Source organism: Malania oleifera, chromosome 1 (assembly GCF_029873635.1).
Source record: "Malania oleifera isolate guangnan ecotype guangnan chromosome 1, ASM2987363v1, whole genome shotgun sequence".
Classification (NCBI taxonomy): domain Eukaryota; kingdom Viridiplantae; phylum Streptophyta; class Magnoliopsida; order Santalales; family Ximeniaceae; genus Malania; species Malania oleifera.
This window is the reverse complement of record NC_080417.1, coordinates 152,641,916-152,714,004: the sequence shown is the minus strand read 5'-3', so window position 1 is coordinate 152,714,004 and position 72,089 is coordinate 152,641,916. Positions and strand designations below refer to the sequence as shown.

Below are 72,089 nucleotides of genomic sequence, written 5' to 3'. Positions count from 1 at the left end.
GAAATTTTGCCCAGAAAATTCTTCAGGCGCCTGTACTTATTCCTTAGGCCCCTAAAGTCGCGGAGTCCTTATATTTTAAACGCGTGAAACCCTATTTCTTCAAAACTCTAAGCTCCTTAACCAAGACCTATCACTCACCCGAAGCTCCAAACACCAAACCCCCTTCAATTCCCAATGCTAAAACCTTAGATTTCAAGCTCCTAAGTTCGATCATACATACTCTAGGGTTTGAAAGAAACCATCTGCTACTCAAAGAAACCTCACAATGCCTCGAACTAAGCAAACGACAAATCGTGGCTCATCTTCTGGTAGAGATGATCCTCATATCGATCAATGGCTAGTTTCCTCCCATGCAAAGCATGTTTATCGAACCCGTCTTCAGTCCACTGATCCCATATTCAGTAAGGTCCTTGATGTTCAATTCTTCAACTTGGAATATTTGAATATTCTGCTGTTGTTTCAAAACATAGGATGGAAGAACTTCATAGTTTACCAAGATAAAGGATTTTTTCCAAACATTGTCAAAATATTTTATGCTAATTTAGTTAAAGAAGAGGATAGCTTATCAACTGAAGTCAAGGGTAGGAAAATAATCCTCACTCCTCAATCATTGGCTCCCATTCTTCAAATTACTCTAGGAGAGTTTGAATGTCCTACATTTGCACAATCTAGGATTCTTCAACAAGAGTTTACACCAGAAGAGTTTTTGCCACTAATTATGGAAAATGAACCTATCTACTTTGGACATCCGCCACTTTATAAGCAGCTAAATTTAAAAGCCCAAATCCTTCAGAAGATCATCCCAAATAATATTTTGCCACAAGTTGGATCTTCTGATCATCTCTCGTATATCAATTGTTTTGTGTTGTGGTGTCTATTAAAGGGGAAGAAGTTTGATTTGGCTAGTTTCATTATGAAATGGATGTGGGCAAAGATGGATGCAAAACGAGTAACTATTCCATACGGGGGAGCGCTTAATATGATCTTTGCAAATAAGAATATCACATCTTCATCAAATTTTTTCATAAAAAGGACCAGATTTGATCTCTTCACCTCAATCACTCTCAAAAAAATGGGATATGAGAAACGAAATAATGAGTGGTTCTTAAAAGAAGGGAGACAATGGAGGGTGACTGTTGCACCTCCTCCTTCATCTCAAGATCAGCCAGAAGGTTCAGCCTCTGAAGCTCCCTCATGGTTTACAACGTTCTATAATGAATGCACCTCCTTTAGGCGAGATAAAGCACGAGGATCTTTAAACTCTACTGATTACGCGTCAAAACTGCATAATTGGGCACTTTGATCCGGTCTTCACGACTTATACTTTTAATTAAATGTCCAATTATGTCTAATATTTTAACAAAGTGTCGAATTTAGTATTCTTGAGTTTCATTGCACAATTTATGAATTTTTGGTAATTTTTTGTCGCAGGAAAAGTCCAGGGAACCAAAACTGATACCTGTTCGTATTTTATGCATAACTTTTCCATCCAAACTCCAATTGAGATGATTCAAATTTTTGGAGAAATAGGAAAGGATTATCTACAACTTTTGTGTTTTAGGTTTTGTAATAAATGGCTCTAGAAGAGTCAAATTTGCAATGAACAGAGAATGAAAAAAATGAAAAAAAAAAATCAAGTTGTCGAGTCAACCCTTTCCAAACGGGTTAGGTCGTGGCTACACAGATCCTAGGGCAGCAGTATACCTCTCCTATTTAATCCCTCTTTTTCCACTATTCTGAGTGTGCCCCGCACCACCTCCTTTCCCTGCTTCTTGCTTCTTGGTTCTCTCCTTCTCTGAGTTTCTCTTCTATTCTTCTTCTTTAATCTTCTTTATCTCTCCGGTTTCCCTCTCTGTTTCAGTATTTCTTCTTTAGTTTTTTCCTCCTCCTCTCTTTACTCCCTCAAATTGTCACAACACAGCCCGAGGATTTGCTTCGGACCAACTTTAATTTCCTTGGCATCCTTTGCTCCAGCCGACGCACACCACAGCAGATCACCCAACAGCAGATCTCCACCATAGCCGCATCCGCTTCCTTGAAGAACCCGAGAGGATCAGCTGAACTTCCAGCCACCTTCAGCCCCTCTGCCCAGCCAGTAGTTGTTCTCCTCTCCAGGTGCTCCACACTAGTCCAAAGAGAACATTGCCAGATGCCAGCACCACAGCAGATAATAGGAGAAACTCCCACACCAACAGCTGCAGGCAGTCCCATCCACGAGCACCGCAAGCATCCATGCAACTCCCAAGCCCCCCTTCACAGTACCAGCAATCACAGCAGATAATACGGCTCCCCTTTTCTCTCTCTCTCTCTCTCTCTCTCTCTCTCTCTCTCTCTCTCTCTCATTACTTATTATTAATTAACTAGTGAAATTTTGGATTTTGAACATTAGTTAGGGTGTTTTATTATTGTTGAACTTTGATTGTTTATTTAATTGCGTCTAGTTGCATTTTGCCATAGATTTAATTAATATTTGCATTATTTAACTAGTTTGGTAAAGTATTAATTATTTAATTTTTATCGTGTTTTGTCTTCATCGTTGATAGTTTAATTTTGGTTCGAAGTTTTATCTAGTTAAAGGTTTGATTTTTAGTGTGTTTGTGTGTTTGATTGAGTTTCCATTGCATGTTTTAATTCCTTAATTGTAGTTGCCATTTTTAATAATGTGTGTTTAGGTATTTCCTTAAGTAGACTAGGATTTCCATACTTGTTTTTTTATTGCAAGCATGAGTGGCTAAGTTCGATAACTCGGGTGGTGGGTCGATGTCGTTTGTGTTCCATGGTTTATTAGTTATCTTATGATATCATTGTTAAACTTTTATTTGGTTAAAACCGAAAGTTGAAGGAATCGTTGATAAACCGCTAGCTCTTGCCTCTTGTTTTGTTGTTGACGTTAGGCACATCAAAACCTTGATTTAATCTAGGATTTTAATCAACTTATTTTTACATAAAATTCAGTTGATGCGTAATAAGAGTTTTTATTTTCTTCCGTTTGGATGTGGCCAATTTACTCGATCGTTAGTAATAAAATTTCATCTTATTAATGCCTTGATTGGATTAACAAGAAAAGGAGTAAGGCCTAGGAAATTAGTAAACGGTGGAAGCAAATAGACGTTGGAACCGTAACCCGAGCGTTTGGTAAAATTGTTTCAATTAATCTGTTTAGTTTTGGTTGCGTTATTAGATTTACATTTTTGGAAAATTGATAAAATTTCAGTTTCATTTTGATAGTTTACTCAAGCTTCTCTCACTTTGTTTACTGTTTTCAAAATCGTAAAAGACAAAAAAAGATTTTCAAAACCCATTTTTCAGCAACAGGATTTCACTAAACTTTTATAAATACTTTGATACTCAGTGGTCCCTATGGAATACGATCCTGGACTCATCCTTGATACAACTTAACACTTCTGCACTTGGAAGCACAACTCAAAACAAGTCATCTACAGGATAATTATTCCTCATTAGATCAGCGTCTTATGCGCATTGAGCATACTCGGGGTAGTTCCTTACATGGTGATCCTATGGACACTAGCTCCATACCCTGTAGTGATGATTCATCAGCTGAAGAATCTGAGGAAGAGAAAGAAGGAGATGATGAAGAAGAAGAGGAAACTGGTAATGAAGAAGAAGAAGAAGAAGAAGAAGAAGGCTCACAGCAATCTAAAGGAAAAGGAATTGCTAAAGATAGTGATACTAACTCTGAGACATAGACTTTTGATGGTGTTTTTGCTACTTTGTATGCTACACATGCTTAAATTCTTTGTTTTTTGTTGATGTAAAAGGGAAGTATGTGTAAGCCAAGTCTATGAGTCTTTCTATGTATTTGTTTCTAGCTTTGCAACTCTGAATCTTTGAAATGCTTTGTTATCAGTTCGATGTATTATAATTTCTACTATAAATGATAGATCTGCAAACTTTGAAACTTCTAAACTTATAACTTAAAAGAAATTCTTGAGTATGCTAATTGACAGGGGGAGTGTTATGATTTATCACTTGGTTCTCTAGATGCATATAGTTCTTTGCTCTTTGAATTAAAATTATGTACCTTTTTGTATGATGTCAAAGGGGGAGAGATAGTTTAGAGAGAGCAAAAATATTTGAGATGAATTGAATATTTGAGCTAAATTGAATGCTTGAGCTGAATGAAATATTGAATATGAATTGAATATTTAAGTTGAATGAAATATTGAGCTGAATGTTGAAAAATGTAATATGAAAATTGACTATATAAATAAATTATATGCAAATACAAGTTGGGATATACTACTTGAATCTAAGCTTATTGTAAGGGGGAGCGTTTTACAAGTTTTTATAAATTTTTGCTCCTTATTTTTCATCATTAAAAAGGGGGAGATTGTTAGCCTAATAAGGCTTTCACCTCTTGTTTTGATGATAACAAATGACGAAAAGGTTAATGACATTATGTGTTCAAGTAATGATGTTTTCAGGAATCTGAAAAAGCCAAACTCAACAAAGACATCTGAAAATGAAATGAATTAAGCTTAAATATGTATGGTCTAACGACCCCAACTCGCCACGTGGGCCTGGAGTGCTACTTTAGTGACATTAGTGTACTTGATACCTTATTCATCAAATATAAAACACACATACGCAGTGGAAATAAAATATAAAATCCTCAAATTACATTACCAAAGTTTTAACTATTTTTATACACAAATATACTCATTTTCACATAATTACATCCCACAAAACTAAACAAAATAAAATCTCTGTCTACACACTACCTACATAAATTTACACCTCTAGCCTGGCTCCTCTAGCCCGCTAGACCCGATCTCTAGCATTTCCTGAAAAGATAGTTTGTAAAGTAGGGGTGAGGCACAGCTTAGTAAGGGAAAGACTAAGTTAATGTCAGTGTGTGGCCAGCATGCATTTAGTGTATAGAAAATAACCAGTTCACTAAATAGATAATCACATTTATGAAAACATTCTTAATTTACACTCACACACACACAATTAGTCGATGATAGGGAAGATTACCCGCCCATACAAGTAGCTTCCCTCTCCTCTAGTACCATTACTGCTACCAGGACACTCACCTTTCTTAGTAAGCCCTCGAAGTTATCTTATTAATTAACCGTATTCACATAAATTAACAGATATGCATATAAGACACTCCCTGTGATAAACACGCTATTTACATCCCCATGGCACAGGTTGTGCGGCCCGAAGGCTGGACTAAGCCTAAGTGATCAGCCCAAACAAAGTCAAAAACAATATCCTCTACAAACACATCTGCAGGCATCCACAGCAAAGTTGTAGGTCCAATGCCCTTACTTCAACCTCACGCAGGCAGTCGGCTGGACCCCCTACACTTCTATCCAGGCAGTGTGGGTGCACATGGTCTAACTAGTAACGGTATAGTGCTCACAATACACTAGTCCCTAGGGTTCCTAAAGCATATCATGCAATTTAGATAATAGAAATCACCATTTAAAATATTAATTCATATATATTTCCTATTATTCAGAACACCTGGCCCTCGGCCACAAAATATAACCCGGCATATAGCCATCAATTAAAACTCGGCCCTCGACCATCAAATAATAATCCTGGCCATTGGCCAATCAAATAACACCCGGCCATTGGCCGTTAGTTCAAACTCCTGCATTTCATAAACAGTTCCAGTATTTTCACAAGCATTTTCAGTATTTCTCAACCAATTCAGTATTTCACAGACAATTCAGTATTTCAAAATCCCAAATCCAGATATATAATATTCTATACAAATTAAATCATCTGTCACATGATTTTCCACATTTTAAAAAATCCATATAAACAAACAAGCTTTCCACTGTTCATTTTATTCAAAATTACCATACCATATATTCTATGCTTGTAAAATACATTTTGAACGGTTGGTTTTCAAAATATCCTTTTAATTCTCAAATGAATAAATAAATAAATAAATTTATATAAACATAACAATTTAATTGATTCAATTTTCATAAAATTACTGACTTAACTTAATCCGCTTACCTGATTCTTGAAAAAGACCCGATAACACCCCGGCCTACGCCCCAAGTGTTCAAAAACCCCTGAATCTTGAAATTCAAATTTCACCATATTATTCATCATAATTCCTAGAGCAACTTTTTCTAAAATTTCCCTAAGTTTTGAGTACCCTAAATAGCCTAATAAAAGCCTAAATTATCAAATTTACCCCCGATTTTGGATTGGTACCCCGGAGCTCCGATTCGAAAACTCGCACAGGCTAGATTGTAGAGAATCTCCCCATGAGTCTCCTGACAATTTTCGTTCATTAATGAGGCTTATAGTTTAAGAGAAATTGAGGTAGGTTTGAGATTTGGTCTTATTCCAGGAGATATGCCTACGCCGCTCCCACGACAAATCCGCTCCAGTAGAAATATCGGTGGCGACGAGTAGAGTCCAATGGTATTTTCGAATTTTTGATCGGCCAAATAATGGAGATGAGATGAAAGAGAGTGGGAGAAAGAGGACGAGTAGATGAACAGAGAAATGAAATTGTGCAGGGGGGGATGACGGCTCTCTGTGTCAATCGTCTAAGATTGAGGATTGATTTGATTCACCTTTATCTATATAACATATAATATTATAATATTATATTATAATTATATTATATTATTTAATTAATAATAATTAATTAATTAATTTTTAAAATTTTTATTTTTATTTTTTTAATAATAATAATTTTTTTAATTAATTATTTTTAAAAAAAAATTCAAAATTTTTTTTACATTTTTTTATGTATTATTATTTTTATTTTTTTTTATTTTTTTTACGATTACTACATTCTCCTCTCCTTAAAAAAATTTCGTTCTCAAAATTTGTTAACTATTACCAATTATCTTCTTAATCCACGATCTCTGTCTACAGAAAAGTCGGTAGCCACCCACATAACGGTCTCGTCCCAAATTTATTAGCTACCCTCACTTATAGCGGAGGAATACCGTGGTTACAATACTGCCTTTGGGAAATTACAACAATCATAATAAATTTTCCCAAAGACTATCCATAATTAAAACTATACACAACTAACTACACAACCTACTCCAATCCCTCTACATACAACCATACCCTTAACCGTTTGGCACTAGCCCTCGCTGAACAGCTGCGGGTACCTCTGGTGTATTTCCATTTCTAACTCCCAAGAAGCCTCCTCAACTGCATGATTTCGCCACAACACCTTCACTAATGGTATATCCTTAGTACGCAGTTCCTGTATTTTTCGATCCAAAATCTGAACTGGTAGCTCTCGTATGCTAGAGTATCCCCGATCTCCAACGAATCATAATTTATCACATATGAGGGGTCCAAAACATACCTCCTCAACATGGATACATGGAACACGTCATGTATCCTAGACAGCGCTGGGGGTAGTGCTATCTTGTACACCGCTGAACCTATTCTCTCTAGAATCTCAAATGGCCCAATGTATCTAGGGCTCAGCTTACCCTTCTTTCCATACCTCATCACCCCCTTCATCGGAGCAATCCTTAGGAATATCACATCACCTACTTTGAATTCTAGCTCTTGTCAGCGAGTATCCACATAACTCTTCTGCCGACTCTAGGCAGCCTTGATCCTTTCCCTGATAAGTTCGACCTTTGCAGAGGCCTGCTGAACAAATTCTGGTCCCAAAATCTGCCGTTCGCCTATTTCATCCTAGTACAATGGAGATCTGCACCGACGACCATATAAAGCCTCATATGGTGTCATTCCAATGTTGGCCTGGTGACTATTATTGTATGCAAACTCAACCAACGGCCGATATCGGATCCAACTACCCCCAAAATCTATCACACATGCCCGTAGCATATGCTTAAGAATCTGAATGGTTCGTTCAGACTGTCCATCCATATGAGGATGAAATGTAGTACTGAAAGTGAGCTGAGAACCCAACGCTCCTTACAAACTCTTCCATAATCGGGAAGTGAACCGCAGATCCCGATCTGAAACGATGGAAACTGGCACACCATGTATTATGACTATCTCTTGAACATAGAGTTCTACTAGCTTATTTATGGAGTAACTAGTTCTAACCGGAATGAAATGGGCAGTCTTCGTCAATCTGTCAACCACTACCCATATGGCATTCTGCCCATGCAACGCTGAATGCAATCCTGATACAAAGTCCATCGAGATATGCTCCCACTTCCACATAGGGATGTACAGTGGTTGAAGTGGTCCCCCTGGCCTCTAGTGTTCTGCCTTTACCTGCTGACATGTCATGCACTGACCCAAAAATTTAACAATTTTTCTCTTCATGTTACTCCACCAGAACGATTCTCATAAGTCTTTATACATTTTCGTGCTACTTGGGTGAACAGTATAAAGAGAGCGGTGAGCTTCCCCCAGAATCGTCCTTTTTATCTCTACGTCATCTGGCACAATCGAGTGTGAAATCTGAGAACCGCATCCTTAGTAACATTAAAGTCTGTGTGTTGCTCATCCTGTATCTTCTCTACAATCTCCATCAACTTTGCATCTCTCAATTGAGTTGTTCTAATCCTCTCTCGTAAAGTCAGTTGAATCACCAAACTAGAAATGAAAGCCTGATGATTATCTTCTACCAATTCTACACCCAACCTCTCCAGGTCCATCACAATATGGTGCGAAGCCATAACTACTGAGGCTGACGTACCCAATTCGCCTTTCCTGGGTGATAGTTAATGGTGCAGTCGTAATCCTTTATCAACTCGAGCCATCTGCGTTGCCTCATATTTAACTCCTTCTGGGTGAAGAAATACTTGAGACTCTTATGGTTTGTAAAGATCTCGCACCTTACACCATAAAGGTAGTGTCGCCAGATCTTCAACGCAAACACAACTGCTGCCAGCTCCAAGTCGTGCATAGGATATTTCTTTTCATACTATTTCACCTAACGAGACGCATACGCAATGATTTTCTCCTACTGCATTAGAACGCAACCAAGTCCCTTTTGTTATGCGTCGCTGTAAATTACAAATCTACCCTCACCTGATGGAAGGGTCAACATTGGGGCAGTGACTAGACGCTGCTTCAACACTTGGAAGCTTTGCTCGCACTCGTCGGTCCAGTCAAACTTCATATTCTTCCTCGTGAGTCGTATCAAATACCTTGATAATCTGGAGAACCCCTTGACAAATCTATGGTAGTATCCGGCAAGACCTAGAAAATTTCTGACTTCCAGCACGTTCTTCGACCTTGCCCAGTCAACTACAGCCTCCACTTTACTCGGATCCACTGAAATCCCTTCCTTGGATACCACATGACCTAGAAATACAACCTGCTCTAGCCAGAATTCACATTTCTTAAGTTAACCAAATAACTTCTTTTCCTGAGTACTAGTCTCAGATGAGCTTCATGCTCCTCAGAGCTCCTCGAATAGATCAAAATATCATTTATGAACACAATAACAAACTGGTCTAAGCACTTGTGGAATACCCTGTTCATCATATCCATAAATACTGCTGGAGCATTCATCAACCCGAATGACATAACTAAGAACTCGTAATAGTCTTACTGAGTCCGAAAAGTAGTCTTTGATACATCATCTAATCTAACATTCACCTGATGATATCCAGATCACAGATCAATTTTAGAGAAAATCTGTGTACCCTGAAGCTGATCAAATAGGTCATCAATTCGGAGTAATGGATACTTGTTCTTCACCATTACCTTATTAATCTCTCGGTGGTTGATGCACATTCTCATCGACCCATTATTCTTCTTCACAAACAACACCGGTGCACCCTAGGGCGATACACTCGGTCTGATAACCTCCTGTCTAAAAGCTCCTGTAGTTGCTCCCTTAACTCCTTTAATTCAGGTAAAGCCATTCTGTATAGAGCTTTGGAGATTGGTGATGTAACAACCCAAATAATAATGGTATTTAAAAAATAAAAAGAAAAGGGAATGGAAACCGGAAACAGAAGGAGGCAGTCGACTTCATTGACGACGTTGCATTTTGGGAAGGAAAATCCCAAGGAATTTTTCAACTCCTCGTTGACGAATACATGGGACTCGTTGACGAGGGTATAACAGGAGCTCATCGACTAGGCTAGGATTCATCGACGAGAAGATACCGAGAGTGGTTTTTCAGAAGCCTGAAATTCATCGATGAGGGTTAAAATTCGTCGACGAACTTTTTACAAGACTTGTCGACTAGGTGACGTGGTTTGTCAATGAATCCCGCAATATAAATAGGCTTAAACGAAAATTTTTAGTTATTTTCCTGTGCCGAATCCTTCTCTCTCTCCCCATACGGTTTCTCCTCCTTCTCTTTTCGATTTTGGGCCAAATTTTCACCGGTTCGATGATCTGAAGCCACCACAACGCTCCTGGAAAAGTTCTTTGCAAGTCTGCTGGAGCGGATCGTCAGTGGGGCTGAGTTGGAAACCATCCCAAATCCAGGGTAATGCTTTCTACTCAGTATTTGGTTAATTGAGAGTTGCAGGAAATGATATACATGTAGAAATACTAAACTTTAATTTTGGGGAATGCTGTTTCCAGGGTGTTGAGTGGGGAACCCTGCGGGTGCAGGACAAATTTTCTTAGGGGCTTTTCAAGAATCAGGTAAGGGGATAAACTAAACTAGTATTTTATGAAAATATGTGTATTGTTATAGCATTCAATTTTAGAATATATATATATATATATATATAAAATTTATATTTAGGAAAATACTGTTGAAAACGACTGTATGTTGAATATGCGAAAAACCTGTTAGTGTGACATGAGTAGAAATTGTTATGAAATACTGTTTTCTGGGAATGTGTTAATGATACAGATTTTTATAATGGAAAAACTGGCGTATGGGCCGAGATTTTGCTATATTTGCCGGCGTACGGGTCGAGCTATGTGTATGATTTGTTGGCGTTACGGGCCGAGTTATGTGTATGATTTGCCAGCATACGAGCTAAGCTATGGATACGTTTGCCGGCGTATGGGCCAAGCTATGGAAATGATTTGCCAACGTATAGATTGTGCTATGATTTGCCGGCTTATGGGCTGAGCTATGGTAAAATGTGAGATACCGGTGTACGGGCCGATGATTTTCATAATATACTTATATATGCAAAATGATATGATTGATTTGAAAATTAATAATATGAAATATCCATGTATCACAGTTTTAGTATATGTTATATGATATCAGAACCTGGTTGGCTTGATCTAGGCCAGCACTTGCACGGTACCGTTGCTATGTGTCCATGGTCTTCATAATCATGATATTTGTGTTAACGCCACTGTACAGAGTGGTGTGAGATTGGATGGTCGATGTGGTTTTTAAGAAGTGTGTGAGCGCCCCTGGTGTACGGACCAAGTCAACAGACCCATCAGACTTACAGACTATACTTTTGACTTGGCAGTGGTTAGCCAACCATTGTCAGGTCCCACCTTCGAGCCACACAACCCAGTCATGTGGGGGTAATACATGACAACATCCAACTAACCTACCAGGAATGTTTTTGTATTATTATTATATGAGATGAAATATATTTATGAAAATGCAGTATGTTCTGCCATGTTTTGATGATATATATGTTTTCCTAGATTTGATATAACAGTTACTGAATATGTTTTGTATGGTATATGTATAACATGGAATACTCATATTGCCACACACTGGTATTAGTTTATTTCCCTTACTGAGAGGTGCCTCACCCCAAAATTTTATAAACTTTTCAGGAGCCCCTAATAGGAGAGCGGGAAAAGCCCCGCTGATTTAGAGTTGTTTACCTGCCCTCTTTGAAGGATAAGTTTTAGTAGGGACAGTTGGATTTTTGTGGGAAATGTCCCTAGATTTTGTTTTTGGGATGTATATACTGAAATACAGTGGAAATAGTGACTCTAGTATTTATGGTAATGTGATGGATGTTTTCGTATTTATAATATTGTGATTTTATGTTTCCGGCTGTTTAGGCTTCCGTTATATGTTCTGATGTATCCCTGGTACCCACGGGTTCAGGTGGATTACGATCTGCTGAGTTGAGGGTTGTGATTTTATTATATAAAAAAAATATATGAAAATTAAGCAGGTCGTCATAGGTGATGTCCTTGGAATCAGATCAAATGCAAATTCCACCTCACGATCAGGAGGCAACCCCAGTAAATCCTCTGGAAAAACATCAGAGAACTCCCTTATCACTAGGATATCTTCCAACTTGAGTTCCTCCTTTGACGTTTCCTTCACCATTGCAAGGAAACCCTGGCATCCACCCAAAAGTAACCTCTTTTCCTGGATAGCCGAAAGGATCCGTGGTGCCGAACGCACACACGACCCAATAAATACAAACTCCTGCTCCCCAGGAGGTCTGAATACCACCTCCTTCCTACGACAGTTAATGCTCGCGTAGCTGGATGCTAGCCAGTCCATGCCTAGAATAATATCAAACCCATGCATATCAAGGACTATCAAACTAGCTGGCAGCACTCTCCCCTAAATCCCTACTGGATAATCCCTGATCACCTTACTACATACTAACACTGACCCTGTCGGTGTGCCCACTACTAACTCTGTCTCTAATAGTTGAGCTTCTAACCCACATAATTTAACAAATCCTTGAGACATAAACAAATGAGTTGTACCTAAATCAAATAATACGATGGCACTATCTAACAGTATGTAAATAGGATATAACCCGACTTAGAAATTTCACCCTTAACATAATTATTGCAAATATAGAATAATGGAATTGATTTAATATACAGGTTCTAATTTAATAATTCATATTTCAATTCCATCACAAACCATTAAGGTAAAAATAAATCTTCATCCCAACATTAACTTCACCCACATACCCACTCATCCTAACATTCCAACCTAAATTTCCTGAGTTCAAGTCCCTCAACCTAGAAACGAAACCATCGATGGATTTACCATTGTTTTCTGAAACTCGCAGCTGATTTAGAAAATCACAGAAGTCTGTCAATAGATTTCTGCCTCCAAGCTTCTAGACCAAAACCCATCTTAACCTACTCAATCCTATCCTTATCTTATCTCAACCTATACTTTGGTAATTATTAATCCTCAAAGTCTGCAGAACCTAACAAACCCTAGGCTCTGATACCACCTCTAACAACCCCGACCCGCCATGTGGGCCCGGAGTGCTACTTTAGTGACGTCAGCGTACTTGATACCTTATATATCAAATATAAAACACACATACGCAACGGAAATAAAATATAAAATCCTCAAATTACATTACTAGAGTTCTAACTATTTTTATACACAAATATACTCATTTCACATAATTACATCCCATAAAACTAAACAAAATAAAATCTCTATCTACACACTACCTACATAAATTTACACCTCTAGCTCGGCTCCTCTAGCCCGCTAGACCCGATCTCTAGGATTTCCTGAAAAGATAGTTTGTAAAGTAGGGGTGAGGCACAGTGTGTGGCCAGCATGCATTTAGTGTATAGAAAATAACCAGTTCACTAAACAGATAATCACATTTATGAAAACATTCTTAATTTACACTCACACACACAATTAGTCGAGGATAGGGAAGATTACCCGCCCATACAAGTAGCTTCCCTCTCCTCTAGTACCATCACCGCTACCAGGGCACACGCCTTTCTTAGTAAGCCCTCGAAGTTATCTTATTAATTAACCGTATTCACATAAATTAACAGATATGTATATAAGACACTCCCTGTGACAAACACGCCATTTACATCCCCATGGCACGGGTTGTGCGGCCCGAAGGCTGGACTAAGTTTGGGTGATCAGCCCAAACAAAGTCAAAAAAACATTCTCTGCAAACACATCTGCAGGCATCCACAACAAAGTTGCAGGTCCGATGCCCTTACTTCAACCTCACGTAGGCAGTCGGCTGGACAACCTACACTTCTATCTAGAAAGTGTGGGTGCACATGGTCTAACTAGCAATGGTACCGTGCTCACAATACACTAGTCCCCGGGGTTCCTAAAGCATATCATGTAATTTAGATAATAGAAAAATCACCATTTAAAATGTTAATTCACATATATTTCCTGTTATTCCAAAAACCTGGCCCCTGGCCACAAAACACAATCCGGCATATAGTTATCAATTAAAACACGGCCCGCGGCCATCAAATAATAATCCTAGCCCTTGGCCAATCAAAAAATACCCGGCCACCGGCCGTTAATTCAAACACCAACATTTTCATAAACAGCTCTAATATTTTCACAAGCATTTCCAGTATTTCTCAACCAATTCAGTATTTCACAGACAATTTAGTATTTTAAAATCCCAAATCCAGATATAAAATAATCCATACAAATTAAATCATATACCACACGATTTTCCACATTTTAACAAATCCATATAAACAAACAAGCTTTCCACCGTTCATTTTATTCAAAAATACCATACCATATATTCCAGACTTGTAAAATCCATTTTGAACAGTTGGTTTCCAGACTATCCTCTAAATTCCCAAATGAATAAATAAATAAATTTATATAAACATAACAATTTAATTGATTCAATTTTCATAAAATTACTGATTTAACTTCATCCGCTTACGTGATTCTTAAAAAAGACCCGATAACACCCCGGCCTACGCCCTAGGTGTTCAAAAACCCCTAAATCCTGAAATTCAAATTTCACCATATTATTTGTCATAATTCCTAAACTAACTTTTCCTAAAGTTTCCCAAAGTTTTGAGTACCCTAAATAGCCTAATAAAAGCCTAAATTATCAAATTTACCCCCGATTTAGGATTGGTACCCCGAAGTTCCGATTCAAAAACTTGTTCCAGCTAGATTGTAGAGAATCTCCCCACGAGTCTCCTAGCAATTTTCGTTCATTAATGGGGCTTATAGTTTAAGAGAAATTGAGGTAAGTTTGAAATTTGATCTTATTCCAGGAGATATGCCTACACCGCTCCCACGACAGATTTGCTCTAGTAGAAATGTCGGTGGCGGCGAGCAGAGTCCAACGGTATTTTTGGATTTTTGATCAGCCGAATAATGGAGACGAGATGAAAGAGAGTGGGAGAAAGAGGTTGAGGAGATGAACAGAGAAATGAAATTGTGCAGGGGGGGCGGCTCTCTGTGTCAATCCTCTAAGATTGAGGATTGATTTGATTCACCTTTATCTATATAACATATATTATTATAATATTATATTATAATTATATTATATTATTTAATTAATAATAATAATAGTAAATGATTTTTCAAGATTTACTTGGGTAATATTCTTAGCAAACAAAGATGAAGCTTACAATAAACTAATAACCTTATGCAAGAAACTACAAAATGAGAAAGGTTATAATGTAACAAGCTTTAGAAGTGACCAAGGAAGAGAGTTTAAAAATAAAGAAGTAGAAAAATTTTGTAATGAACATGGAATAACTCACAATTTTTTAGCATCTAGAACTCCACAGCAAAATGGAGTTATTGAAAGGAAAAATAGAGCTTTGCAAGAAATGGCAAGAACAATGCTCAATGAAAATAGTTTACCTAAATATTTTTGGGTAGAAGCTGTAAATACAGCATGTTATATTGTAAATAAGGTATCTATAAGATTGAAAATAGATAAAACACCATATGAAATTTGGAAAGATAGAAAACCAAATATATCCTACTTTCATGTATTCGGTTGCAAATGTTTTATTTTAAATACTAAAGATGACCTAGGAAAATTTGATGCAAAGTCAGATGAAGGTGTTTTCTTAGGCTATTCTACAAATAGTAAAACCTATAGGATTTATAATAAAAGAACTTCTACAATTATGGAATCAATTCATATAACCTTTGATGAATCAAATTGTTATAATATAAAAAATATTGAATGATGAAAAAGAAGTTACTTCACAAAAAGAAGAAGTTCTTGAAATAAAGAAAGAAAAGGATAATGATACATTAAATGAAAACCTTTCAGAAAAACTTAAACTTCCTAAAGAGTGGAAATATGACAAAAATCACCCAAAAGAACAAATTTTAGGTGAAACATCAAAAGGAATAACTACTAGAGCCTCACTAAAAAATATTTGCAATCATTGTGCCTTCTTATCCCAATATGAACCAAAAAATATTGAAGATGCCTTAAATAATGACTTTTGGATTATTGCTATGCAAGAGGAATTAAATCAATTCGAAAGAAGTCAAGTATGGGAACTAATACCAAAACCCAAAGATAAATCGATTATAGGAACAAAATGGGTCTTTAGAAATAAGAAAGATAAAAACGGAATTGTTGTAAGAAATAAAGCCAGGTTAGTGGCACAAGGATATAATCAAGAAGAGGGAATAGATTATGATGAAACTTTTGCACCTGTAGCAAGAATGAGAAATAAACTAATACTAGTGTGTGGCAACATGAGTATTCAATGTTCTACATATACCATATACAACATATTCAGTACAGTTTATCAAATCTAGGAAAACATATATATATATCAAAACATGGCAGAACATACTGCATTTCATAAGCATATCTCATCTCATGTCATAATAATAATATCAGAAAACAATCCTGGTAGGTTAGTTGGTTGTTGTCATGTATTATCCCCACATGACTGGGTTGTGTGGCCCGAGGGCGGGACCTGACAATGGTTTGCCGACCACTGCCAAGTCAATAGTCTAGTTTGTAGGTCTGATGGGTCTACCCAAACTGGTCCGTACACTAGGGGCGATAACAGCACACTTCTTGAAAATAACCACATCAACCATCCAATCTCACACCACTCCGTACAGTGGCGTTAACACATATATCATGATCACGAAGACCATGGACACAAAGCAACGGTATTGTGCAAGTGCTAGCCTAAACCAAGCCAACCAGGTTCTGATATCATATACATATACTAAAATCGTGATACATAGATATCTCATATTATTCATTTTCACATCAATCATATCATTTGCATATATACGTGTATCATGAAAATCATCGGCCCATACGCCGGTATTACACATTTTATCATAGCACAGCCCATATGCCGGCAAACCACATAGCACAGCCGTACGCTGGCAATTCACATAGCTCGGCCCGTATGCCGGCAAATCTCATAGCACAGCCCATACGCTGGCAAATCTCATCCACATAGCACGGCCCGTACGCCAGCATATCACAGTCGCATAGCATGGCCCATAGGCCAGCAAATCACATATATATATAAAAATATCTCGGCCCGTACGCCGGTTTTCCCATCATAAAAATCCATGTTATCCACATTCCCAGAAAACAGTATTTCACAACATTTTTACTCATGCCACACAATCGGATTTTCACATATTCAATATATCATCATTTAAACAGTATTTTCCAAATATAAATCATATATATATATATATATATATACATTTTCCGCAAATGAGATTCTATATAAATATATACATACATTTTCTCAAAACAAACTAACTTAGTTTATCCCCTTACCTTATTCCTGAATAGCCCCTAAGAAACTCTTCCCTGCACCTGCAGGGTTCTCAACTCAACACCCTGAAAATGAAAAATCTCAAAATTAAACTTCAGTATTTCTAAACGTCTAACACTTCTTTTAACTACCACTAAGTCAAATTCGGCTTAAAAGTCTTACCTCAACTTAGGGATGATTCCCAATGTTCCCAATCAACACCCCTGGAAACGAAAACTTTCAGTATTAAACTTCAGTATTTTCATGCGCGCAACATTTCTTATAACTAGCGCAAGACCAAATATGGCTTAAAAAGCCTTACCTCAACTCTGGGATGATTTCCAACTAGCTTTCACAAGCGATCCGCTCTGGCAGATTTGGAGAGAACTTCCCCAGGAGTGTCATGGTGACTTCGGATTGTCGATCCGGTGAAGATCTGGCCCGAAATCGATGAAAGAAAGAGAGGGAACCGAAAAGGAGAGAGAGAGAAGAAGAATAGCTTAATTAGGAAGTTAAATTTGGATTTTTCATATTTATAGAACAGCAGAATTCGTTGACGAGCCCGACCTTCGTCGATGAATTCTTATTAATTTCGTCAACGAAATTCAATCCTTCGTTGATGAAATTCAGTCGGCTCATACCCCCCTCTTGGCATTTCCTTGTCGACGAAGCCCTGTGTTCGTCAACGAAATTCTTAAAGCCTTCGTCAACGAAATCCTGTGTTCGTTGACGAAGCTTGGCAGCTTCCCTTTAGATCCTCTTTCCAATTTCCTTTCTTTTATCATTTAAATTCTTTTTTTTAAATTCAGGTCGTTACAGAGGACGTAAGCTGGGTATAAGCCGAATCTCGTAAAAATCTCTGTCTCACTCTCTTTTTTCCTATTCTTTATTTTTAGTACCTATTTAAATTGCGTTGATGGTTTAAATTTAAAATCATATAAACTATGTTTATTTGGAAATCAAGCAAACCTTAAAGTTTGATTTTGATTTGGATTGTAAAAACTGAAAGGGAGTATGTTGGTTGAACCATTCTTTGCGGAAACCATATGGGAGTACGTTACTTGGCTAAACATCCCAAAGATAAATTAACTTTTGGAAAAGGTAATTGGTTTTTATATTGAAGAAGAAATTTCATGTGTACAGGGCTTTGTTCAAACTCATATTTACTACAGGGCTGAACACAACATAAAAGCTAAAAGTTACATATACTAATCTTGAATGCTTCCATCAATCTTATAGTACAAAAGTGAATTTATATTTGGCGATCAAATTGGTTTTGTTGGTTTGGAAATTGTGATTAATTGTTTGATTGTTTTTACTTTCAAAGTGTGGTTGAAGCTTGAATGTTTAATTGTGTTGTTGATTGATTATTCTTGATTGATTGACAAAATAAATAAACAAGTCAAAGAATTGGTTAAATCACAAAAGAAGTTAAGGATTTTAAAAGAACTAAAGAGAAAGTGTTAAAAAGTCAATTCACCCTCCCTCTTGGGAAGTTATTCATAATTTTCAATAATATTCAAGATAAAACTTTTGATAAGTTCACATTAGATATTTGAGCATTTTCGCAAAGTGAACTAGAACCCTAATTTTCTCCAAAGCGTTTAATTATATCATTACTTGGGAGTTTTGATAAAAAGGGAAATTGTGTGTTGAAGCATATTCATTCATTAATGATTGTATTGTTACATACGTATTGAGCTTCAAGTATGATCATATGATTATGTGTTAGGAATTTCAATTGTACTCGCTAGTTTTGTTAGAAGCAACATTGAGTGTTTTGCAGATTTGATATTATATTGTAATCACGGTTCGGGTTGTGAACTGGGTTTGAGGAGATAGCTGTATCTCTTGTAAGTAGCGGAGTAGGAGGAAGTTGTACCTCTTGTAAGCAGCGGATGTAAGGGAAGTTCCGTCCCAATTTAAGAAGTAGAGATTATAGTGGAATACTTGAGTGGGTTGCTCAAGGCGAGGACGTAGGTCGGGTTGGCTGAACCTCGTAAAATCGTATTTGCCTTCTCTCTTCCCTTATCTTTTTAATTTTCGCAACACACTTCATTACTTATATTACATGTATGTATGTTGAATAACCTCACACGAACTTGTTAAGTAATTTTTTAAATTTAGAAAGAGGGACTTAAAGGTAAATAGGTTTTAAAGAATTTTAAAATACCCAATTCACCCCCCCTCTTGGGATCACTCCTAAATTAGCACATTGCTAGCTTGGTGATCCGACCAACATTATTAGAAAGGATTAAAGCCGCGCAGGCTAGTGATGTGGGGTTAGTTGAGACTGTGGAGAAAGTGCAGCAAGGGTTGGCTACAGATTTTAACATTTCCAATGGAGGTGTGTTAAGGTTTAAGACCAGACTGTGCGTTCCAAACGAGGAGGGTATAAAAAGGACGATCCTGGAAGAGGCGCATCGATCTTTGTATACAGTACATCCGAGTAGTACGAAAATGTCTCAGGATTTGTTCGAGTCCTTCTAGTGGAGTGGCATGAAAAGGGAGATTACTAGGCTCGTGGAGCAATGTCTGACGTGTTAGCAGGTGAAAGCTAAACATCAAAGGCTGGCAGGGCCGTTGTAGCTATTGATTATTCCAGAGTTGAAATGAGAGCATATTTCCATGAACTTTGTCACGGGATTGCCGCCAGCGCTTCATGGGCAGAATACAATTTGGGTGATCATGGACAGGTTGACAAAATTTGTTCACTTTATACCAATGAAGGTTAATTGCTCTTTGAGTAGGCTAGCAGATTTGTACGTGCAGGAGATAGTTAGAATGCACGGGGTACCGGTATCCATTGTTTCAGATCGAGACCCGAGGTTCACTTCTCGATTCTGGAAGAGCTTGTAGGAGGCACTGGGGATGAAGCTTACATTCAGTACAACGTTCTACCCCCATATTGATGGACAAGTAGAGAGGACGATACAGATCTTAGAGGATATGTTACGGGCGTGTATATTAGACTTTTGTGGTAGTTGGATTCAGTTTCTACCATTAGTGGAATTTGCCTATAACAATAGTTTCCAGGCTAGTATTGGGATGGCACCGTTCGAGGCATTGTATGGTCGGAGGTGTCGGTCTCCTCTGTATTGGGATGAGGTCAGTGAACGGCAGATATTGGGTCCCGAACCCGTATAGCAGGCTTCTGAGAAGGTTGGTTTGATTAAAGATAGGATTAAATCAGCTCAAAATTCGGCAGAAGAGTTACGCGGATGGTCACCATCGTGAGTTGGAATTCGAGGTTGGGGGTAAGATATTTCTGAGAGTCACTCTGATGAAAGGGGTGATGAGATTCGGGAAGAGGGGAAAGCTGATCCTGAGGTATATCAGACCATTTGAGGTACTGGAACGAGTGGGTCTGGTGGCCTACAGGATTGCACTACCCCCAGCGCTCTCGAGGATCCATGATGTGTTTCACGTATCCATGTTGAGGAGGTATGTGCCAAATCCGTCGCATGTAATTAGTTACGAATCCTTAGAGATTGGAAATGCTTTGGTGTATTAAGAGATACCCGTTCAGATTCTAAATTGTAAAGTTCAGAAGCTGCGTACCAAGGAGATACCATTAGTGAAGGTACTGTGGTGGAATCACGCGATTGAGGAAGTTTCTTGGGAGTTAGAAACGGAAATACACCTGAAGTATCCACAATTGTTCTAAGTAGTAGTTTTAATAGCAGGATCGGTATAGGTATGTATGTATGTAATATTTTGCAATTGTAGTATCGTTTTGTGGTTAGTCTCTAGGAGAGTTTTGTGATATTGTGAGCTCCTAAGATAGTGTAGGTATGTAACCACGGTATTCCTCCGCCATAAGCGAGGGTATGTATGTAATTAGGAAGGGACTACTATGTGGGTTGCCGCTGGCTCTTCCTAGAGTCGGGTATGCGTATGAGTATGTTGTTGAGTTGGTAAATGAGAGATTACAAATTTTGAGGATGAAATTTTTGTGAGGAGGGGAGGTTGTAAGAACCCGACCCGAGAATTTCATATTTAATAAATAACAAAAGGGCAATAAGGTAAATTAAGTAGGCTTCGTCGACAAAACCATTATTCTCATCGACGAAAGCCTTTGTACTATTCGGTGAAGAAATTCAGGGGTTCGTCGATGAAGAGATATCGAGAGATTTTTGGAAATTCGAAATCTCAGGTTTGTCGATGAAGCCACCGCGACATCAACGAACTCCGTTCTTCGACTCGTCGATGAACTCCTTTCTTCGACTCGTTAACAAAGGCGCCGTTTCATCGACGAGGTTGGCTGGGTCAAAGGGGCTATAAATATCCTCCTTCATTGCTTAGTTGCTAAGAAACCTCAAACACTATCTCTCTCTCTCTCTCTCTAGAACCAGCGGAATTTCTCCTTCTCTCTTCGATTCTTTGTTGTTCGTCGCTTGATTCAACGATTTGATGTTACTACGTGGATTAGGGAAGGAATCTTTTCAAGAATAGTGGATTAGATCTTCGTTTCGAGGATTTTCAAGTTTTGGCCAAAAACTGAGGTAAGGGTTCGATTTCATTTTCATTTCGATAAATATGTAGTAGTAAGAATTATAGTGAGGTATAGTACTTTGACGTTTAGGTTTTGGGAATTTGATTCGTAATTTTGGAGCCGTAGAGTTCGTGTTTTGATATTCGGGAAAAGGTTAGGGGATTCTGTTTATATCAGTTATTTTTAAAATCTGAATCGGTAAACATATAGTTTACAATTGTATGTATATAAAAGTTTATCAGATGATATTATGGAATTGTATGTACTCTAGTGGAATATAGAAATGAATGATTAGCGAAATTTCGAGGACAAAATTTCTAAAGGAGGGGAGAATGTAACGACTCGAAAATAATAATGATTAAATAATTAGGAAAATAATAAATGGAATAGATAAATAAGGAATAAAGGGGGAAAGGGAAAATTTTGGAATGAAGAACAATAGATCTCGTCGACGAGTGTTCTACTTCGTGAATGAAGTTTAGTTCCTCGTCAACGAGAAGATCCCGAGGAAGCAAATTTAATATAACGGTTGGGGGCCGAGATTTTATATGACGACCGGGGGCCGAGAGTTAATAAATGACAAGTTTTATATGAAATGAGAATAAAATAGTTTTTATTATGTAAATTGCCATATATGATTCTAGAGTCCTGCGGATATGAAATGTGATGTTATGAGTACGGCACCGTAGCTATATGTTGGCAAGGAGTGCAATCACACTGGGATGATAGTGTGATGAAGGATAGACGATTTGGTGACCTGGGCCATAGTACTACTTTGAGGTTTCTGTTGGGGGGCCCCATCCGAGGTAGTTCTAGATGACCATAGGTAGGCATGATCGTACTTACTACATTTTCTGACTCAGTTATGGTCGGTCGGTCAGGAGTTGAGTCCAGCCTTTGGACCACACAACCTGTCATGCGGGAAAGCGTGTCGTTGAGATTATGATAGCATGACGACACTAATAAAGTAGTCCAGGTTGTATCTTTTATGCATATATGGGCAAATTACTATTAAAGGGCTATATTGAGCCAACAATTTATTATTCAGAATTACGTATTTTTAGATATACAGTGTAGTACAATTTTAATTGTCATTTCATATACAATTAAATAATGAAAGTTTTATATTCACGAGAACTCATGCTAGTCACACACTAATAGTAATATAATCCATCTTACTGAGAAGTGTCTCACCCCATTATACAAATTATTTTTCAGGTCCTTTAGGGAACCATACCTAACTTACCTCGGGACTGGGATTAGACTTCTAGAAGTGGTTATTTGAGCTGGTGAGATACTAGATGTCTTATTTTGTTATTTTGGGATTGTAATATGTAGACAGATAGTGGTGTGCATGTATTTGAGAACAGATAGGATGTTTTAGAAATATTCCGTTCTATGGTTTAATTTCAATAATGGTAGGTGCACTCGAGTTTCCTTAGTTAGGGCAGGTTGCAGAGAGAGATATATGTATTTTACTAGCACTTCGGGCCCACGTGGCGGGTTGGGGCGCTACACTACTAGCAAGAGACAACTCCGTTTCTACTCCTGCTTGATGACACTGGAATGGAATTAAGCTGTAAAGACCCAAAAAATAATAATGATTAAATAATTAGTAAAATAATAAATGGAATAGATAAATAAGGAATAAAGGGGAAAAGGGAAAATTTTGGAAGAAAGAACAACTGATCTCGTCGACGAATGTTTATCCTTGTCAACGAGTGTTCAACTATAGATTGTCGACAAAGTTCAGTTCCTCGTCGACGAGATGCTCCAAAGGGAGCAAATTTCATATTTTAAGAATCGTCGACGAATGAATCTCCTCGTCCACGAAGTTTCTTTAGTGACTTATCAATGAATCCTCTCCACTCGTCGACGAGGCCACGTGGCAACATCGCGTATAAAAGGATTTGGGGAGCTTCTTGGCTAAGAAATCATATTTTCCTCTGATTTTCTCTCTCTAAAATGTTCTCTCCCCCTTCTCTCTTCAAATCCGGCCAGGATTCAGCCCGAATCGACGATTGAAGACCGCTACGATGTTCTAGGTAAGATTCTCTACACATCTAGTGAAATAGTTTTCTAAACTGGGCTTTTCGAAAAATGCTCCTAAATTGAGGTAAGAGTTAAGATTCTTAGTTTTGGGGTTCTAAAGGTTTATTTGAGGTTTATAGGTTGAGAAAATGTAGAAATAGTAGTTTATTTGGGGTTTATTTAATTAAACAAAGATTTTTGATTCAGGGTCCGAGTGAGCGTTATAGGCATCTTTTTGGGATTCCTGTTGGTGTAGTTCAAGAAAACAGGTAAGGGGGAAAATATATTAAACCAAGATTTTATGATTTAAATTGATAAAAAAAAATGGACAATGTATGTATATGTATTTGTTTTCTTATGGGTTAAAAATGTCAACCATTTAAATTACGTTTTCTTAGCCTAGGGTTGTTTTATTAGATATGTTTATGTGAAAATGGGCTGATGAAAGTGAAAGATTCTTCAGGGTAATTGTGTAAGAAATAAAGGGTATATTTTCGGTATATAAATGATAAATGAGGGTTGACTTATTTTTATAGAACATATTTGAAATATATTGCTAAATTGTGTGGCATGAGTAAAATGGAAATTATGTGATGAATTATGATATGTACATTTATAAGATGTTGGGAATACTGAAATGTGATAAAAATATGTATTGCATGTGTATTGTTTGATATGACATGAGATCTACGCAATGTGGACTTTACACGAGAACCACATAATATGGACTGTTACAGATGATGTATATGACATGAGATTCGCGTAAGGTGGACTTTACATGAGATCCACATAATGTGGACTGTTACATGAGATCCACGTAGGTTGGACTTTACATGAGATCCACGCATGGTGGACTTTATATGAGTTTTATGTAATGTGAACTATGAAAGCGAGGGTTTGCTGAGAAAGGCAAGTGCCCTAGTGGGTATCAAATGTAGCTTTAGGCTGCATAATGTATTAGGGCAAATGGAAATTACTTGTATGGGTGGGTAAATTTCCTTATTCTCGGGAGCCTTTGCTGGTAAACCATTGTATGAACTGTGTGAGTACAAGATTACTTTTTCACCTGAGGGCTTACTGAGTAAGGTAAGTGCCCTGATATGCTTCAGTTGTGACCATTGGTTGTCTAAAGTATCAGAGTAGAGGGGTGCTACTTGTATGGGTGGGTAATCACCCCAATCCTTAGGAAATTTCATTGGTAAAATACCTTGCATGTGTTTGATCGGGTTCAGGAAAGGATTTTAGAAATTATGATTAAATGTAAATGATGATTTTTGTAAGTTATATACAAACCTCATGTTGGTCACACGCTGATTTAATATATTATTTCTTCCTTTGGCGAGATGTGTCTCGCCCGAATGCAAATTTATTTTTTTCAGGATCTCCACGGGATCGAGTTTAGAGAGCTTGGAATTATTATAGTATTTTTGGTTATAGAAAGGAAAAAGGGTATAAACTTGACGATACTCTTGGATTGTATAAATTTATGTTTTATGTTTTATGTTTTATGTTTTATGTCTTCTGAGAAATGGATGATTTTGAATACTGGAAGTTGTGGTTTATGTTTTTGGAGTTATATATATATATATGTGTGTGTGTGTGTGTGTGTGTGTGTGTGTGTGTGTGTGTGCGGTTACAAGTGGATGTATGATTTTATTTTGGAATGTAGATAGATGTAGAAAACTCTGGTATTATAATGATTGAGGATTGTAGTTATGTCTTCCACTGCGTAAGTGTTAAAGGATTAACAGGTACAGGATAATGGATTACGTGGCACCCGGGTCCCACCAAGTGGGTTCGAGGCACCATGAAGTACGATCTATTCAGGTATAACGCACCGAACCACGTTTACGGGTTTGGGGGCGTTTCATAAGCACATTCTATGCTATTTGAGAGGTACATCTGATTTGGGTCTATTCTATTCATTTGGATTCCAAATCTCAATTAGTAGGATATGCAGATGCTGGATATCTATCTGATCCTTACAATGCTAAATCTCAAATTGGATATGTATTTTTTTACGAAAAAACTGTTATATCTTGGAAATCAATAAAGCAGATGATTACATTAACATCCTCCAACCATTCTAAAATACTAGCTATCCATAAAGCTAGTAGAGAATGCGTATGACTTAAATCAATAATTTCTCATATTCAAGCAAATTGTGGTATTCAATCAATCAAAAATATTCCAACAATTTTATATGAAGACAACGATGCATGTATAGTTCAATTAAGAGAAGGATATATAAAAGGTGACATAACAAAACATATCTCTCCAAAATTCTTCTATACACATGAACTCCAAAAGAATGGTGATATAGATGTTCAGCAGATCCGATCAAGTGATAATCTTACAGATTTGCTCACTAAAACTTTGCCTACTACAACATTCAAGAAATTGGTTTATCTCATTTGAATGAGACACCTTAAAGATCTTAGAAAAAGTAGTTAATATATGAGTGACATCCAAGGGGGAGTGTTATGACAAATAGGATTATGGGAAAAATGGATGTCACCCCATCTTCCACCACTTTGGTTTTCACCCCAATAAATGTAATGTTATCCATATTGCCCTATAAAAGGGCACCCTACCCCTCACATTTGTAATATATATCTTTACATGCTTATATAAACATTGCATGCTTGAATACTTATTTGCATGCTTGAAGTAAGTAGGTTATATAGAAAGAAGATGAGAGATAAAGAGAAGATAGAGATATCTTGTACAATATCGTTTCATATCATATTATAATTTCTCCCGTGATAGTGAAATTTTAATTCCATCCGTCCGTGGAGTAGACATAACTGAACCACGTAAATTTTTGTTACATATTTATTTATTTATTTATTTTTATATTTTTATAATAAATATAATGTTTTATTAAAATTTTACTCATAAATTCAAGTCGCTTGAAATCAAAATTTGAATGATTTAAATATTAACATAGTGAAGTCTCACGAGTTTTTTCGTGTTTTATTAAAAATAAATAAAATATTAAATAATACTCTAATTGGGAAAAAATTTCCCAAAGAAATGCTCACGTAATCTCGCAGCTTGATGCTGCGAGATTTAAACTAATGGGCCACTGGAAAAAGGACGCGTGGCACGGAGAGAAGCAAATCTCGCAGCACCAAGCTGCGAGATTTAAAGTGAGCAGCCAGCGGGAAGGTGACGCGTGGCAGGGGCTGGAGCAAATCTTGCAGCTCCAAGCTGCGAGATTTAAAATTCCAAGCGTTGGGGAGGCGACGCGTGGCAGAAATCTCGTAGCACCAAGCTGCGAGATTTGTCTTTGAAATCCAGCAGCTTTGTGACACGTGGATAATCTTGCAGGATAGACTTGCAAGATTTACTTCGTCTGCCCATTTCCTCTCAAGCTCTCAAAACCGTGTTTGCAAAGTGATTGCAGAGAGTGTAGAGAGGATGGGAGCTTGCAGAGAGTGCAGAGGGGATGGGAGATTGCAGGTGACCGTTCAGAGCTTGCAGGTGACCGTTCATGGCGTAGGTGACCGTTCGAAGGCGAGGCTATTTAAGGGAGAAAATGGGGTAGGTCTTTTTTATTTAGCAAAAACGTGAATCATTGAGCTTTTTACTTACTTGAATTTGTTGCATTGAGTTGGATTTGTTTCATAAGTTGGGTTTGGATATTTTAGGTTCATAGCTGCATCTGGACGAAGGTTAGTTTTCATCCGTATGCTTTTTTATATTTTTTATTTCATGTTATGCCTGTTAAATTAAGTTTCTAATTTGTTTTAATTTTGTAATATTAACTAAATTACTGCAAGTGAATTTTAATGGCTTCATTACTAGTTGCAAAAAAAATTTTAAAAATATGTATAAGATAATATTTGGGATCATAAATCTAGACATGTATGGATTGGAAAGAAATTTAATACAATTTTGATTATTAATACAGACATGTAACATTTGAATTAAAATTGTTTTCCATGTAAATTAGAAAAATAAAAAAAGTTATATTTTTCTGATTATTTCAAAAATTGAAAATAGAAAATAAAATTGTTTCTGCAGTCATATAGTTTTAAAATATTTTATTGTTTTAAGTTTTTTGCATACAAATGTTTTAAACTGAAAAATTAGTCTTTTTTTTTTTTGTAATTTTTTAGTAAATACCTAAAATAAAAATAAAAATTATTTTTCACAACTAAGCAAGTATTCAAAGTTTATTATGATTGTCTAATTTTGATTGCTTTGATTGCTCACTAATGGAATCGATCCTGAATTTAATCCACACCATTTAACTGAATGCTCACTTCTTCTTTTTTTAGTTGTATCTAGGGGACATGTGAAATTACATAAACCTCACAAACTTAGATAGAACAATCAAGAACTACCTCCTTCCTAGTTACACAAAAAATTGTTGAACCTTAATAAGGATACTGAATGAAGAGGTGGGCCTTTATTTATTTATTTATTTATTTATTATCTTTAATAAAATTGATCTTTTAATATAAACATGGAGAGGGAACATAATAAGGTTATGAAGTAAGACTCATTATGCTTCTAAATGCCATCTGTCATCCTTGTATTATCTAGTTTATGTGTTAAACCTTCCCAAAAAGTTATTATTAGCTTCATGATCACAATTCTCTATTTCCTTATTAGCTTCCTTGATTCAAATTTGTAAACTTTAAATTTAAATTTAAAAGAATTTAAATAAATCATCATAAAAATATTCAATAGAGTATATTGTAAATAGCTTGATTTATTCGCAAATATGATCAAATAAAATTTTCATCAAATAGTAATATATATTTTATATACTAAGGTGATATTTAATTTGCACAATCCTTCTAAATTTAACATGCACAATCAAATATGGTCCATCTCATTTAAAAAATTAAAGTCCAACCATTTATATTCATTTAATTTACTTTGAAAAATAAATAAATGAGCCGCAGCATTTATTAGAACATTTTGAGATTTTATAGTAGTAGGGTGAGAAAACAATTTAAGAAATAACCAAAACAAATTGCTTGGATATTCTATCTTATGACACAATATCAAGTTACGTATGAACATTGTTGGTACTTAGATGATAAAGTGAAGGGGTGAAAATTAGTTATTTAGTTTACAATAACCAAAATAATTGTATGTTATGTGTCCAAATAATTGTAAATCGAGTGACATATTGATCTGAATGCCTTCAGCATGGCTAATGCAATGATGTAAATTGCATGCTGGTAGATATTATAGGTTCTTGCATGCTCAAACTATGTTATTACATTGCTTGCAAATGTTTCAGGGTCATTATAAAAATGGGTAAATATTCAAATTACAGACAGCATGTTGTCGAAATTTAGGTAGGACTTTTCCTAGAAAAGTCATAAATGCATGCAAAAATAAATTTGAAGTGACGAGTGAAACATTTAGGGAAGATTGCGTGCACATGAACATAGTGAAAATAATTTTTGATTACTATTGACTTAGCATATCACTTACATACAATTGTTGTTTTGCGTAGGTCTTTTATCTTTCCTAATCGTCGACCTAAATGACAGGAAGTTCAAGCAGTACTCCAGTAACGGTATTGTTGTACATAGGGGGTCACATTATAACCGGACAAACCAGTGTTAGTTATAGTATTTCGCCAGTTCGACCTATTCGAATCGGCCATAGGTGTAAATGAACTAAATTGTATACGAAAATATACAAGTATTTGCATATTGATCTGAATCAATATGCACTGCGGGTAGCCGCAAGATACCCGGTTCAAGGGCATCATGATACAGTCCTCTATGAGGTTGTTCCCAATATTGATGATTATGGTCTGCGCATTGTGTTGAATGCACACTGCGTAGGGACGACAATTATATGTCAAAAGCATTCCTTACATGGGTGTCACCGCGGATGGGCAGCCGAGAACGTCTATTAAGCATGTGGTTGAAGCGGAGGAAAAAGATCCAGAGCCATACATGAGTACAGATGTTGGTGGGATGCCTGTTGTGGATATAAACGAATGTCCGGGATCGTCGTTCGAGCCGCAGACGTACGAAGGACCTATTATTGACACGAATGATCATGGGGTTTGCGAGGAAGTTCCAGCAGAACAACTAAGATCATTGTTTGCCATTGCGAACAACGCGTTAGACGATGGGATGAACATCATGAATGATGTTCATTTAGAAGATGACACATACAAGTAGGAAATTGTTGAAGGGACGAACGAGTTCCTCGATGATGTCGACCCACCCCCCCGTGAAATGATTGATGCCACGTATAACGCCGAGTTCATGGACGAACCTCCTATGTGTAGTGTAACTAACGTAGATGCTACAGATTTGTCACGTGGTGAGAAGCTTCCTATATGGGTAACTCGTTGGGATGAATCGTTAGAGTTGAGGAAAGGGATGCTATTCGAGTCGAAAGATCAGTTGATAACTGCTGTGCGAATATACCATGCTCGAACGCACCATGACTTCCACGTTGTGCAGTCGACCCCACTGTTATGGGTTGTTAGGTGTAAGAACTCTGATTGCAGTTGGAGACTGCGTGCAATGTATCATCAGAAACACCGATTTTTCGAAATCATTCAATATGGTGGTCTGCACACATGCTTGAACGAACTTCTTTCGCAAGACCATAACCAAATCACGTCATCCTTCATTGCTAGGGAGATCGTGAATATGATAAGGGGTGATGCGTCGACCTCAATCGCTACATTGAAAGAATTCATAGATCGTTGTTTTGGCTATTCCATCTCATATAAGAAGATTTGGTTGGGCAAACAGAAGGCAATTGCCCAACTATTCGGTGATTGGGAGATGTCTTATCATACTTTGCCTAGGTGGATCGAAGCAATGTGCACGTATAATCCTGGTAGTGTTGTCAAGTGGAGGTGAAATCTTATACCAGGTAGCGATCAGACCGTAACATTTGTATCAGTATTTTGGGCGTTCGCCGCATCTATTCAGGGTTTTCCCCACTATCCTCCTATTATATGTGTAGATGGGACACACTTGTACGATAAGTACAAGGGAAAACTCCTTATTGCGACGTGCCCGGATGCAAATAGGCAAATATTTCCCCTTGCATTCGCTATTGTGCAAGAGGAAAGTTTGGACACATGGAATTGGTTTCTGTGTTGTCTTCGTTCCATTACCGACAAGGACGACATTTGCCTTATATCATATAGGCATCTAGGGATCCTCGCTGTAGTGCATTGCAATCCCGATTAGCAACCACCACGTGCCCACCACCGATTCTGCCTTCGACACATGGTCAGCAACTTCAGCACGAAAGTACATAGTGTCAATCTTAAGCGAATGACTGAGCGAGCGGGAAGGGAGCATCAAGTAAGAAAGTTTAACATATGGATGGAGAGGATATTCGATGAGGGTGGGGAACCCACAAAGACATTTTTTGATCAGATCCCTCCTCATATGTGGACTCAGTGCCACGACGGTGGCAGTAGGTATGGGAATATGACGACTAACCTCGTCGAATGTTTCAATGCCGTCTTGAAGGGCGCTCATAGCCTCCCAATCACTGTCCTTGTGCAACTGACATTTTATCACGTTGCACATTATTTCAACAGCCGACGGGAGGCTGCTCGTAAAGCAATATTGGGAGGAAATGCATTCACTCCTCATATATTGCTAGCGATGAAAAGAAGGAAGTTGAAAGCGACCAGACATCGCATGACGACGTTCAACCGGTTTAGGGGTACTTTTAGCATCACGACTGTGTAGTTGGGACCTCATAATGGAAACAATGTGCAAACCCTGCGCATTTAGGATATGAACGAATGCTCGTGTGGGAAGTGGCAAGCGTTACACTTTCTATGCTCCCACCTTCTCGCTGCATATGCGAAGACACAACTGAATACTATGTAGTACGTTGAGTCATGTTGGAGCACCGCCGAACACTATGTAACATATGCGGCAAATTTTCATCCAATTATGCATGAGGCGTACTGGCCAACATCCTCGTTGCAGACTATACAGGCAAATCTAGCGTATGCTCGACATAAAGGTCATCCTAGGAGCTCCCGTATACACAATGAGATGGACGCAAGGGAAGGTAGGAAGAGGAGCACGTGCAGTATATGTCATTAAGAAGGACATAATCGCACAAGGTGTCCGAGAAGGACCTAACCCGGTGATGTAGCTAGACCGTCGCGTTGATTTTGTAGGAAGTTTGGGACTTATTCAGACCCTTCTTCTTTTGTATATACTTATTCTAATGTGATGATGCATTTTACAGGATTGATCCAGGGCCGTCTGATTCGAGCATATTGACGATGGGCAATGATCACCTGGCCAGCCGAACGTGGGCTGATAAGCACGTGGACCCCCTATTCTGCCGAGGGGGCATGCAGTTTGCGGAGCATTGGTTGGAGGTAGACCCCTGCATCGTCCAGCTGATACGCGATGCGGGGTTTTATAGCATTTATCGGATTGTCCATATCTAGCTCGATTGACATCTCGTCACAGCATTGGTGGAGCGATGGAGACCCGAGATGCACACGTTCCACCTACCACATGGTGAGGCGACCGTCACACTATAGGACGTCGCTGTTTTTTTCGGGTTGCCGATTGATGGGCGAGCCTTGACCAGTCGCACTACCAGACCAGTGGAGGGATCTACAGACCGTCAAGGTTGACTCGCCCTGTGTACTATGTGCGAGCGTTTGTTAGGGGTTGTTCCACCTAACAGCGAGTTGGTTGGTGCACGCATCCGTATGCGTTTCCTCAAGGGGGATGCATTTCGTCAGCTCCCGGCAGATGCAGATGCACAGACGATAGCATGCCACGCACGAGCCCACTTGTTGCGTTTGATTTGTGGGGTGATCTTTTCTGATGTTTCGGGCAGCTATGCGCATCTGATGTTCCTTTCACTCCTTGAGGACTTCGGAGCATGTCACTTGTATAGTTGGGGGTTCGCTACTTTGGCGTGGCTGTATAGGGGGATGTGTCGCGCCGCTCACCACTCGAAGACACATATTGCAGGCCCCCTTCACCTACTCCAGGTTTGGGCCTGGGAGAGATTTCTTTCCTTCGCACCAACGCGACGAGGTTTTCTACAGATTCAGAGGGGTCAGAACGGTCGTCCGGTTGATCCTCTCCCACTTGCATATTAGTTAGTACCAATTTCATCTATCCTTCCTCATTCACTCTATAAGTATTACGAATACTAATTCGTAATACGTACTAGTCGTTGCATTCGGAAACTTATGTTTCATCTTATATAAATGGAGGGACGACTTGAGGGCACCAATGGTTGCGCTTCACACATTGCCCTGGTATAGGCTCGAGTTGGACATGCATCGGGAGCATGAGGTATAAACCAATTAAAGTATAGCACATGATATTCTTTCTTTCTTTCAATTGTTTATAGTTCGTTTAACTTTTGGTTATGTCGAAGTGCAGTTTCTATGGATGCCCTACACGACAGAGATTCTAGCTAACCTGCCGCCTGACTATGCAGATGGGAGTGACCTGTGGGTAGCCCGAGTGCCACTCATAAGCTTTCATATTAGTGAGTGGTATCTCCCCGATTAAGTCATGCAATAGTTCGGGTATTGACAGGTCATTCCTGCCCGATTTCTGACGTCGGGGGTAGATATTGTTGGGGATGACCTCCACGGTATGGATGGGTACGGTCGAGGGGTCACAGGCTGGTCGACTACGCGCACGATATTCGTCACTGCGTGGGAGCATTAGCGAGACTACATCATAGCAGGAGTGGCGGAGGACGATCCGATGCATCTAGATGACCCATACTTCACTTGGTATAGGTCTATCACACGTCGCTTCGTTGACAAGACCGCTGTTGTATATTTGAGCCTCGTAAGAAGACTTTAACCCACAACTCATTTTGTTATACATTACAATTTGAATGCGTTAATCAAATATTTTCATATCCTGTAGGCTGACATAGTCATTGAGGCAAACCAGATCTCGTCCGATCCTGCGATCCACCGATTGATGAGTGCTGCACTGGACCTTGTCCACGAGGACAGTCGACAGATCCCAGCACGAGGAGGTCGACCTGATGTACCAGCCCTAGGAGGTCAACCAGCTCCAGTACGAGGAGGACGACATGCCTCCTTTAGTCATCTAGTGAATCTCATCTCCTCGCCACCGGTTGTACAGGCAGAGTACGTGTTCAGCTCGTCAGCGCCTTATGTGCCTTCCACTGCAGTTGATATTGCTGGATCGTCGAGTAGATCGGCTGACGCCTTATTCGACTCTGCTGCTACCCCATCGACATCATTTTTATTGGACGATCTTTTCGATAGGGTGGAGGTTGATGCACCCCCTATGCTGCCTCGTTCTCGTCCCGAGACATCGTATCATTTCTCACCGCGTGCGCTCCCCATGGATGATGATTATGCACTACCTCTTGGTGGAGAGGATCCACATCCAGGACGACGGGACAGGACACCTGATGCTGCTGACCAGCAGGGAGAGGGTAGACGCAGACAGTAGCCACCACGACCCCGGAGACGACCTCGCTGTGGCATGGAGTAGTTTAGCATTATTTTCATTGCATTTGATTTGTATGTATATCATTGATTGTTTTGATTTCATTTGTATAGTATTGATTATTTTTTTATTCTTTTGTATATATCATTGATTATTTTTATTTCACTTGTATAATATTTGATTATTTTATGTGTCTTGTGCACATTTCATACTCTTGAAGTTTATTTATATAATTTTTTAAATTAAATTGAGATGAATAAAATAACTTTTATTTAACTAAATAGTGAAAGATTCGACCTTTGCTCCAAAGAATTAAATACTGCCAAATATAAAAAATGACACATAATTCGTATCGCTAAACTTTGCATGCCTAGTTAAGTTCAAGTTTATTCCTGAACTTGAATTATCTTTTACTGCAAAATTCGTATCGCTAAAATTTGTATGGTATTTGGTTAATGGATTTTACTCTTAGCGATGTATTTGGTGTCATAGGTAGTCAAAGTAAGATTACTTGTGTATTCAAAAAAAAATTAGAAAGATGCAATGAGAGTGAGATTATAGGTTGAATTTTTAAGCTACTAGAAGTTTTATGGATTTATGAACAAAAGATTCGGAATGACAATAGTTTGTGAGCTTGTACATCAGCGAGAGGGAAAGAGTAAAATGTGAATGAATTGCAACATGTCTGTTCCGTATACATACATAACCTTTACCTGTGTGCTTGTGAATTTGTATGAGTTTACATAATGAAAATTATCTGTCAATTGAAAATTTGCCTTTAATTTTGAGAAATATAAGAAAAAAAAAGTATTAATAAAATTTTTTATTGCTGTTTCTTTGAGTTAATAGTATTTTAATTAATAATTTACATGAGAGCTGGTGAAGAATATTAATGTGTGTATGAAATAAATGAGATAATATTAAAATATTTTACAATCTATCCACCTATTTAATATGACATATTTTTCACATTCCAGTTATAAATATATAAGAGATTGCAATTAAAAATTGTAAAAGAAGTTCTTTATAAGAAAGAAAAAGAGTATACAACCTTAATTGCACTCTCAATCTCAAATTTGAATTTGGCAACTCATATGGTCCCAGCTGTTAGGTTTGCAAATTGCCTAGCTTTTTGACAAAGTAATAACCAGTTTCAGGTCTTTTACCTCGATGATGAATGAGCTCTACATTGGTGCTTGTGCAAATGCGCTCTAACCAAATTAAACCTCATTATTGATCCCTTCGAACTTGCTGTTGCTACAACAATTATTTGTCCAACCATGATGCATTACCTTAATTCAAACTATTTACAAATTTTTCTATGCATTATGAAACAATACATCAAGTGGCCTGAATGACATTCTTAAACTATTTTAATTTTGATTCTCCTTATAATTATTTTATTTTGACTTATGCACGTTCAAGTTCCTGGTATAATTTTTTTTTTTCAATAGATCAGTTTTTTTTTTTTTTTAAATTAAACTAATTTTAGATCCTAACTCTTAATTTACTTAAAACAGGAAAAGAGTCTAATAGGTTAAACTCCTAATCTCAATTGGATTTTAAATTGATGAAACATTTATAACTTTTTAAATAATACCTTAAATTAATCCATATATTATATCGAAATATATATATATATATATATTATATATGGATGTATTCATTAAAAAAAATATATCAGTAATAGACAAATCTCGTAACTTGGTGCTGCGAGACTTGTGCCACGCGTTACCTTCCTGCTGGCTGCTCGCTTTAAATCTCACAGCGCCAAGTTACGAGATTTATTTCTCTCCGTACCATGCATCTTCTTTTCAGCGGTTCATCAGTTTTAATCTCGTAATATCAAACTGTGAGATTACGTGAGTATTAGTTTGAAAAATTTTTTTTCTATCAGAATATTATTTAATATTTTATTTATTTTTAATAATAAAACGGGAAAAACTCGAAGTCTTACTCTTTTAGAAGCATACAAAAAATTTGAAAAAACAAAAATGACGGGGGGAGGAAAAAGACGCACGGCTTCTCGGCCGAGGACGTGAAGAAGAAGATGACGATGAAGAAAGAGCACACAGCATCATCGTCCTCCGACCACCACTCCCACCACAACCACCACCGCTACAGCTCTTCCATCCCATGCTCTTCTCCATCATCCGCCGCTGCCCTCCACCTATGCTCCATTCAATCTCCCCAGTAACACTCGCTTCTGCTCAACCTCGCCCCACCCGCTCTACACTCTCCGCAATCCATGGACTTGGCATCGCTCGAACCCTCGCTCCTCAATCGATCCGCATTCATCCCCGCCCCGACGCCTACTGTTTGCAATCGCCAGATCAAAATACCCGCGAAGCTCACTTCGTTCAGTCCGCGCATCTGTCGTCGATTCGTGGCCGCGAGTTTCGCAATCAATCCGCGCATTTCCGGCAACTTCTTCGGCTCTAGGTTCCGAGAGAAAGAGGTGCTTGTTTTCGGGAAGAACCAGAATTTACGCGTTACAAAGGATTGGGATTCTGAACTCGTTAGGGGTTTAGTGAAGCCTGGGTTTGTTTTAGCGGCGTTGATTTGCGGGGCGTGGTTTGTTCGGTGCAGGAGAGTGTTGGCTGCGGAGAGTGCGGTGAGTGCAGGGTACGAGGTGTTTGGGCGGAGTGAATTGTTGTTAAGGAGTGCTTGGCCGAAGCTAGCGCAGCTTCTTCGCGTTTTCAGAGAGCAAGGGTTGGTTTTGGCCGTGCTTTTGGGTCTCTCTGCGTTCTTCTCAATGGCGGAGACTGCAATTACCACGCTCTGGCCGTGGAAGGTATGAACTTTTTAGTCCGATGATGCAGCAAATGCTAGAATTTTCAGTTGGTTCTATTAAGGTATGAACTCTTATAGGAGTGGCCAAGGTACCATTTGCCATAATTTGTTTGCTTCTGCTTTTAGAGTTGAATGGTGGTGTCAAATTTGGGTATTTTTTGGACATTGGATTTTTAGTGTGGAAATTGGATTTCAAGGGAGACGTTTACTGAACATTCTCAAATCTCAATAGCTAAACTACTTGATGCCAGTAATATGATACTTATGATATGCTGTTGGTTTTGGACTCTCCTTATTCACTGTTTACTAATTGGCTTGACCTAGTAGCAATTACTAATCTCAAGTGTTATTCTTTTTTATTCCGTCAGGTGCGTGAGTTGGCTGAAAAAGAGCCTGCCGATGGTGTTTTCAGAAAGCTTCGCAGTGATGTTACTCGTTTCCTAACTACTATACTTATTGGCACCACGTACTACCCTTCACACAGATGTTGCTGGAACTAATTCTACTTTTGTAGCTTGAATTTGGATTTTATATCTTATTATAGATTATATTTATACATGTAGTGTCGTTAACATTGGAGCAACTGCATTAGTCACAGAGGCGGCAACAACAATATTTGGTGAAGCTGGTGTCAGTGCGGCAACCGGAGTGATGACGGTATGTCTCAACTTCTGTTTTAGATCGAGTCAAACCAGACCCTAAGTATGAAAGAAATGGTTTCTGATGAGCTATTGCCTTGTTGGTGTTCATAGCTTGGCCAAGTGATCATATGTTAAAGAGGTTGCAGGCCAGCTGATATAGAGTGGGGTCAAAAGTGTTTTTTGAAGTTTTAATGTTATAATATTTTTCTACGTACTCGAAGAAAAAGGTGAATCGTTAGAGTTTTAAAGAAATTGCTTGTAGGTCCAAATGTGAAAGCATGCTCTTGAGGCCACAAAAGGATATTTTTTTAAAGAGTAAAAACTTTGTAGTTTATTCGTTTTTCTCATGCTGAATTGTGTCGCTTGTCAGTTTTCTTTTGATCAATCTATATATTAAAACTTTCTAAAAGTCTTTGCTGGTGGGAAAGCTAATACAAGGGTGGTATGGTGGTCAAGGATTTAATTATCTATGATGAAGCCTCTCTGCTCACAACCAAAAAAAAGATAAATGAATAAAAGATAAAAAAGCTACATATATGTGCACAAATGGGTAAGTGCCCATAAATCACTACAAATTATTCTTCTTTCAATAAAATCCATCAAAATATCTAAAGCATTCAAGTGCTTATTGAGTGAAAATTTGAATTCCAATGCACAATCATACTTCAAATTTGTTGTTGAAACATTATTTTCAGATGATAATATCCTCAATTATGTGTTTGAATCAGTGTTTTAAAAGGCTCAATCGAGGCTCGCCTCAAGACAAGGCATGCTTAAAACGCCTTGAGTCCCAATCTAAAATACCAAATTCCAAAAAGTTTAACGCATTACATGCCAAGGCTTACAAATTTTTGCAAAAAACACGCCTTTTGCGCCTTTTTAGTTGAGGTATACGCATTTTGGGTGTGTGATTCTCAAGTTAGAATTGGTTAGAAAATTTTAACTACATGTTTGTACAAAGGGAATGTCATAATATGAGTTTATTTCTAAAACTTTTGAACCTCAACCTTTCCAAAATTTCTGGACTTGTATCTTAAGTCATGAAAATAGTTTGAACTTTGTAATGGTATAGCTATCTCTCGTCATGATTTATGTCATGAATTCAAGTTAGCTATTTTTGAATGGCCAACAAGTATTTTGCGAAGTACATCTAGTTTTTCTTTTTTACATTATATTTGTGATTTTCTTAATTTTTACTTTATTTTAAATATATATAATTTATTTAACAAATTTTTATCTTAAAAACAAATTCTCAAAAGGCTTATGCCCCAACACTTAAAGGATTACACCTCGCCTTTTTGAGGGTTAAAATTCCTCGCCGTACGCCTATGCCTTTTAAAACATTGGTTTGAATGAATACATTACCTTATAATTTATTAGGGGAAGGGGAGAGTTTTTAGGGGGCACCATGGGGAAGAACCTGGATGATTACGCCTTGTACCTTCTAACTCACATATTTTCCAAATGGAAGGGCCAGCAGGTTAGAAAATGGAAGGCTGAAAATATTGTTTTCTCGCCAAATGACTTCACCATGAATTTGCCTCCCTTAGTGAACCTCTAAATTACTCTTTCCTTTACTCTGAGCAAAAGGTTATACTTTACTTACATGTAAGTGCCCAAACACCAAACTAGAAGCTTGAGCTCAAGTCTTTTTCTTCTTAATCTTATTCAACCTCAATGTCATATACATATGTAAGGGCACTCCCACACCTTATGTGTGGGACAAATTTTTTGGTGCTTCTCTATTCATTTAAACATCTTCATTATTCATCCCATTGAGTTGCTTCCCCTTTCAGTTTGCACTTTAATTTTTCTTGTGTTGCAGGCTCATCAACTTTTTTCTCCCCTATTTGTTTGTGTCATCCTCTGGGTTAGGTATTTTTCACCCTCGCCTACATGGCCTTGCCACTGGCTGGTTTTCCTCATAGTGTCCCAATGGGTGAAGTTACTATGACGAGTTGCTTACACTTCATTTGGATTGAGTGATTTGGAGGAAAGGAAAAGAAAGGAGACTATTTCACTCCAAATCACTCGTTTAAACAAAGAGAAAGGGAGAGAAACATAGGGATATTAAATTCCCTCATAACCTTCTTCTTAAATATGTTCAAAAGTGGATAGATTTGGAGAGAAAAGAGACTAACTTCAACAACAACAATCACAAGCCTTAAGTCCCACTTTGTGGGGTTGTCTATATGAATCCTTTTCTGCCAATTCACGCGATTGAGAGCATTTTCTTCAACTAACTTAAGAGCTATTATATTCTTCCTCACTACCGCATTGCTAATTATTTCAGGCCTACCTCTTCCTCTTTTAGTAACATTTATAATGACTAGCTCGCTTATCCTCACCGGTGCACTACTGGCCTATGTTTCAAATTTCCAAACCATGTAAGCCATCCCTCCCTTATCTAATCTTCTACCAGTGCTATGCCTAACTTATTGCAAATATGTTCATTCCCTACTGCATGGGCATTTCAACCACATTTACTTTTTGAATGTGTTGTTTCTTAATTGCCCAACATTTTGATTCATAGAGCATGACTGTTCTTATAGTTGTACTATAGAACTTTCTTTTTAATTTTAATGATAATCTACTATCTTAGAACACACCTGACGCACTCCTCTGTTTTACCTAATGTGCCTTAACTCTTTGTACTACATCCTCTTCATGTTCTCCCTTTTCTTGTATAGTAGATCCAAGATATCAAAATCTATTAGTGTTGTTGATTTCTTGATTATCAAGTTTAGTCTTGTCTTCAATATTCTTCCCTTCATGGTTGAAATTACATTTCACATATTCTATCTTATTTCTACTTATCCCAAGACCTCTAGACTCTAAAGTTGTTCTCTGAAGTTTACCATATTGGTTGAGAAATAAAATGTCAATTTAGTAAAATAACATGAAACCTTTTCTTTTTTCCTCAATTATCCAAACAATATGGGAGAAAAATCACTCTCTTTTCCTTTCATTTCTCTCTTGTTACCTAAATAATATAGGGAAGTAATCATTGCCCATTTTTTTATTTTTTCTTTGATAAAAGAAAGAAGTATCATTTCCTTTATTTTCTTGCCTAGATATCTAAACAAAATGTTAGTGATGACATTGTGGGTGACACACAGCTTTTATTTGGTTTTGGGGACTCATAGTCCCTCCAGATTCCCCCCAAGGTTGCCCCTGAACTTTTGTTTATTAGAGGGGATCTGATTAGCTGCGGAGGGCGGACATCCCACTTTTAGGTTGACCCTGAAAGAAATAGCATCCCACATTCAAGTTGAGCCATGGGTATTCCACATTGGGGTCAAGTCCTAAAGAATGGGGACATCTCATCTTTTTGGTTGAGCCATGAGCATCCCATGTTTGACTTGAGTCCTAATGAAGAAGAGAAGGACAACTCACATTTGGGTCGAGTCATAAACATCCACATTTGGTTGGAGCACTAAAGAAGCATCTCTCATTCAGGTTGAGTTCTAAAGATCTTATCTCACACCTGTGTTGAGCCCTAAATAAATGGCATTTCTTGTTCAAATTGAGACATGGGCATCCTGCATTTAGGTTGGGCCCTAAAGAAAAGAGAATGACATCATGGTTTTAAATAGCAATAAGCAGTAGCGTAGTGTAAGGTTAATGGTTGTAGCAGGAAGTGGGAGTCGCTGATGTTACATAATGGGAAGTGTAATTGCTGTGAATTTTTTTCCAAGCACACTAATTCTTGTGTACTTTGGTGTATTTGCCTGTTTCCCTTTTTAAAAAGAGCGTGTATTTTGGATTCTTTAGTTCAACTTACTAATGTTGTTCAGTAAGGGCAACAAGTTTTACATTTTTTTAAATCACTATTGAGAGGTTTTTTTTTTTTTTTTTTTCACTTCTTCATTAATCATATTTGTGATGAATTAATTAATAAAGCAAAATACTTTATACGCTCCATTAATCTATTAGGCACATAAGACATATAAATAATACAATAAATTAAACAAGTTCCATTTGTTTTTTTAAGTAATAAAGTTATATTGATAACTATGACCTAAGCTTTAAAGTATAATGTATTATCATAAAATTTATCATTAAATAGATGAAGTATTAACTTATTTGGTGTTTAAAACACTGCATTATTGGGTAAATTGCTGTGCCATTTTCCTTTGGAGAAGAGTTCTCTTTGGCATAAAGTTATAAAAAATAAATTGGCTTACACTCTTTATGGATAGGATATTAATTATAGTTTAAGATGTTCCATGGAGTCATTGGAAAAGTTTTGCTTAGATAAATCCTTTTGATTATTCATAAAATATGTTGGTGGCAATGGGTTTTAGATACTCTATTGGGGAGATGTTTGGGTGGGGAATTATGCACTTTCCATTTCATTCCCTAGCTTAGATTGTCTTTCTTTTGTGCTAATAATGTCATTACTTCCTTGGAAAAACGCTATGGATTAGTGTGTGGGAGAAGATTCATTTTCTGGCTTCTCTGTGGTGCATGGGCAATGGTAATTTCGAGGGGATAGCTCCTCAGGTATTCAGCGGGATTGGCATTCTCTGTCGAATTCTTAGGCTGTGCTGATTTCCTTGGGCTGTTTTTTGTTTGTGTCTTTTGTTTTCTCTGGGGTTTCCCATACTTTGTTGAGGAGATGTCTCTTCTCCTGATTGTACATTCTTATTCTATCTAATGAATTTCTTTTGCTATAAAAAGAATAATGTCGTTACTTCCTTAATTCAAATGGGCCTCTTCTTTGATTTTCATTTTTGTAGGCCTCTAAATGATGAAGAGTTGCTGGAACTATTTTCTTTGTTGGTTGACAGGCTTTATTGTAGGCCTGTCTTTTCTCATGTGAGAGGTATAGTAGGAGCTGGGGTTTGGATTTCTAATGTTTCTATTAAAAATCTTTCTTTGAGCATTTGACCAAATATTTTAAATCCTTTTCCCCTCATTATTTCATATGGAAACCTAAAGTGCCCTCTAAGATCAAGGTGTTTGCTTGGTTTCTTGTTCTTAATAGAGTTAACACCAACAATCTGCTGCGGCAGAGTAGGAGGCCTTTGAAGGCATGATCTCTGGATGTTTGTTTCTTGTGTCTTGATAGCTTAGAATCTGCTTCGCATCTATTTTTGCATTGCACTTTCTCTCAGGCGATCTGGAATAAGCTATTTGCTGTTTTTGGGGAGAATTGGGTTTGCCTGGATTCAATGGAGAAATCATTACATATTTCTTTTATAGTTTTTGGGAAGGTGATGGTTTAGTATTGTGGACTTGTCACATCTTTGCAGTTTTATGGGGAATTTGGATGGAAAGGAATGCTTATATCTTTTCCAGAAAGAGATTTTTGGTACTTTGCTTTGGGATAGGATTTAGGAGGGTGGGCCTTGGATCAACGGTAAGGTTGCTCCTTTGTGACCGGTTGGTCAGAGATTCGAGTCCAACGAAACAGTCTCTTTGCTTAAAAGCAGGGGTTAGACTGTGTACGCTGTGATGACCCTCCCCCTACCCTCGCAAAGCAGGGACCCTTGTGGCTCGGGGGATGCTTTGGGATAGGATTCAGTAATTGGCTTCTCTCTTTGGTCTTTGCAACTAGCAGTTTTAAGGGGGCACCGTTCTCGGATCTTCAAAGAGATTGGAAGGCAGTTTTATTTTGATTGTTTTTTAGCCTATTTTGGTTTCATATTTTTATAGGAGGATTTTTTCTTCTCTTTGTACATTCTTTCCTCGTCAATGACTATATCTTCTTTTTCTGTCAAAAGAAAATAAATAAAGTACTATCAACTTGAGCGTGACAAAAACTAGAAAAAGGAGAAGAAGATTGAAATATCAAATTACTAATATTATTGAAATAAAATTTCTTTTTTTACAAATTAATGTTCATATAACAAAACAACAACGAAAAACCAAGCCTTAAGTTCCATTGTGTGGGGTAGGCTACATGAATCCTTTTGTGCCAATTAACACGATAAAATAATGTTCATATCAAATTGTTAATTTATGCATCTCTTGTGTATATTTATCATTTTCATTATAATCTTCTCCCCTTCTCTTCAAATGGTTTATTGAGATTGATTTGTGCAAGGGAAAAGAAGAAAAATGAGAATAAATATATATATATATATATATATATATATATATTGTGCTGTAATAGCTCTATAGTGGTTATCTAACAGTAGCTGTCCATAGCCTCGAGTATGATTTTCTTCCCATCAATTTAGTGGTGTGTACGGTATTGGAACCCAAAAAACCATTACGTAACAGTTGTGGTTGCTATTTAACACCATGACAACATCTCACATTGGAATCAAGCCAAAAATTTGGGTTGAGCTAGAAAGAAAAAGAATGGAATTTTGCATTGCAGTTGAGCTGGAGCCAAGAAAGAGAAAGAATTAAGCCACATCCCCAAGTTTGTGTCAAAGTCAAGCTACAAAGAAAAAGAAGAGGAAGACATCCCACATGGAGATCAAGCTTAGTAAGCTTGTGAACTGAAGAACCCAATGTGAGAACATGATGTCTAAACAATGTGGGATGTTTTCAAAATTTTGTTAGGCATATGCTATATTTATTATATGTACTTTCTATTTGTTTGTTGAGAAGACTAAAATGATTGTTGATTTTTAAATAAAATCAAATTTGATTTGAATATTTTTTTATGATCATATTTCTGTTAAGGAGAGTATTCTAGGTAAAATAGTATTGGATGGTTGATTATTAGGTTTTTTTTTTTCCCCTTGATGCCATTCTTAAAAATAATTTCAAAAATAAAAATGAAAGACAAAACAGTGCCTTTGCAATGATGTTGAGTTTTAGTTATTAATGTGTCTAGTTTCTTTTCGCCGGAAAAATTCTTATAATGTGGAAGAAAGAATGGCTGAAGGTGCAGGAGCAATGATGGGCATGAGGGGGCTGGTCAGTGTAACACGCTGCTGAAATTTGAATCTGTTGGTAAGTTAACCACATGACTTAGTATGTTGTGAACATGCTTGTAAATCCCGGTAGCGGGTAGCATAACGTAACGGCAATAGGTGTATTGGGAAACGGGAGTAGCGGATGTTACATAATGGGAAGCGGGCGTAACAGTCATGAATTTTTTCCAAGCACGCACAACCTTGTGCATATTGGTGTATTTGCATGTTTTAAACTTTTAACCTTTTTTAGAAAGAGTTTTAGTGTATTTTGAATCTTTTAGTTCAACTAACTAAGTTGTTTGGTAAGGGAAAGAAGTTTATATTTGTTTTAAACCACCATGGATAGAAAAATTACGTGTGCGTGCGCATTTAGACTTCTCATTATTCTTATGCGTGATAAATTCTTATATGTGCTAACTTAATTAATAAAATAAAATACATTATACACTCCATTAATCTATGAGACACATAAGACATGAAAAAATATAAATATACAATAACTAGAAAAGTAAGAAGGTTGAAGTTGAAAAATATAGAATATAAATATCAAATTGCTAATATTATCATAATAAAATATTTTCCTAACAAGTTAGTGTTTTCAAATTGTTAATTAATGCATCTCTTGAGAGTATTTTAAAAAAATAGTAAATTTTGTATCATTATTATCCTTATTATAATCTTTTCCCCCTCTCGCCACGTAGTATATTGAGAATAATTTATGAAAAGGAGGGAAAAAACATAAGTGAGAAGAAAAAATAAAAAATAAAATAATTTTTTTGACGCAATAGTTCTGTAGTGGTTACGTAATGGCTATAGTGGCCTTTATGTGATAGTTGCGCTCTGTAACGGCCGCTACGGCTGTGAATTTTCTTCCCACCAATTTTGCGGTGTATGACTGTATCGGGAACCCAAAAAGCCGTTATGTAATGGTGTTACGTAACGGTCGTGGCCATTATTTAAAACCATGGTTGTGAATCTCTTAACGAAGAGGCAACTAATTCCTCGGAAATATTCTTAGGAGTTAGGAGATGATTCGTCATCTTAGCTTCTTTTTATTTATTTCTTTGCTTAATTTCTCCACCTTTTCCAATTATTTCTTCAAATGTAGCCCACAGGCTACAATACATGGGCTTGATTTCATGGGTTTAAATAAACAATAAACTTAATATATTAGCAGAAGTGCAGAAGCAAATCATTCATAATCTTGAAAGAGCCTTCAATTTGTTTGGTTACAAAAAATGCTTTGTTGACTCTTTTTTTCCCCCTTTACAAAATGCTAATGGCTGATACAATGATTATGGAACACAACACATTTATTTCTTTGTTATTAAGGAGTTTTTACAAGTTTATCTTTCCTGAATGATGCCAGGTTCTCATTCTGCTTCTCACTGAAATCACTCCAAAAAGTATTGCTGTTCACAATGCTGCAGAGGTTGCCCGGTTTGTGGTGTGTTTCGTCAAGCCTTCCCTTTCAATTGACCCAAAATTTTTGTGTGACTACTTATATCTTTATTTTTTTTTTTTTTAAACTCGTGGTTGTAGAGGTGTACAACTCTCTTATGTTTTAGCTGATGTTGCTGCTTTTTATTTAATGATTTTTTTTTTGAAATGCCTCTAGGTCAGGCCAGTGGCATGGCTTTCCTTAATATTATATCCTGTGGGAAGAGTTGTTACATATTTATCAATGGGAATGCTTAAAATGCTTGGTTTGAAAGGAATAAGGTGAGCTCACTTATAACAACATTTTGATATCTTTGTAACAATGCCATGTTTCTTTACCTCTCTCTCTCTCTCTCTCTCTCTCTCTCTCTCGTGTTTGGGGGGTGGGGGGAGGGTGAGGGAGTGTGGCTATTTACAAATGCCACGGCCATCAAACACCCTTCCTTTGGTAACAAAAGCTTCCCTTTGGAGGATTAAAAGCCCAGCGTCCATATTGAGGCTGGGAGATAAATTGTTGAGCCAAATCTGTGTGTTATTATACTTACTACTTTATAGTGGTGTGATTTTCCCTCTTGTATGTGTTCATATGTGGTGACATATGTTGCTATTTATACAAGACAACATATGGAGTAGAACTAGGAAAGGATGCAAGAGTGAATAATCTCAATGTGGGTTGTAGCTATGAACTCTGGGAGAAAGTCATTTTTTATGCCTCCTTTTGGGCACATTCTTTTGGGATTTTTAAGGTCTTATTGCTGTCTTATGTTCAAAGAGATTGGAAGCCAGCTTTAATGTAATTGCATTTCTTTGTTAGTTTTCTGTTTTTTCCTAGAGGATTTCTCATCCTCCATTTTTTGTAGTTCCTCTTTTCATTAATAGATCTTTTGTTGCTGTACACACACACACACACACACACATATATGTACATAATCATCATGAAGACACCAATCCTCTCGTCGCCATAGCAGAGGTATTATCACACATACTTTAAAAAAAATGTTTATGGCCATATGGAGGTACGAATTGTCAAGTGGTTTTGGGAGGGAAGCTTCCCCAGGCAATACTGATAAGACTGGCCCAATAATAATTATAATTTGTCTCATTACAACCATATCATTTCATTTTGTTCTAGTTGATCAATAATATTTATTGTTTGCTCACGTCCTAGATATTTGTATCCCTTATGTTCAATACGTAAAATTAAGATTATTTGCATAGGAGTTAATAATTTCAGCTTTGTAGATTTATGTCTATTGAAATAGTCTTCTGTGGTTCTTTATTAACAACTTCTAGGTGAAAAATAAAATTTCCACTTCTTTAAGCTAGTCAGTTTCTAATGTACAGTGAACCATATGTTACTGAAGAAGAATTGAAATTGATGCTTCGGGGAGCAGAATTGAGTGGGGCTATAGAGGAGGAAGAACAGGTAATGGAATGGATTGATTCTAGGTGTTTTATGTTTGATCTTTATTGTTTTGAAATCATGTTATTGCTGTTTCTAAATGCGTAAATGCTACCAACGGAGGAAATCAATCTTATCAAACTCATTATATATGTTCATACAAGTCAATGCCTCCTTCATTAAGTATGGAAAATTTTCATTTTGTGTAAAGTCTTGATATGATTCTAGTTTCATAATTTGTATTGGTATCTGTAAGCACCTGCTTTGGCTCTGTCACCTGCTTTGATGAATGATAAAACTTGTGATATAACATATATGATATACCAATAACTTGTGAATAAACGCCAGGATGGTGGGCTTTCTGTGAGTGACCACAGGTTTGTTGTAATAGCTTAACGTGCTTTAGATAGTTGTATTTAAAATGGGAAATGTTTTTAGTCTCTTTTTCTGTGGGAGTTTAGCTATTTGAAGATGCTGGCACTACTGCTGGAAAACGTGGGGAAACATTGTTTTAAGCAATTTGCAAGAAGTGCAGAATAATCAAAACAAGTGGGTTCAGCCATTTGAAAAAAACATTGCCTTTTCAAATCCGGTTCATAAAATTAACAATATTACTTGAGAAAATCTGTGTGAAGGAGAAATGTTCATAAAGTCGCTTATTATCAACCAAATGTGATGCAGACAATTATGTTAGCGTGTTGCTTTCAGTATCTGAGTTCAATAGATAGTCAGACACACTGAAAGACTTGGATCAAGAAAGTAGACACAAAGGGTCAAAGTGGGAATTTGTTCTGAAATTTGAGGAAATAAATTTTTTGGTCTTAGAAGTTAAAACTCAAAATTTTACTAGCAAATATTATGTAAAGATAGGAGAACTTATGGGCTAAGCCCTTTTCAATGGAAATTTCATATTGACATGTATTGACATGCAAATGCTGCTTTGAATGTGATTGCTACTTCTCCAACATGGAAACAGTTGTGTATATGCGTGCATTGTTTTTGTTTTGTTCCTTTGTTTTTGAAAGGGGAGGTGTGGACATTTTTGAAGAAGTACTGAATGACAATGTAGACAATAATGAGCTTGTGTAGGAACATTGCTTTGTTTTAAAAGATTGGTATATCATATATGCTATATCATTACAATAAGTACCAGCACGAAGCTTTTTTGTTTTCATTCACTGGCACTGCTAAGGATATATAATGGGATGCTATTGCTCTAGCATTTATGCTTAGGCACTCTACATTGGCCATAAGATGAAATCACGAAGGAAATATACTTGATATGCAATTCCATTTTGCAGTTATGATGCTTGATATGCACTAGCAAAGATTCCTGGTTGTGGCTTTCTCTAACCATGGTTGATGCACTTCATGACCACAATTTTGCTACTTTTCTGCTATCTAGACCTCTGCAATCCTTTATTTGTTTCCTTTTGGTTCAAAATCTCAGATTTTAAAGATTCCTTTGCAGGATATGATTGAAAATGTGTTGGAGATGGAAGACACACATGTTAGAGAGGTGATGACACCTCTTGTAGATGTAGTTGCTATTGATGCCAGTGCAACACTTACTGACTTGCATCAATTGTGGGTGACTCATCAATATTCAAGGTATGTTAAAATTATACTTGGTTCTCACTTATAATAAATTATTGTTTTATGCAACTATGACAGTAATTTTTATGGCGTGTTTTAGGGTGCCTGTTTTTGAACAGCGTGTTGATAATATAGTGGGTATTGCGTATGCAATGGATCTGCTGGATTATGTGCAGAGGGTCAGCTATTTTCTATTTTTATTCCCCTCTCTTTGATTTGATATAGCTTTATTGATTGATTATATGAAACAAGCTCACAGTTTGCAGAAATATAATTTGTTTGATTTTGAAGGGGGAGCTACTAGAAAGTTCTGTTGTGGGAGATGTGGCTCATAAGCCTGCCTATTTTGTGCCCGGTAATCTTACCTTTTATATTAATTTGTGGTTCAAGATTCTGTTGGTATTTTGCTATTGACATAAATTGTACATTGTTGTAGCTTTGCGGCTTTACTGTTTCTAAATTTTAATGGAGCTAGACTTCCTTTGCCATGTAGCATGGACACTATTTAGCTGGTTTTTAGGCATCATCCACTCATCCTGCCTATCCTGTAGATCTAAGCTAGGCAGTCAAAGCCAGGCTAGTTTGTGCTGTGCCCTGGGGACGCCATGGGCAACAAGGCCTTATGAGTGCACATGCATACTGATAAGTCAGCCATTAAGCACTATATTTGTTCTTTTTTATTTGTAATGGTGCAGAAACATAATCAATTGGTTCCTATTCAAGGAATCTAGAGGTTAGGATGAATATTGGCTATGTTAGTTGTCATTTAAGAACGTTCTAGGCATTGCTTCTACAGGATCCCTTCAATTTTTAGAATATCAGGTCCTCCTGAATCAACTAACCTTCTTAAGATTTTCAACAAAAAGCTATTTTGGGTTGGACCAATCCTCTAGGTTTCAATTTTTTGCAAGTACAAGGTACAAAGAAATGGGATGAATCAGATGATATTCATGCTCTATCATAGATTCATAGTATGGTTCATTTTGTCACTTGTGATGAAATCAAAGGTGTCAAAATATTTGCTTATTTTTATAGTAAATGGAAATTTGTCAACAGGAAGAAGAGGATTACAAAAGGAGGAAATCTCCTCACAAAAAAGGAAGCAAGCACATAAGCAGAATGAAAAACAAACAGCGGAAAAGAGAAATAGATAAAGAACTTTGGGGTTCAAACAACACCCTAAAGAATAACACAAAACAAAGCTGGGAAGAGGAGGTTTATCCTGTGAAAATATCCCAAGGTATCCCTCCCCCTCAGCCAAAAAATCAACGTTCAGATATGCAAACTTAGGTGACTTAGGATTGCAGGTGATAATCAATAATTCAAGTGATATCTTGCTTTCTACTGAGTATTTTTGACGACCAGATGGATGCTGGCTACACTTATCGACTTGCATCTATATTTTTTGTACTGTTGTCAATGCATTAAAATTTAGATCATTAATCAAATCTTAGAATGCCATCCTTGAAGGGTTCAACTATTGCAAGTTGACAATTTTTATGCTTAAAGTGTACCTCTTCATTGGTTCTTGGAAACGCTGGAATACTTTATGGAAGTAAAATTTTAAGATGGATTCCTGTTTCCTCCTGGGAGGTGCTTCATTTGAGGATGTATAGGTGCTTAGATTAATTTACTCGAGAAATTGTGCATTATACACCCAGATATTTGTCTTATTGTTGAGAAGTTGAAATAATTGTGATCGTGACACTTTGCTTAGGAAGGTGCAAATGCCTAGATTCTTAAGTTTGTGCTTTTTTGAACTTCCAGGTGTTCAATTCTTCATGTTAGATCAATGTTCATTTCCATTTTTAATTTATGTACCCTTTTACATATTGCTAATGGTTGGTTCTTTTAAGTTCTTTGATAATTTGGATTGAACAAACAAATTTTGTTGATATTGCAGATTCAATGTCGGTTTGGAATCTTCTTAGAGAGTTTCGCATCAGGAAGGTTCACATGGCTGTTGTTCTCAATGAGTATGGTGGAACTGTGGGAGTATGTACACCTCCTCATGTTAAAATGTTAGGAGTGTCATTTGATATTAAGGAGCTGCATGGGTGACATAAATTTATAATTCACCTCTAACTTAGTTTCATAAAATATTACTACATTTAGATCTCCAGGGATTTTTCCATGGTGTTCTTTCAGAAGATAAAATCCTTTGAAAGAAAAATTTATTATGGAAAATTTGACAGGAATTGACCTCCAATTGAAGTTGTGATTTATTTATTTATTGAGGGGGGGGGGGGGGGGGTTGAGGGATGGAGCATTGAAGGTTATAGTGAAAATTTGGAAATGATATCAAAGGCCACCTGAATCCACGACCAAATAATTGAATGGGTGTAGTAGCCTTGCATTTGAACCTGCATCATACTTTGTATTTTAATTTACAAATGACATGCAGTACAACTACAGGTTCAAAAAGGTTAGAACCTATGAGTCATGACTAAGGTATGAGATGCTTGAAGTTGTTGACTCTATTTTGGAGGGTGGCAATGTAGGCTTTTGATGTGCTTATAATCTAGTGAGGACATAGATATGACATGACTACCATAAAAATACTTTAGCGAGGTATTATAATGGACAATGTTGTTGCTGTCTGAATTGGACGGATTTGATGGAAATGTCCAACTCTAACATGGCAAATTGATGAGTGTGACCATTATAAGTAGCTTTTCTTGAACTGTAAGAACACTTTAAGGTACTTACCATATATGGAAGTTCAGTTAAATACAGAATCTTTGTAATGGGATCCATAGCAACTGCAATGGCCCATTTTCTCTATTATAGATTTAATTTTTTTATGTGTCATATTTTATGCTAATTTTTTTTAATCTATTGTTTGATGAAACAGATAGTAACCCTGGAAGATGTGGTTGAAGAAATTGTTGGTGAAATCTTTGATGAAAATGATTCAAAGGTAATGGTTACTGTAAATATGCATATTTTCTCTATTTATGATATAATACTTCCTCTTTGTCAATGATACTAGTAAATAATTACAATGTTACTATGTTTTTTAAATTAATTTTTTAGTGGGCATATGTTTAATTGTTTATAGAAGGAAGAGTCAAACTTCATGTTCTGGAGGTATACTCACGGCCAAAGGACTGTAAAACCATGAAAGACAGACAAGAAGCAACAACATGGACCAGTACCAAAAGAATCCATAATGCTAATCAAGGAACCATTTGTGGGTTTCATTGGAGCTGATCTTAGAATAATTTTTTCAAAACCAAAAGCTGAAAGCCTTTTCAGCCTGGAGGTTTTTTTAAGAAGTGAAGTTATATTGATTCAAAGGAGCAACTTTGAATCAATTGCCTTGTTAGGATTAGAGATCTTGACCTTCTGTGGATATTCTTAATTGAACTTAGAAAAAAGGAAACTTAAAAAACCAAGGAAAGAGGGGACAAAGCTTGAAAATTTGATTCATTGTACAAGTTAGAAAATGACGGTGTATGATCGTTCCAATCCATATTGCAAATACTATAATGAAGAAGATGATGATTTACCATATTGGCTGCGTCATTGCAAATAACGTACCCATATGGGATCATGATTCTGCACATAGGTGGTGCTTTCACTTGGACCAACTTTAGTGACCCATCTTCCTTCTCAAGAATTGATAGATTCCTTATTTTAGTAAATTGGGATATGCACTTCACCAAAACTACTCAAGAGCTCCTTCCTAGGCCCACGTCAGGTCACTTCCCTATCCTTATTGGCATGGGTAGAATCAAATGGGGACCAACCCCATTCTGCTTTGAAAAGATGTGGTTAAAGCACAATGGCTTTGGGGAACTTATTAAGGTCTCTGTTGGTACATGATTCATGCTGAGGGGAAGTCTAACTTTGTGCTAGCTTCAAAATTGAAGGGATTGAAAGAGAAGCTCAAAGAGTGGAATAAAAGCACATTTGGGAATATTTTAAAGCAAAGAAAACCAATATTCTTAACAACTTCAATATCCTTGATGAGCAAGAGCGTAGACAAGGGCTTAGTACTGATGAAAGGGCCAAAAGAGTTCTGTTGAAGCAGGAGCTAATTGAGGTTATTAGCCTTGAAGAGATCTTTTGGAGGTGGAAATCTAGAGCCTTATGGCTCAAGGAGGGATGCCAGGACACTAGATTTTTCTAGCGAATTGCGAATGCCCATCGCAGACTGAACACCATTTCCAGCAATGAAATTGGGGAGAACACCTTAACCAAGGAAGAAGAAATCAAAAGGGCAATCTGCAACTTCTGTGAAGCTCTTTACTCTAAACCCGAACGCTGGAGACCTGTAGTGGACGACATCAACTTTAAATCTATCAGCCCCTCCACCGCAGATTGGCTTGAGAGACCTTTCAAGGAAGTAGAAATCCTACATGCTATAAGAGAATGCAAAAGAGACAGAGTGCCAGGGTCAAATGGGTTCCCCTTGTCATTCTTCCGGTCAAATTGGGGTGAGCTCAGGTAGGACTTTATTAACACTTTTGTGGATGTTTTTAGATCAGGTAGGTTAACATTAATGCCACTTTCCTTACTCCGATCCCAAAGAAACTTGGGGCAACCAACATTAAGGACTTTCATCCAATTAGTTTGGTGGGAAGTATTTATAAAATCCTTGCTTAAGTCCTTGCTGTGAGGATTAAAAGAGGCACTTTGAAGTCGTTGGGCAACATCAACATGCCTTTGTGGCAGGAAGACAGATCATGGATGCAACCCTCATAGCTAACGAGGTGGTGGATACTTATTGGAGAGAAAAGAAAAATGGGGTGGTGTGCAAACTTGATATGGTGAAAGCCTCAATCACATTAACTGGAACTTTCTTCTCTAGGAAAATGGGCTTTGGGGAGCGATGGTGTAGTTGAATAGCTTATTGCGTCAACACACCTAGTGTTTTTGAGTGAAAAGCTCACTCTTTTAGAAGAGATTAGTTGAAGGCAGAAGTCTAGGGTGCTACATTTGAAGGAGGGGGATGCAAAAACCAAATTTTTCCATAGAATGGCTAATTCTAATAGAAGAAATAATGGTATTGAGAGCCTTGTGGTTGATGGTGCCTTGTCTTCCAATCAAGGTATGATTGTTGATTACATCACTCAATTTTTCATGAATTTATGCTCTAAGCAACAAGTTAGTCGATCATTCCCAGAAGTCTTAGTATTTCCAAGAATATTCGGTGATAATGCAGATTGGCTAGATAGACCATTTGAGGAGGCGGAAATTTTTGATGTCATACAAAATTTTAATGGTGATAAATCGCCTGGACCAGATCGATTTACAATGGCTTTCTTCCAAGCTTGCTGGGGGATTCTCAAACCTAATCTTATGGTTGTGCTCCATCATTTTTTTGCTAAAGGCCAGTTTGAGAATAGCTTGAATGCTACTTTCATCACTCATTCCTAAAAAAAATGAAGCAATTAAAGTAAAGGATTTTCGCCCTATTAGTCTTGTTGGGAGAGGGGGGGAGGGGGGCTATAATATCATTGCTAAGGTCTTAGTCACTAGACTTCACACGGTTATGGAAGATATAATTTCAACTTCACAAGAATGCTTTTGTGAGGAACAGGCAGATTCTTGGCCCTGTACTTATTGCTAATGAAAGCCTTGATAGTAGATTGAAAACTGGGGTGTCAGTGCTACTTTGCAAATTAGATGTTGAGAAGGCTTTTGATCGTGTAAATTGGGGTTTTCTTATGCAGTTACTAGAACAGGGTGGGTTCTCTGCCAAATGGAGGCGGTGGATTTTCTTTTGTATATCTACAGTTCGTTTCTCCATTCTGATAAATGGCACTCCTTGTGGGTTTTTTGAGAGCTCTAGGGGGTTGAGACAAGGTGACCCATTGTCTCCTTTGTTGTTGTCTTGGTTATGGAAGCCCTGGGGACAATGTTGGATAAAGCTGTCCATGATGGTCACATGTCAGGCTTTGGTGTGGGGCGTATAGAGGGAAGAGCTGTGGTGGTGTGTCATCTTCTCTTTGCGGACGATACTCTAATTTTTTGTGATGCTGATCTAGATCAGATTTTGTTTCTTTGTGTGATACTTATGTGGTTTGAGGCAGTCTCTGGTTTAAAGATAAATTTGGCAAGTCAGAGTTGGTTCTTGTTGGTATGGTGTTTAATTTTGACTTATTCTTGCACGTCCTTGGCTGTAAACAAGGTAATCTTCCTATGAAATATTTGGGTCTTCCTTTGGGAGCCAAATTGAAGGATAAGACAACATGGAACCCAATTTTGGAGAACATAGAATGAAGGTTAGCAGGGTGGAAACGTTTGTACTTATCTAAGGGAGGTAGAGTCACGTTAATTAAAAGCACTCTATCTAATTTACCCACTTACTTTCTATCTTTATTTACTATTCCTGCTGCTGTGACTAACTGTATTGAGAATCTTCAAAGGAATTTTTTATGGGGTCGCATTGGATGAACTAAAATTCCATTTGGTTAAATGGGATACTGTTTGCTCTCCCATTTCTTTGGGTGGTTTGGGGATTAGGAAGGTAAGACAATTTAATGAAGCTTTGCTTGGGAAGTGGTTATGGAGATTTGGGATGGAGGAGGTTGCTCTTTGGAGGCAAGTGATAGAGGTGAAATACGGCTGTGAATGGGGTGGTTGGTGTACTAGGCTTGTTAATGGTCCACATGGTGTTGGCTTGTGGAAAAATATTAGGCAGGGATGGCCTTCTTTTTCTTGCCACGTTCTATATGATATTGGAAATGGGTCTAAGGTGAAATTTTGGCAAGACCATTGGTGTTGTGAGACGTCTCGCGGTCAGCTATCCTGATTTGTATAGATTTTGCCAAGATAAAGAAGCTAGAGTGGCTGAGCTTATGAAGTTTGATAATGGAGTCTTGTTTTGTGATGTCAGTTTCTTTAGGGGTATGCATCTTCGGGAATTAGAGGCCTTGACTGGTTTTATGGATACCATATATGGTGCATCGGTGAAGGGGTTCAGTGAGGATAGATGTACTGGAAATCTGATAGAGAGAAGGGCTTCTTGGTTAAAGGTTATTATGGTATTTTAATGGGCTCCAAAGATTGTGGCTTTCCTTGGAAAAGTATTTGGAAACAAAAAATTCCATCTAGAGTAGCTTTTTTTGTTTTGACTGCTGCTTTAGGGAAATGCTTAACGATTGACAATTTACGAAAAAGAAAGGTTTGGATATTGGATTGGTGCTACATGTGCAAGTGTAATAATGAGACGGTTGATCATTTTTTATTCATTGTCTGGTTGCAATGGACTTGTGGGTTATGGTGTTGGGTTTGTTTGGAGTGAGCTGGGTTATGCCGCAATCTGTAGTGGGACTTCTAACATGTTGGCAAGGCAGATTTGGTCGTTATCAAAATGGGTTTATTTGGTTGATATTGCCTCATTGTTTATTGTGGTGTCTTTGGAGGGAGAGAAATAATAGGTGTTTTGAAGATAAGGAAAGATCCATTTCGGACCTGAAGCTATTTTTCTTTACAACTTTGATGGATTGGTTGGCTGCTTTGCGAAACCAATCATTTTCTTCTGTTTTTGATTTACTAGATTCTTGTAATTTCTGTTTTTGATTTGTTTACCCCATGTACACTCCTTGTGTAGTTGGTGTTCATTTTTGATATCAATAAACTTATTACTTATAAAAAAAAAAATTTATTCTCTATACTTTTTGTTCATTGTGGTGATCGAGGCACCAAACCTCATATTGAAAAAGCTACCAAAGAAAGGCTAATCAAACGCCTTAGAGTTGGCAAGCTCAAAAGGACCTTGGAGGTCATGCATCTCTTATTCCCAGATGACTTATCATTTTTTGTGAGGATGACCGTCTCCACATCCTGAATCTGGGATGTATCTTGGCAGGGTTTGAGGCACTTTCGGTTTTGAAAGTTAACCTTGGAAAAACTAAAATCATTCCCATTGGAGAAACTATAGAAGGGCATCCTCTTTGCTGGCCTTTTGAGCTGCAAGATGGGAGCTTTCCCTGTTAACTATCTTGGGCTACCTCTCGGTGCCAAATTCAAATAAAAAGGAGTGTGGGGCCCCATTGTTGAAAATTTTGAAAAAAGGCTGGCTGGATGGAAGAGGAATTTGTTATTGAAAGGTGACAGATTCAGTCTCATTAAAAGCACTTGATAAATCTCATAGGCTAGCTGAGGATTGCACGGTCTAGGAGTGTGGAATTTCATTAGGAAAGGCTGGAATGATTTCTTTTCTTGTATTATATTTCATGTGGAGAATGGGGACAACATTTATTTTTGGCATGATGCATGGCGCGATCAGGAAACTCTCAGTATCTTATTTTTAGTCATTTACAACTTGGCCTGTGACAAAGATGCCTGCATCAGTTAGCACCTCCAAACCTCAGATCAGGGTCTCTTTTGGAACATCCCCTTTAGAAATGTGGAAATTGGAAACTCAACCAGCTCATAGACTTCTACAGCTTTCTCCACAGTTTCTAGCACCATAATAGTACTAATCTTCCAGTTTGGCCCTTAGATGAGAAGGGGGTCTTCACTGTTAGATCCTTCTACAGGAAGCTCTTTCCTTTGGAGTCAAACAACTTTAATTTCCCTTGGACTCATATTCGGAAGGCAGCTGCCCCACAAAAGCTGCCTTGCCTGGGATGCAACTCATGGTAAGATCTTGACTTTGGATAATTTGCAAAGAAGGGGTCTGTTAGTTGCCAATAGATGTCCCCTTCGCATGGCTGACATAGAATCAGTAGAGCACATCCTCCTTCATTGCACTTGTGATGGGGATCAACATGCCCTACTGTCACGGTCCGACTATTTTCACACTGTTGTGAAAGGGCCGTGCGGCGCTAGCTAAAGCACTCTTGTTTAAGTAGCCAGCCTATCGTTTGCCAACATTCATCCACGAAACACTTTCATTAGCATTCAACCAAATGGCAGTGGAAACAGTAAGCATTCATGAAAGTAGTGGCAAGCAAGCAGTAAACATTGAATCTAGGAAATTCATTAACAACACCTCCGTTGACATCATGTGTTTAGCGAGGGAGGCAAGTAGGCTAAACACGTTGACAATAGCTAGTGAGTTTTACAATGACTGATGAACACTCACCCTCCCCTAAAGAGGTTTTTATGTAATTATCATCCTGGTACTAGGAAACATCAAAGTGACCGAGGAGTCATACTGCCTTATTTGGCATACAAAGACACTACTAGCAGAAAATAACCCTACACTAGTATTTACATGATGGAAACCCATCCCAAGCACACGAGATAAGCGGTCACAGACAAGCATAATGCCCTGAACAAGCTTAGCTCTTGACGTTCTCCCCTACTTATGCGGTCGACATCCTCGTAGACTTTGGCAGTAGGTACACTTCAACTTTGTCCACGAACGGTTGCATATCTTCTGTTGAAATCCAGCTAATTTCTTTGTCTGTAAGGATCTCTTCAACTTCACGTTTGTCAAGTTGCACTGTCTTCAACTTTGCTCTGTTGGATTGACTTCTGCTCAGGTAATTGGTGTCCGCGTTGAACGACTTTAGGCAACTGACATGAAACTGCGGTCTTTTCCCTTGATCTACCCAATTCTTCATCTGCTTAGAAGCTTTCTCCAAATTGGCTCGGGCAAACTCTGCATTTTGTCTCCATTCTCTAGTGAAGATGTACGCCCTGGGACTCTTTTGTCTGTACGGCTCGCCCACTATGTGTGGTAATAGCGGCTGCTGGCCTATAACAAGTTGAAAAGGGCTCTTGTTGGTTGTTGAGCTCCTTTGGGCAATTGCCATAGAATGGAGCCACATCAAGTAGTTGCACGCCATTCTTCTTGTTGTCGTTGACAAAATGGCGCAAGTACTCATCTAGTAGCTCTCTGAATCTCTTCATCTGTCCGTCTGTCTGTTGGTGATAACTCATCCTTCTCTAAGGATAAGTTGAGTCTCCATGCTTCCAACTACGAAGCAAAATTGTGAGTAGCCCCCATATCCACCATAGCGCGGGTACTCTTCCCATTTATCCTCAAGTCCAAAAACATTAACCCTTTTGCTCATGTAACTTTTGGTGCTTTTGCCTGCTTTTCCAATGTGCTCACTAGCCGCACTGAACCCCCCCTTGGGGCATCATCCTCTTCCTCCTCGCATTCCACCCCTTTTCCTGAAGTGGAAGCTTGTAAGGCATTGAGTAATCTTTTGTGTTGACACTCACTCACTCTGTGAGATCCACCACACAAGTAGTACGAAATTTTACTCTTCCCCTTTCCATTGGGTGTGTTGAACCCTTGAGATGACGAAGTTTCCTTTGAGGTTGATGATTTAGAATCGACTCCCCCACTCTTGGGTTTGTCTTTCTTGAAAGACTTTCCACTGTTTCTCTCTCCGCCAAACCATTTGGATGAAGCGGTATCATCACCAACGTAGTCAATCAAGCGTTCTACAACAGCTTGTGCAATTGACAAGTCTTGAACTCTTTGCCTATGAAGTTCAGTTCTTGCCCACAGTTTCATTCCCTCTAGAAAATAGAACAACTTGTCCTTCTCCAACATATCCCGAATATCCAACATCAAAGCAGAAAATTGTTTCACATATTCCCTGATTGACCCCGTATGCTTGAGATCTCTTAGCTTTCTCCTTGCATTATACTCAACATTCTCAGAAAAGAATTGGGCATTGAGCTCTCTCTTCAAGTCTGCCCAACTATCGATTACACAGCTTCCATTTTCAATTTCTCTGTACTTGGTACGCCACCACAGTTTGGCATCACCAACCAAGTACATGGTCGCAGTATCCACCTTTGCCTGTTATGAGGCCATCCTCACAGCACGAAAGTACTGTTCCACATCAAACAAGAAGTTCTCTAACTCTTTGGCATCTCGGGCACCCCATACGTTCTGGGTTGTGGTACCTTGGTCTTGTTTACTCCCGGAGTGTTGGAGTTCCCCATAGCAAGAACCATCAGATTCACCTTTGCATCCAGATCAGCCATCCGCGACTGCAAAGTTTCAACTATGTGGCGAAAGTCCTCTGACATGTCGCCTATTAAACCTGCTTGATGTTTTTGTGATCCCATCACTTCACCAACAAGTTCTCTCATCTAGGCCACCTCCGCGGCCATAGTATTGGTTGTTGCCTCAACCTGTGCTTCTAGCACGCTGATCCTCTCAGCATTGTTTGATGCCATGGTCACTAACCAAAGCTTTCCAAATCTCACAACGAAGGCAATCAAATTCACGTAGCAACTCAACCTTGGGCTTTTATACCAAGTGTCATGGTCCGACTATTTTCACACTGTTGTGAAAGGGCCGTGTGGCACTAGGTAAAGCACTCTTGTTTAACTAGCCAGCCTATCGTTTACTAACATTCATCCACGAAACACTTTCATTAGCATTCAATCAAATGGCAGTGGAAACAGTAAGCATTCATGAAAGTAGTGGCAAACAAGCAGTAAACATTGAATCTATGAAATTCATTAACAACACCTTCGTTGACATCATGTGTTTAGCGAGGGAGGCAAGTAGGCTAAACACGTTGAAAATAGCTAGTGAGTTTTACAATGACTGATGAACACTTACCCTCCTTTAAAAAGTTTTTATATAATTATCATCCAGACCCTAGGAAACATCAAAGTGACCGAGGAGTCATACTGCCTTATTTGGCATACAAAGATATTACTAGCAGAAAATAACCCTACACTAGTATTTACATGATGGAAACCTATCCCAAGCACATGAGATAAGCGGTCACAGGCAAACATAATGCCCTGAACAAGCTTAGCTCGTGACATACCTATGTCATTTTCAGATGTTGTGACACGTGGACGGCCTCCCGATGTCTACATTTCCTTTGCCAACATGATGACACGTGGACGACCTCCCGATGTCCATATTGGTTCATAATTGTTTGTAGATTTTGAATGGATTATTTGAAGACTTGTTTTGAAGACGTTTCAGTGTGAGAAAGACCCGAGTAAAGATGTTGAAGCAAGTATGAGTTCAAGATCCAAGTGGGTCCCACAGAGTCTTGTGGGCCCCACATGGCTCCATTGGGCCCACACAAATTGAGCCTCCCTTTGACTTTTGTTTGTATTTAATTTGTAAACATGCAAAACAACTTGCTTGCTTGCATGTGCATGTCTTCGTATGTTGTGTCGTAGTAAGTTGTGTTAGTATATTAAATGTGTCTAGAAAGTTAGAGCATTTATTTTGTTAATAACTTGTAAGAGTAATTAATGTGTTTAGTAAGTTGGTGTCTTTATTATTTGTGTCTCCCATGCTTGTGTGGGAATTGTTAGTTGTTTAATGTCTTTGTCCCCCCATGCTAGCTAAGCTTATTAATGCTTTGTCCCCCCATCTTAGCTATATATATATATATATATATATATATATCCCTTCATTGTAAGAACTATGTAGAGAGAGAAAAGTATTGATATTGAAAGGAAATTCCTTTGTTGAAGCTTGTTGAGCTTTGTCCAATCCTTGTGATTGTGTAGTATGAAGCTATGTCGTTCTCCTTGGAGATCAGGTGGTGAGAGACCACTATTCTATCCAGCGACTCCATCCTTATCCCACCTTCACAACTTCCCTCCATCACCCACACAACCATTACCAATTTACACCCCATGGCCAACCAATCCATCATTTCATTTGCTGCATACATATCCATATTTCAAAGTGTGCACGAAGAACTTCAGACGAGTTCTAACTATCCTCCAACGCATCCCCACGGTCACACCAAAATACCCCCCACACAGCCACTTCCCCTTCATTACATTGCTGCGTTCGTCTCACTGTTTCAAAGCTTGTTCCAAGGAATTTTCTGGCGTGGTCTAATAACGTCAAGTCATTCGAACAATTCTCTTGGTAATCTCAGCACTTATTTGAACCCTTATTTTATATCGTAAGCCTTTGCTGGAAATCTGAAATTCCATATTTGATAAGCCCTTTGAATCCATAGATTGCAATATTGATACTTACTAGCTTTAAATCAATTTTGGGAATATTGTGTGCTAATCATAGGACTTTTATTCTTGAAATATTGAAATAGCATCTTTCCGCATTTAACTTGATTCCTTTGTGAAAGAACTCGTGGGACTTATTTTCTGGACAGCATCATACAACATTTAAATAATTCAACAACATGTGAGCTATAGCATGATTTATGATGTTTATGTTCGGATAATAGAATTCATAATTTAAAGTATATTGAGTGTATGTGCTTGTGTGAGGGTTGAAACCATAGGACTAGGCCACTCTTTCCCGTCCTACATCATCTTGGGCCAGGAATCTTTGGAATATGGCATTGACTCTGATTGGACAACAGTGGGTTATTGCTAACTCTGTGGGAGGGGAACTTTGGGCCTAGAAAGGGATTCAGGCAACAAGAGAAGAGAAAAGCGATGACCCTCATTCCCTTTGCAATTTTTTGGTGTGCTTGGAAGAGAGGAATAGGAGAGTGTTTAAAAATTCAACCTCAGCACACCAGATCAACAAATAGCACTGGTTTACTATGGACAATAGCTGTCATAGTAGGACTGTTTATAATGTAATCTTTGATTTTTGAGACACCCTTCAGGGTACTTGACTTGCTGTGCCACAGGCTGGCATCCCCTTGATGCTTTTCAATAAATTTTCCTTTACTTATAAAAAAGTTGGGATCATGATCTTTCATCATGTTCATTGACGAACAAATGGAATCTTTCAAGTGGAGTTGGCCAAACGAAGGAAGCTATCTTAGAAGATGCCATACTGGTTATCTATCACTGGTAAGGTGGCAGCTGTTCTCTGAATTTCTGCCTAAGGACTCGTACCATGAATTCACAAAAGACTTGCCATCCTTTCAACTTTTCTGAATAATCCTCCTCCAATATGGTTTCTACTAAATACAGCTGATAATAGAAAATCTCCAGCTCAAACTCCCAATTAGTGAGGGCTCTGATATAGCTAACATTTAAAAGCAAGTCCATTCTCTTTGACTAATTCAATACATCTCCTTTGCTTCTTTGAATGAGGGATTGATGAGCATATCTGGAAATAGAATTTTTAGATGAAAATATTCTCATCAACAGTTATACCAGTACAATTAATTTCACCCCATTCTAAAAAGAATACATTTTTCTCTAAAATAAATAACTAAATCAATTCTCTAGATTCCCATTACCCTTTTCCATTAACTCACCTTACCTCTTCACAGCCTCATCACCAAGAGTTGACTCTTTGAATGATCATCATAAAATCTATTACTTAACCTCTTTACATCGTTACGTAATGTGTTGGTATTGAAACTGGTAATAAAGTCTGAAATTTCCGATAAAGCACTTGTACACAAGTTCAGAAAGTTTAAAAAATATTGCAGTTGACATCCCTTTTATGTCTGTTCACCAACTATTTAAGTGCAACTTTATTGGCTATGAAATTTCACTTTCCTACTTCAATTTTGGGCATTCTTTGGTATTTAAGTTGTTGCCATCATGTGTGCTGTTTTTACATGTTTTTTCACTTGATAGTTGACAGTATGCATTTGGACTTGTGCTCATTAAAAATCCCAAGGTTGATTAACAAACTTGTATAATGCAAGGAAGAGAAATGCAAAACCTAAGCATTAGTCTCACAGATGGCTTCTTAAGTTGCATTTAGCTGAAAACTATCGGGTTTGGGAAGGGATATTCCATTTCTAGGAATGAATAATGGTCTTTGATTTGTTTTCCCATGGTAACTGTGCAATATTTGCATTTTTTTTTTCTTCTGTTTTGGGATTGCCACCTGTTTGGTTTCATTTCAATAAATTTGAATTTTTTTGCCTATAAAAATTTATGTTTATTTTTGGCCTTAATGTTTGACTTGTGAAAATATTTCTTAATTCTTTGTGTATTTTTTCTTCAATACAGTTGGTTTATTATTTGTATTGCATTTTATGTCATATTTTTGTAGCATATAATCATATATTGATTCTTATTGAGTATTATTAGCAAAAGCTCTCATTTCTTAACTCTCTTTTTTTTCAAATCAATATATCTTTGATGGAAATGGAGTTCCAGACTTTCAGTGTTTGACTCAAGTTTTGCCTTTATTTCAAGTGCAATTTGAGACAATTATTCGCTTGCTCTTTGATACCATTATTGGCTTGCTGATCTTATATCATTTTTGTTTTGTATTATATTTCTAACAGGAGGAGATTCAAAAAAAAACTGGCTATGTTGTAATGCGAGCAGAGGGAATTTTTGATGTGGATGCAAATACATCCATTGATCAGCTCTCTGAAGATCTAAATGTCAAAATGCCAGAGGTATGCCATCATTTCACTTTGCAACAACTGATTTTTGGACTTTTGGTTCAATTAATAAAGGATTAGTGTCTAAGACGAGAATCAACATGCTGAAAATTTGATGCTAGTTGTCTGTTGCATAGAGGTGACCACAAAGTTGGGTAGATATTGGCATATCTAGATCATTATCGTGGAAGAGGGACTATCTTCTCATATTTCATAGACTACAAATTTTTTTGTCTACTCTGTTGATAAGATCTTTTTGTGATCTGTTCTTATGTACCACTCGGTTCAACATTCTATAGCAACTATGGTATAACATTCTGAGCAAGCTTATTCGAGTTAATGAAATCCTTGCTCATGCCATACTCATGTGATAATATTGTTTCTTGCATTTTTTTTTTCAGAATTCAATTGTACATAATCAATTTGAAGAAAAATAAGTTGGGGTTAGTTGCTTAATTTCATTTTGCTTATGGACCATGGTTCCCTCATCTTTGTTGACCTACACAGCTTTAACACATTATGTTTCATACGCGCATGCACGCACACAAACACACACACACACACACACACACACACACACATAGCATCAATGAAAATTTTAATTTATCATAACCTTAAAGATGCTTGTCTGAGAAAATTTTTTATGTTAGGTTAGGTCCTTAACCAGTAAAATTAGTGTTACACCTTAGGTGGAATTCTTTACTTATTTACTTGATGCTTCTTTATCGTGATATTTTTGTTGCAAGAACCTATTTGAAATTTTTTTCCCCCTGTTGCTCTAGTCTTGGATTGCCTATGGGTTTTGAGCCTTGAACTCTCACTGCTCTACCTGAATGGCATGATAGCTTAATCCATGGCCTTGGTTGACCTCATGCAGCGTGGTTAAAATGGCCTCTATGCTTTCCTATATGGCATGCTGTGTTTTGATATTTTGTTGTGATGGTGCAATGTTGGCAGCTTATGACGTTTCATGTTTATAATCACTTAAGAATTCTAAGGTTGGATTCTAGTCCTAACTGAGATGGTGGTTCTTGTCTACTTATATGCATGTTCTGTGTGGAGTTACTATTCAATGCACAAAAATAATACTAGTTATTGGTTTTGATAGTGTCAATATTTAATGTTTCTTTCTGCTATCTGTATTGTAATAACTAATAAGCACATGAAAAGTGAAGCCATATTTTGTTACTATCCATTAAGTCCCAAGATCCATTTCCATTTTACCTTTCCCTACCTGTTCTTTCTACAGGGCTATAATTGTGAGACAGTTTCAGGTTTTATTTGTGAGGCATTTGGGTATATCCCAAGAACGGGTGAGAGCATTAAAGTAGTGCTTGAAAAGGCAAATGAAGAAGAGAGTAATGAGTATGTGGAAACAGAATCTGATCAGCGAGATCAAAGGGATCGCCAAGATAGGAGGGAAAAGCATCAAATTTTTAAACTTGAGGTACCACGTGGATTCTTTTGCAAATTTTCTCACATAATGTTGTAGTAGTTAGTAATAAGATATATTGTTTAATTTTTTGTGTGTTGCCTGGTGACTTGAGTGACTTGGAAGTAAAAATTGAAGCCATCATGCATAGAGCTTTCTTTTTCCCATTTAAAATCATTGAATGACTTAGTCCTGTGTTGAGGTCTTAAAAGGTTGTGTATAGCAAGTACAAAAGGGTATTGTTGATTTTGTTAAATAGCAACCATTGAACCTAATTTTTGGTCTGCATCTGCAAAATTGATCACAAAATTTTATTGGTCACTGTCACTAAATGGTTTTCAATAGGAAAGTAGAAACCACTATGGTTGATACTTAGTTTTGGAGTTTACTTAGTTTTGGAGTTGGCACATGTGATACTGTGCTACTGTTTGTTTGAGAGGTGCATACATGTCACACTTGACCCAAAAAGATCGATTTTTTTTTTTTTGGGGTAACAAGATTGATGTTTTTAAGCATCTTGAAGAATGCAATGGGGAAGCTTCTTGAAATGTTGGGTTTAACAAGAGAAATGCATCGGTTGGAATGTAGAGTCTTGGATATGGAGATGAGGGGTTCTTTTTTGGACATTGTGATCACTAGAAAATTGGATTATAGACAGCAGTTGGAAAAGCTGGTTGAGTCAGGGAAAGCCAATTGGAGGTAGAAAACTGTGATTTGTGGTTGCAGATAAAAAATAAAAACTTTCAGCACTTGTCTAATGCTTGTAGTGACATGTAGGTGTCTGCTCCTGAATAAAAAGGCAAGTAAAAATAGAATGTTAAGCTGCCATTAAAGCAGATATTAACAAAATACTATTAGCATATGGACATCAAGATGAATGAAAAAATTTGGATGAAAATTGTAAATGAGAACATATGGGGAATCAACTCTGCTGTGACAATGGCCTGTGGAGGAAGCTGGTTTGGATGATTTGGGCTTGTAAAAAGAAAATTTATATATAATAAGATCTTATCTATTGTAAGTTTGTTGCATTGTAGAGGGTGGTTGAAAATAAATTTGGATAGAATTTGGTCAGAAGTTGTAAAAATATTGTTTCTGTTGAAGATTTGAGAAGCTTGCACAGAAGCGTTGAGGCTGTGTTCTAGTGATAAGGGTTACTATTGATATTGGAGCTGGATCTATTCTTGATTGATTGATTTGTTGGTGGAAAACAAGGGTGATGCTTTTACATCTTGCCTTATAGATGCCTGGATATGAAGTTAAACTAGTGCTTTTAGCACTGTTAAAAAATTTATATATTTACATAGCACACAGCGTAGAAGGCTTCCACACCGTCGGGGGTTTTGGGAGGGGATTATGTATTTAATCTTACCTCCATGCCTGGAGTGACCATTTCCATGGTTTTCCAACTGTTGAAATCTTACAAAATCGAATGCCTTGTTTTGATTCCAAGTCTTTTGATATGAACCTGTGGAGGTATTGTTGGAAGTTTGATTCATTTGTGGGTCAATTGGTTCACAATTAGTTCTATTTGAATTGTATGGTTTGTAGAATTTACTTATTGCAGCCAAGTCTGGCGCAGTCTGACTCCACTAGTTGGACCCAACTTTTTTCTCCCTTGCTAAGCCAAGTCCTTCAGAAACAAAAACAGGAAACAAGGGAAATCACAGTATGCAGGAAAGATCAAGAGACTAAAACTGGGAACAAAAAACCTGGGAAGAGACCTGCTCCATCAGAGACGGGAATTTGCAGGTCCTGAGGAAGCCTCACAGAGGACAGCTGATATTGCCAATTTCCATTGTCCTAATATTCTCTCTCGTAGAACAACCTTGGAAATAACTCACCAGAGAGTCATTTTTAGGTGCTTGCGAATTCTGAGCTTCCACAACTTTTTCCAGGGGAAGGAAGAATGATTGCATCCAGTGAATCTGATACCTTGGACCCAATAAGTTGATTTGATTGAGAAAGATCCTTGGTTATTTGGAATCAAACTCCAAAAACATGCAAAGTACACCAATTTTTACTTTTCAGATTTTAGGAAAAAAAATCCTTTAGCTTTTTGTTTTTTTGGTAAGGGTTTTAGACGAAGTAGCAAAAAGTATCCCCTAACCTTTTGTCTCCCATAATTTCATGTGAATTATTCTGGATGTAAAGTTTCTACACTTTTTTCAAAATGTTAAAAAAGAAAACCCACAAAGGCTTCATTTGTTATATTATGCTCAAGAATAGCATATTTGGAGGCCTCGTGGTGAAGATTTTATGAAGTTTTGTTCTTCTAAAGGTGAGTACGATTGTTTTTTTTTTGACATTTCTAACAAAGCACATGTACAAAATTTTGAATCGTTTTATTTTTTTTTGGGGGGATGCAGGTGACTTCTTGTCCATTTTTTTTTGTAGTAAAAATAAATTTTCATTTTTGTTAATACATATTAATATAGTTCACTTTTCAACAGTCTTGTTTTATATATATGCTATTTATAATTAATTTTAAGACTTTCTATTGAATCTTTTGAGTTGATTCTGATTAAAAAAATTAAGATTTTGATTCATGAATCTAATTTTTACTTGACAATTATGGTTCCTATTTTATTAACAAGTTGAAAATTAGATTCTTGATCCATGCTGATATGGTTAAACCAGACTCCTGTTACTAGGAGTTGGGATGAAGGAGAAGAATAGCTGTACTTTCCAATAATTTTGAGGTAGAAGGTTTCATTTAATTCTAAAATTAAAATAGCCTAATTTTTTCTAATTAAAAATAAAAGCACCTGAACATATTATACCTGTTATTATTACAGTTAAAAGTGGTGAGGAGTTAAAAAGATTTGTTGAGAAGACTTTGTGGTATCGTAGATATGCCAAGAGAACTAGTATAAGTATCTAGGAATTTTGTTTGAATTCATATCATTATCAGATGAAGACTAAGTGTACACTGTATATCTTTAGGTTGTCGTGTAAATGTAGATGGACAATGTTTATCATAAATATGTATGTAAACAAAAGAAAGGGTTGCGGTTGTAAAATAAATATTTTGAAATTTTATAATCTTATAATACTAAATTTGTTTATTGTTTGGTGAACACATGTTTTGAGACATGCAAAGTTGAGGAAAAACAATTTAAGCTGTAGGTTTGTGCTAAAAATTTGAAGAGAAATAATGATGGTAGTTCCATTCTTCTAGAGAGTTTGACTGATTTGAGGGATAAATCAGCATGTCAGAATTAAATAAAAAATGGGTTGAAAAATTGGTTGATGAGCCTGATGAAGAGAGTGATGTTGATAGTGAGTTTGCTTGCGATGGACGTTGTTTACTATGGATGAATTTCGTGAGCAGCATGGGTATGATTTGGATTCCTTAGATTTGGTGGGTGACATTTCCCATGGGTCAATGATTCATTTAGAAGGTTTGGAAGGTGTTCCTATTTTTTGAGGGTGATTGGATGGGTATCAATCTTCAGGCAGCTGGTCCTAAAGGTGATCATATTTTGCCTATTCCCATCTGTTTTGTGGTGTGGGTGAGTGGGAAGGATATTCAAGTCTAACAACTGATGGATAAGATGGGTTTGTGCTTGTCTGCCCGGGGAGGACATGAAGCTAGGGTTGTTGGTGGTAAGAGCAAGATGAAAATAGGCTAATGTGAACCATGGTCTTAATTTTTTTTTTTTCCTGAAATTGTCAGATTTTTCATTAAAAATTATGCTTTTCACCACCTTTGAAATTTTAATGGTGATTTATTTTCTTACAAAATTCCCATTGAAATTTCAATGAATCATCCAAAATATATTGAAATCTAGTATGGAACAAAATTTCCTTGACATTGAAATTTTAGATTTAAAAGCCATCAAATTGGAATAGACGTGATTCTGTCTCAATAATGAATAATCTTCTTTTTAATTGGAAAATAAAGATTATTACATGAATGATTATGCATGTTGATTTTGTAGGTTGAATTCGGAACAAGTTCTGTTCAAAGTTCAAACACAGTCCAAATAAGAAAAACTGAACTCATGCTCAGCCCTTTCAATTGAGTTTGGGCTGAGCTCTAAAAGCTCACTATCAAGAATCTAGTTGACTTATAATTGGGTAACAATATATCTCATTCTCAATTTAAATGTTAAGCTTAGATCTAGTAAGAAGAATATGTTGACTGTGTTATTAATTAATAAGTTTTATTAATTTAAAACAATATTAATATACATACATACATACATACATACATATATTTATATATATATAAAACATATGAAAAATTGTTTGGTCCAGTCAAATTTGAGTTGAGCGTAGAAAGATAGTTCAAGCTCAGTCGTTACTCAAGTTTGGGCTCCAATTTTGTTCAAATTCACAAATTTTGGGCCAAATGGACCGGTAGTCCGATATACTGGTAACTGGCCCAATTGATGGTCCTATGTATGGTTTTAAGATTTTTGAAATTTTAAGCAAAATAAAATGTAGATATTATTTTGTCTAAATTTTATATTTGCATAATAACTGATATTCTGATTTATGAAATTCACTGTGTTAATCGAATTTGTTTAACATGGAAAGGGTTCTTTGAATTAGTTATGATATATGTGTTTTATGTGCGTGTGTAGGTTTTCGAGGACTCCTTGTCCTCATTTTGATTGTATTTCTTTCTTCTTGTTCTCAATAACTTTCTTTTGTTATTAAAAAAAAGTTGTATATAGTTGAGAATAAGTCTTGGGACCTAAAATATAATATTTACACTTTTTGGGTTAAATTGGATATTTTTGTTTTGGGGAAAAGAGGGATCCCCCTCCCTTCATGTGCTCATTTAGTAGTCCCAAAATTATAAATCCACTTCAGTTATTGGCATGTCATTGAAAATTGGCGGCACTATACTTAATGTGTATGTGATGGATTTGCGGCGTACAGATACTTCGTTGCTGCCTATTGGGAGTGGGTTGAAAGCCATTTGGATAAGTAGGTTTTTTTTTATTAGTATAGCATTCATTTGCCCGTCTGGGATTTGAGTGGACCAAAACTTGTGTGTCATCAACATTGTTTAACTTTGCTTCTGTTGCTTTCCTTTGATTGGTGCGGAAAATAAATTCGAATCTTACAGTGGCCCATCCATCCTGGACCTATAAAATTTTATATTTTGAATTCCCCCCCACCCCCCAAGCATCTTTAAGAATCTACTTAAAATATGGCTCCATTTTTTTTTTATCAGCCATTTTAACAGCCACCACCAATTAATTCCTGTGATACTGTTTCTTCTTGGGCTGCAGATATTAGCTGGAAATGCAAGGAAGGTGAGTGCTGTCCGGTTTGAACGGATAAATCCCAACACTACAATGGTGGAGACAAAAGAAGTAACTCGCTTAGTTCCTAAAATCATGAAAAGGAAATGGAGCAGTGATGATGATTCAAATAGGACTCATGATGATGGGGATTCATTCCAGAAGGTATCAGAGGATGGCCTCATTGCTGAACATGAAGATGATCATGACAGTTCCAATAAACAGTAGTTACATAACTTATGTTCTTTCCATTCTTACAGCACCAAAACAGAGTAAAGGGTTGAAAAACATAATAAAACACGAAAACAAGCAGTTACCTAACACTGTAAAAAATTTTCACAGATGAAGAGAGGTGTCAACATCTGAATCGTCAGGGTTATCTGATCTGTGGGGGACTCTATCCCTCGACCTTAAATTGTTAGCCCAAACTGGAGTCTCAATGACCTGGAGGTCAGCATGCTTGCTCTGTGAATTTGGTGGCTGGGAGAGAGAGGTTTGGAGAGGTGGCCTGGGCGGAAGGATCAATTCTGAAGTAAAAGGCAATCTGGATGGTTCATGGAAGGTTGTCGGGTTGGCGGGCTCTGAGTTGGAGAACAGCCTGAGGAGTTCTTTCTCCTCTCTCATCTCTTTTGCTCTCTGCAGCTGTCTAAACCTCTCCTGCAGGAGAGCGATGGAGGAAGGCATGACAGATGGGTCACCACTTTGCTTACTCATGGTACTATTGAATGGAATACGGGTAGGATGGATGAGAGTGGCTTCTTCGTGCCTATATATAGGAGATGATGTTGCTTTAAACCATTAAAAGAGATGCATTAAGAGCAGCTCTAAGAGAGTCCAGATGAAATTAGGAACAGAGAGGAAGAATCAGCAGCCGGGGTGCAATGTCCAAGAGAGAAAAGTTGCGTGGCTAGTCTAGGGAGCCTGGGTTGGTGGATGGGAGGTGAGGCAAAAAGACTTTCTGAAGGGAGAAAAGGTCAAGAGAGAAAGTCCAAAGGGAATGTGGGTGGTAGTCTTTGGAAGGGCGTATTTAGAGGAATAAAAGGATGGGTGATACTCTGTCGGCTTGTCCCCAAGAGTTTTATGGCTGTGGAGAAGATGGTGCCTTTTTGCGTGGGGTTAACCAACAAAATAAAAA

The 72,089-nt window shown here is 37.4% G+C and overlaps 2 protein-coding genes across 3 annotated transcripts; one reads left to right on the top strand and one right to left on the bottom strand.

Moving 5' to 3' along the window:
- Positions 1-36,256: 36,256 nt before the first annotated feature.
- Positions 36,257-71,321, top strand: LOC131159313 (putative DUF21 domain-containing protein At3g13070, chloroplastic). 2 transcript variants are annotated; one of them, XM_058114109.1, is made up of 14 exons: positions 36,257-37,114; positions 37,482-37,579; positions 37,677-37,770; positions 46,002-46,079; positions 46,251-46,354; positions 47,417-47,498; positions 48,946-49,085; positions 49,171-49,249; positions 49,362-49,425; positions 50,974-51,065; positions 51,925-51,990; positions 64,160-64,276; positions 65,511-65,708; positions 70,943-71,321. In XM_058114109.1, the coding sequence occupies exons 1-14, from the start codon at positions 36,569-36,571 to the stop codon at positions 71,180-71,182; spliced, it is 1,998 nt and encodes a 665-aa protein (XP_057970092.1). In that variant the 5' UTR covers positions 36,257-36,568; the 3' UTR covers positions 71,183-71,321. The 2 variants fall into 2 exon arrangements, with proteins under 2 accessions (XP_057970092.1, XP_057970101.1); XM_058114118.1 differs by lacking the exon at positions 65,511-65,708 and having other exon boundaries at positions 36,300-37,114.
- LOC131149906 (uncharacterized) lies at positions 71,291-71,668 on the bottom strand. The gene has a single exon (XM_058100702.1). It carries the CDS (start codon positions 71,666-71,668, stop codon positions 71,291-71,293), a length of 378 nt encoding a protein of 125 aa, XP_057956685.1.
- Positions 71,669-72,089: the final 421 nt, after the last annotated feature.

Excerpts from the sequence above, each read along its gene's own strand:
- LOC131159313 (XM_058114109.1), top strand. The coding sequence starts at position 36,569 with ATGGACTTGGCATCGCTCGAACCCTCGCTCCTCAATCGATCCGCATTC. Across the intron at positions 37,115-37,481 it reads CCACGCTCTGGCCGTGGAAG|GTGCGTGAGTTGGCTGAAAA; the intron begins GTATGAACTTTT and ends TTATTCCGTCAG. Across the intron at positions 65,709-70,942 it reads ATCAAATTTTTAAACTTGAG|ATATTAGCTGGAAATGCAAG; the intron begins GTACCACGTGGA and ends CTTGGGCTGCAG.
- LOC131149906 (XM_058100702.1), bottom strand. The coding sequence starts at position 71,668 with ATGAGTAAGCAAAGTGGTGACCCATCTGTCATGCCTTCCTCCATCGCT.